The sequence below is a fragment of the Chiloscyllium punctatum genome, chromosome 27, assembly GCF_047496795.1.
Source record: "Chiloscyllium punctatum isolate Juve2018m chromosome 27, sChiPun1.3, whole genome shotgun sequence".
Classification (NCBI taxonomy): Eukaryota; Metazoa; Chordata; class Chondrichthyes; order Orectolobiformes; family Hemiscylliidae; genus Chiloscyllium; species Chiloscyllium punctatum.
In genome coordinates this window covers 24,735,310-24,789,958 of record NC_092765.1, presented here as the reverse complement: position 1 = coordinate 24,789,958, position 54,649 = coordinate 24,735,310, and the positions used below count along the sequence as shown (strand labels likewise).

The window sequence follows — 54,649 nt, the reverse complement described above, 5'->3', positions numbered from 1 at the left end:
GTCACATCCTCAAAGAATTCAGTAAGGTTTGAGAGACATGATTTGCCCCTCACAAAGACATACTATCGCAAATCAAACTTCCACTAGTGATCTGTTTGCCCTAACTATTCCTCACCTCCACATCCTAATTTTCTATACTGAGCCCATCTTTATTGTTCAAAATAAAAGACTACTGTTCCTCTACTATACAGCTTCCCATTTTTCCTTAAATATCTTATACCCCTCAATATCTTGTCATTTTGAAGCTATATTGTTTTAATGGCTATGAGATCATATTTATGGCAAATTATACTATCAACTTGTTTACTTTATGAATTCTATGCAGAATCAGATTTTTGTCATTGTTTTCATCGTATCTAGTCTTGAACATGGCATATTTCCAAGTTTTTTTTCCTCTGCCCCTTCCGGTCATTCCTCTCCTACCTTGTCTCTACTGATATACTACAGCTTTCCACATTTGATCTTTTCTCCCTAAATTTAGTGTATAATATTCTCTCTTCAGTTTACAATAACACTGGGCCAAACATCGCCACAGTCCACTTTCCCTTAGTACTGGTGCCGGTGGTTCACAAACCCGAATACACCAGTTAAAGTATTCACCTCTCTAAGTGTCCCATGCTAATGGCATTGCTCAAGTAATAATTCAGATTTTAACCTTTGAGATTCTGCTTTTAAATTTAGTTACATGCACATCTGTGCAAGTCATATCTGTGCAGCAATTCTTTCCTAGTTTTACCAATCTCAGTGGTATCTACATGGAGGATCCTCCCTCTCCCATTGCAAGTTACTTCCAGCAGATATCCTGACAACTGATCCAACCATCTGCGTTCTCACTCTTTGTTGTGAAGGACATTGTTTAGTAACGAGGGTTGACAATCACCGACTTTCTCCATCGCTCTGCCATTTGAATGATTTCTTGCAGCGTGCAGAGGGTTAGTTTGCCCATCCATCTAGCAGTCCCTCTCATCCAAACAAGACAGAACACCCAATCTATTGGACTGTTGCAAAGGTTTATATTCTTGTATTCTGGATCCTGTCATTTGCAATACTTTTACAGAATGTAATTGCACTTTCTACTCAGAGCCCAGGTATTCTTTATATTTAAAAAAAACCTGGAAATCTCTGGGAAACATCACTTATCTCTGACTCAATTTATGCAATACACAAATACCTTTAAAAAAGTCAAGGAGTATCAAAATGAATCAGGCTGGACATTGCAAATTGTGAATGTACATACAGAAAAAAATGGACTAATTCTTCAGGAAAAGTATTTCACCAATAGTCAGATTCTGATTCCAGCACCTTATTAGAAGCTGTGGACATGGATGGATAGTGTGATTTCCTGGGAATTTGAGTGTATCTCTTGCAGTTTGTATTTCTCAGAGGTAGAAAGCCACAATCATCTGCTATTATCTAGCTTTAACATCTTTAGTGGCAATGATTTTGAAAGTTTTGCTATGTTTTGACACAGTTATCTGAAGGAACAGCACTCCAAAAGCTAGTGCTTCTCAATAAACCTGTTGGACAATATCCTGGTATGCGATTTTGACACTTCCACCCCAGTCCAACACCTGCCCGTCCACATGAATTAACCCAGTTGGAGATCAATGACGACGAGGAGGACACATTCTTACCCAAGCAACCTATTGCTAGATTGGTGTGAGTAGATGAGTAGGACAAAATGCTGTTTATGCTGCTACGATTGTAAAACTACCTTGTATGCACCCTCTGCTATTCACCAGATCACATGACCAGCAGTTTTCCTGCATCTACTCATGAACCAATGAGCAAGTTTACTGCAACACCCTCATTCTAAAGAACATTCCCTATAACAGAATTATCAACAGTTTTGCTTCTATTTTGTGACCATCTGCCCACCATACCAAAGGACAATGTCTCCATGAGACCTCCAGCACTGAATACTGCTAGTGATATGGACACCAAATAAGGCAGTGCTTTAAAGTGCAAATTGATAATGTAAACTTACTCCATAGCATTTCATTTTCCTTTCAATTGCCAATATGCAAAACTAGATGACTACAAATCATCTTTGTTACCACCAAAAGTACAAAACTCAAATTTGAAATAAAATCTAGAAAAGAGGCAGACAGTGACAGTCATAGGTGCCAACCAGCTATCCTGACCTAATCTAGTCCCACCTGCCAGCACCTGGCCCATACCCCTCCAAACCCTTTCTATTCTCACACCCATCTAGATGCCTTTTAAAATGTTGCAATCATACCAGCCTCCACCACTTCCTCTGGCAGCTCATTCCATACACGTGCAACACTGAAAACATTGCCCTCAGGTCTTATATCTTTCCCCTCACCCTAAACCTGTGTCCTCTACTTCTAGACTCCCCCACCCCAGGGAAAAGACTTTTGTCTATTTATCCTATCTATGCCCCTCAAATTTTGTAAAAAGCTCACTGCTCTGCCTCTGATGCTCCAGGGAAAACAGCCCCAGCTTATTCAACCTCAAATCCTCCAAAACTTGGCAACATCCTTTGACAAGTTCAGAAAAGATTTACAAGTTTCACAACATCTTTACGATAGGAAAGAGACCAGAACTGCACGCAATATTCCAAAAGTGGCCTACCAAATTTCCTGTACAGACATTACCTCCCAACTCTTGCACTCAATACTGACGAATGAAAGAAAGCATACCAAACGCCTTCAACTATCCTTTCTACGTGCAACTCCACTTTCAAGGAGCTGTGCACTCCAAACTCGGTTTAGCAACACTCCCGCAGACCATACCATTAAGAGTATGAGTCCTGCTAAGATTTGCTTTCCAAAATGCAACACCTTGCATTTATCAAAATTAAATGCCATCTGCCACTCAGCACATTGGGATCTTGATCAGATGTGCCATTGTAATCTGAGGTAACCTTCTTCACTCTCCACTACAGCTCTAATTTTGGTGTCATCTGAAAACCAATTAACAATACCTCTTATGCTCACATCCAAATCATTTATATAAATGAAGAGAGGACCCAGCACCAACCCTTGTCGTATCCCACTGGTCACAGGCTGTCAGGCGGAAAAACAATCCACCACCATCACACCGTACCCAAATGGCTAGTTCTCTGGTTATCAAGGTTAGATCTCACCGTATACAGTCTCCCACAGGGAACCTTGTCGAATACCTTACTGACATCCATATAGATCACATCTACCACTCTGCCCTCATCAATCCTTTGTTACTTCTTAAAAAAACTCGATTGAGTTTGAGAGACATGATTTCCCACGCACAAAGCTATTTGACTATCCCGAATCAGTCCTTTCCTTTCCAAATACATGTACATCCTGTCCCTCAGGACTCCCTCCAACTTGTCCACCACAAACATCAGGCTCACTTGTCTATAGTTCCCTGGCTTGTCCTTAGCACCTTTCTAACAGAGGCATCACTTAGCCAACCTCCAGGCTTCTAGCACCTCAACTGTGACCATGATACAAATATCTCAGCAAGCGGCCCAGGAATCACTTGCCTAGCTTCCCAGAGTTCTAGGATACACCTGATCAGGTCCTGGGGATTTATCCACCTTTATGTATTTCAAGACATCCAATACTTCCTCCTCTAATATGGATTTTTTTCAAGATGTCCCTACATTCTATATCTTCCATGTCCTTTCCCACAGTAGATACGGATGCAAAATACTCATTTATCATCTCCCCCATCTCCTGCAGCTCCACACAAAAGGCCTTGCTGATCTTTGAGGGGCTGTATTCTCTCCCTAGTTAACCTTTTGGATTCTCCTTAACCTATTTGCCAAAACTATCTCATGTCCCCTTTTTGCCCTGATTTCCCCAGGTATACTCCTACTTCCTTTATACTCAGGATTCACTCGATCATCTATATCTGAGCTATGCTTCCTTTTTCTTAACCAAACCCTCAATTTCTTTAGTCATCCTGCATTCTCTATGCCTACCAGCCTTTCCTTTCACTAACGGGAAAGTACTTTCTTTGGACACTCATCTCATTACTGAAGGCTTCCCATTTTCCAACCATCCCTTTAGCTGCAAACATTTGCCCCCAATCAGCTTTTGAACATTCTTGCCTAGTACTGTCAAAATTGGCCTTCCTCCACACACACACTGACCAAGTCCTGAACTACAAAAGCAACCACCCCTACACAAAGTTGCATCAAGACACTATTCAAAAAGGGCCACAACACACTGCAGCACACCAGAACTGCAAAGAGGAACACCTATACAATGTATTCACCAAAAATGGATACCCACGCAATTTCATCAACAGATGCCTAAGGGAAAGACAACGGAACAAGGACATGCCGCAACCCAAAGGACTAGCCACACTACCAAACATCAGGAGCATTTCAGAACTGACAGCCAGACTACTGCTACCACGAGGACTCATAACAGCACACAAACCAACAGCCACTCTCAGACAACAACTCACTAGAACAAAGGACCAGATACCCAGCATGAGCAAAACTAGTGTACAAAATCCCATGCAAGGACTACACAAAACACTACATAGGACAAACAGGAAGACATCTAATGATCGGCATCCATGAACACCAACTAGCCACAAAACAACACGACCAGCTATCCTTAGTAGCCACACACACAGATGACAAGCAACATGAATTTGACTGGGACAACACTACAGTCCCTGCCTGTTTGACTCACTTCTGTTCTCAACTGAGAGAGTCTGAGATTGGTCTCTTTCCTCACTATCTGCCTGGGTTTCTCCCCCCCTACCTTATAGGGTAAATCCTCCTGAGCAGCTCTAGCACATATCCCTGCCAGTATTAGTCCCCTACCAAATCAGGTGCAATCCGTCCTTGTACAGGTCACTTTTATCCCAAAAGAGATTCTAATGATCCAAAAATGTGAATCCTTTTCCCATACACCAGCTTCTCAGCCATTCATCTGCTCTTTCCTCCTATTCCTACCCTCACTAGCGTGTAGCACCTGGAGTAATCCAGTTATTACTACTAGAGGACCTCCTTTTTAAATTCCTACATAACTCTAATCTCCCTTCAGTGTACAATGACCTCCTGCTATCCCTCTCCTTTGAGAGGATTCTGCACCCTCAGACATCCTTTATCCTGGCATCAGGGAAGCAACACCATTGATGATTTTTCGCTGCTGGCTACAGAAACATCTGTCTGTACTTCTGACCAGCAAGTCCCCTAGCAATTGATCTCTTGGAACCAGAGCTACCCCTCATTGCATTAGAGCTAGTCTCAATACCAGAAACTTGGCTGTTCGTGCTATGACCCCCTGAGAATCCACCATCCCCTACATTTTCCAAAACAGCATACTTGTTTGAAATAGGGATAGCCACAGGAAACTACTGTATTAACTGCCTGCCTCTTACCTTTCCTGGAATTAACTCCTCTATGTGACTGTACCCCCTTCCTATAACTGCCATCCATCCATCACATCCCCTTGCTCTTGTAAATTCCTCATTGCCTCTAACTCTAACCGATCCATTTGTCCTTTAGGATTCAATCAACAGCATTTATTGCAGATATAATTCTCATTAATCCGTAAACTCTGCCTGAACTCCCACACTAACATACTCTACTAAATACCATTTTTGATCATTCACAATCTACAGGCCCAGAAAACAGTCTTATTCCTCTTACAAAACACTGCACCAGCTTAATAAAGTATTGTTAAATGAAATTCAATACTGGGAGCTGTATATTTCGATGTTATCTAAGTCTGTTATATGCACTGCATTTAATCACAGTCTTTTGAAATTCAGCTGTCAAACCCCAATAATTCAGACAAAAAAATCACTTGCATAATTGATCTACCAATATTCTTTGCTTCTGTGGTGGGTATTTGCCCACGATCCTAAAGTTTCTTTAGATATCTATAAAATGCCTCCATGAACTATAACAGTATATACAAATGTTTTATTGAAAAGAAAACATCAAACAATTTAAATTCACAAATTACCTTTATTGAATTTTGGAAAACAGTGAATATCGACAAAACAAATGGAAGTATTTCTGTGGAAAAACAAAATAAAGTCCCACCTGAAATCTTGGATAAAATCGCCAGTATCTTACCTGCAAAACAGCAATTTATTTCAGAAATATGGTATTTGGCATATAACCATCAAAGTCTAAACATCTGTCCACTCAACACACTGATCCACACATGAATGTTATTCCAGTTAACTTTTACAAAAGCTAGAATACTTTGGATTAAGCCAAATGGTACATGATTCACAAGTTAAGTGGAGTGCTATCACAATAATCTGCTCAGCAAAACAGTTCTACCAGGGTCTTCAGGATAATTAGTCTTATGTACAAAAATATAGATTTAAAAACATTTCAAAAGGTGTTCAACAAGTCTTTGTTTTAACAGTGTTCTTGTGGCCATTATGAACCAGTACCCACTGTCCATACGGGCTTCCTTTCGGCTTCTGTTCAGGAGAGTCTCTAGAAGTGTTTGCTGTTTTTTGACTCAATGGTTTTGCCACAGTATTCTGCAAAAGGAATAAATAGATTTTTATTAGCTGCCAAAAGCAACCAGAACTACAAAGATTTAGTTTAGCATTATAGATATAGATTGAATAATTTAAGTATGCCATTATTTCAGGTAAATTGTAACCTGAATGGGATTATAGCTTGCTATTGCCTCAATATATTGTGTCACAGTAACAAGCACAGCACAAGTTTGAAGCCACCTCAACTAATGTTGATACAAAACTGCCATATCAGCACAATGTAATAATACATAAAAGAACTTCACAATGGAAACCAATTAAAAAATTGGTAAACAAAGCAGAAGATAGCACATTGTCACATCAAAGCAGGAAAAACAGCTACAGACTCAGCTTAGCAAGGTGCTGTAAACTTCACATCCATACATTTCTCCAAGCAAGAATTTATAAACAATTTAAAAGGATAGTCAAGAAGGAAATAATGCAATAAACATTTTATGCTCTCTTTCTTACTTTAACACTGAAAGCTATCCAGTGGTTTGTTTCAATCTTTGCCGGGGGACTGGTTAATTTCTGAAGTGGCTCATCACCTTCAGCTTTTTTGTAGTCCTACACAAAAATACAGAATATCCACAGGTTAATCTTAAAAGTGGCCAAAGTATTATATTGCGACCCACATCAGACAGTCCCTTCTGAATGAAGCATTTTTAGCACTGGTTGGACAGACCCAACACTGAGTAATAAATGGCACTTGTTCTAACTGATGTGGCAGAATTTTTAGTAAAGTTGCTACTGTTCCTTCTGGCTTGACACTAATTCTGTAAATTTTCACCAAAACAATTAACAGTTTAAAACACATCAAACCTGATTTTATCATGCTGACCCAAGGATACAAGAGTGAGATTTGGACTGATAAATTCCAAAATATCTGACCATTGATCAAGCTGAATGGGTATCAACTACTGCAATATAATCAATATCTCAGGTCAATGTGAATTCCCAATGTTGGTTATTTCAATGACAATGTCAACTTCAGAGCTCAAAATGCTTCTGAGCATTTTCAGTAACACATTAATCACTACAAATGTAGGACTGTATGCAGCTGTTGACAAAGTATATTTTCTAGGCTATAATAGCCAATAAACTTATCTTCAAAAACTGTTGGTCTCTTCTTCGGCAAAGATCTGATATTCAAAACTTCCTGGAACACAGTGAATAAGTTATGAGGACAAGAAAATCCTAGAGCAAAGTTGTAAAGCATGATCAATACAGATTCCAAAAGCAGCATCTAGTCAAGCCTCAGGAGGAAGTGAATTTGCAGTATGATTTCTCACATTACGAAGTGAGTCAAAAGTATAATATTAATCAACTTGAAACGCTGGCAGCACGTTGAAATTGATATAAGCACAACCATTATCCAGATTTGGAAAATTTAGTGTTTTTCACTGACCTAGACCATAGGGAATAGTTTGCAAAGTAGATTCTGTAGGGTACAGAATTACAGCATAAAGCGCTTTGCAGTTATACTGTTTTGGATTCCTCTACAGAGTGGGCACCAAATGCTTTTGGACCCAGTATCAGATCAAGCACTCCAAGGTCAAGTGAAACATGGATACATTGAAAATGAAGTTCCCTCCTCACTACATCTACATCTCAACCAGGAAAGTACACTGACAACTCAACTTGTCCACTTACAGCCTATTACAGGATGACAAAATTAAATGGCCAGTCCAGTGCATACTTTGGGCACAGACCTGCTCAGAATAAGGAGACAAGCAATCCTCGTCCATTTAAATGATAGACTGTCCAGGCTTCTTTTGAACACAGCTACAAAGCAGCCAACATTTTGAAACAAACTTAATCTACAGGGGACCTTTCTGGTATTTGAGGTCACTTGGGTGACTTGAACCACTGATATTAAGTCATAACTAAATTTGTGTATCTATTTGCAAATCTATTTAACATTAAACTGGGTTTATTGATTTGCTATATGCATGGAATACTCAACACTTGAGATTCTATTACAAGTACTTAGGAAAGCAATCAGACATTTTTACATTTCCCGGTAATCAAAATACCTTTTATAAGATACCACTCAGTTAGGCTTGTAACAAAGGCCAGGGAGCAGTTGGAATCATGAAATAAACTGGTGGATGAATACAAAATTGGCTAAAAATAGAAAACAGAGTAAGAGAAAACTATTATTCAGATTACAGCACAAAAAAGTGATCCTCCACAAAGGATGGGCCCATTTTTATTCATAACTGAATGTACTTGAGAAACTATTGAAATTTCGGCTAATTCCAAACTGGAGGGCATAAGAGGAAAAGCTAAATACCATATGGATATATCAGAAGAATTGTAAATTGCACAATTAAGTGGCAAACAAAATAAAAACACCTTGGAAGTTAAGAAATTGAATAGCAGGAGGTCTAAACAGAGCTAGAAATACAAATGACTAAATCAAAAGCAGCCCTCCAGATCAGTAAAGCAATTCAAATGCTAATAAACCATTGAGATCAATTTCTAGAGGTACGCAATTGAAAGTAATGAAGTTAAACTTATATAGGAGCCAATGATGCCACATGAGGGATAATATGGTGTACTGCTTAGATCCTATGCATTAAAGAGACAAATTGGAGAATAAAAGAGGTATTCAAAAATGACAAGATGGGAGATTTAAGAAAACTGACTTTACAAAAGATTTTGAAAACAATGATAGGATTGGACAGTTAAGAACATGGTTTTGCTTGCAAAAGAATGTATTCAATTAAATAGAAAGAATTCTAGAATGTGGAATTTATTACAAGTTGTCAGCTCAAACCGATTCCAAAAATAAACTAGATTAATACAGGAGAAAAATGAAAAGAACGCTGAATGGCAGACAAGGGGTAAATAGAACTGGAGATGACTTCATGAAATGTGAACACCCAGTCTATTGGGGGAGAATCACCATTTCTGTGCTTTATGTTCTATGTAGTTATATTTCCATTAAAAAATTCTTGGCCATATTGCTAAACAATGATTCTGAAAATACAGGACATGAAGAAATGATGCATCTGTTGATATCACCATCAAGATCTTAGACTAAGTATCAGATGTCAGAACACTAATACATCAGGATAAATCTCCTTTTACAAAGGGACAATACAATATATTAAAGAACCAACATACTGTGCTACCTTGACTTGAGCGGCACAACAGAGACCTAGCTTACCACATTTTTCTTAGTTGCCCCATTTGACCATACTTCTGGCTTGACAGATCACGGAGCTCCTTGACCCAACAAACAAAAAACAGGAGCAGCAGCAGTAAAAGTTCATGCACATTGGTTTATCCTTCCACATATTAATAGTGGGCAGTTAATTGTAGGATTCCCCAGGAAGAGAGCTAAATGGCTCACCCCTTGGTCCCAGGAAGTGTCAAAAAACTAATGTATTAACATTACACAAAACCCTAAACAGCCTTCCCACTTAACATTTTGTTGCAATGACAACGCCCCAGTTTCATTTATATAGAATATTTGAAAGGCAATTGTCCTTTATATTATATTGGCCTAGCTGCCCCCAAACACTGCACACACGCAGATACAAAGATACCACCTCATATCTTCAAGAAGTGCAGTCCATTTCAAGGCTTCTATAAAACAGAAATAAATCAAGTCACACAAACCAACTTTAGTTTTTATATATGGGAAGCGTTTGAATGACATGTTGACAAGCTGCTGAGTTTAATGATTACTGTTCATTACAACAAAAAGTATACAAAGTACTAATTAGCTATAAAAAACATTGGGGAAACCTGAGGTCACAAAAAAAACATGATACAAGTGTAAATTGTCTCTTCCCCTTAGAGTACAAGGCAGCATGGTACAATTTCCACTAGTTTTTTTAAGAATAGTTACATGCTGCAATTCATTGTGTGAATAAAACTGATCTCCTTATCAAGCATAATTTGGATATTAAACCATTGTAAAAATGGTTGAGTTGAAAAGGGTTAAACCCACCAAGTTTATTCCATCTTGCTGCAGAAGCAACAATCGGCAAGAATGTCAAAGCTTAGGTAAGTTGACAACAGCCATTTTTAATAAAGATCATACAATACATTGTACAAGTGAGCAAGTGCTCAAATATCAATATAGAAAGCACTGTTTTGACAATGGCATGCAGCTAAATCAATTTATTAAATTGAAATAGTTTATCACTCACCTTTCTGGTTACTGCTTTTACTGCATCGCTGTTACTTTTCATTTCAAAAAGTCTCTCAGTGAGAGGATTGGCAGGCCTCAAGTTAGAAGGCAAGCAGATGTTACCCCTTCCCAATAATTTATCAGCATTTGCCTTTGCAATTTCAAGTAATTTCTGCTTATCTGAAACAAAAAAAAACATTTTAGGCTGCAATTCGTCCTACATTTAATCAAGTTGTCAAAAGCTTGAAGTGCTGACAGGCAATAACAGTACTAAATCACAAAAGGTACAATTTAAAAGAACTGAAAATGAAGTTAAAATATTTGTGGTGGTATCCATGAATATCATTGCAGTCTGTTGGTCTTGTGATGTAGCACTGAATAGGTAAAACATTTTTCTGTGTTTGCATAACAGTGCATAGTGAACAGTCAGAACCGAGTAACTAAGTACAATACTGAATAATCACCTAGAACTTAAAAACAACTGGTTGCGGTCTTTAATTAAAGATGTCACATGACCAAGTGACATCTCTCCCAGATTCTGAAAGGCAGATTAAACCATTATGTAATGTTTAGAAAATAGCAGTAAATTGTTTTATAATGGCCACATTGCAACATTAAAAAATTAACCAAAGCTATACTGTCCCAACATCCATTGCCATTAGCTGATGGGGCAATCTAATGCTATTTAACTCCAATAGCAAGCTGCAAACTTAGTTTTGCACATCAAGAGATTTACAAATTGCTCTAGTTTCCCAGGATTTTGTTCGAACAGACTAGTTTGTAACTTGATGGACAAAACAGCAATTCGTCAATATTTTAAAAGACCCACTTTTTAACAGGGATACGGTGATCAGATTATAAAACAGGCAGTTCCTCAATAGCACTGTGGTTGTGTTCTTGCACAAATCTGAATTACAATAAAATTGTACTTTAGAGACGGCACAAACTGTTGGCAATATAATCACATTACCGTCAGCACAAGTTTAAGGTTTCACATTTTAAAAACAGCATTTCCAATTTGTCAATCATGTTACAGCAGATTTGCATTAACAAAATGCACATTGCAGCTGAACAACCTATATCCCCATTTTGAAAACATGCTGCAACGGTCTTATTCCTACTCAAAAAATCTACCTTTTTGCGTTAAGCGGAAAGATCGGTCCCTTGATCTGCTTCGACTCCTTTGGTGGGATCGTGGTTGTGTTCTGTAAGCAAAGCCATAGTAACCTCTCCGAAATCGACACGGGGACCGAGACCATGATCTGGACCTGGACCTTCTGTACCTCAAGCTGGACCTTGGCCTTTGGTATGATCTGGAACATCTGGATCTAGACCTGTATCTTTGTGGTGACCGGTAAGACATTTGACATCTGGATCTTCGGTAACAAGACCGTGACCGGCTTCTAGACCGGGACCTTGAACAACTTCGCCTTGATCTTTTATAGCTCCTTTGGCGGTATACGTATCTGCCTCTCGAAGAGAAAGAGACATTGTCCGAACTTGAACCATACCTCTCTGAAGATGACAATGAACTTGATCGGGAGCTTGCTGATGATGCTGAACTTGAACAGGAGCTTCTCGAAGATGATACTGATATTGACCGGGAATGACCTGACGATGACATTGAACTCGACCGGGAGCTGCCTGTAGAACATGCAGAACTTGACCGGGAGCTGCCCGAAGATGACATCGAACCAGATCGGGAACTGCCTGAAGAGGACGCTGAACTTGATCGGGAATCTTTAGATCGTTTGATAGCAAGTGTTCTGGAACGTGACATTCTCTGATTCTTGTCAGTTCCTTGACAAGGAGAATTAAGTCTCAATTCATGCACAGCAGCAAATATACTTTCAGTCTTCTGTTCTTGCACATGGCATCCACCTGTTTCACAATCCATTTCAATGTCTTTCTCCATCACCTGCACCACTTTTGCATTTGATTTCAGAACATTATCACACACTTGCTGTAAATTTGGTTTACCTATATGGATCAACAAACACATTAGAATGAAGTCAACAAATCTTCTGTTAATCATAATGAACACCATTACACAAGAACCAAATCTAGTAGATGGTGCAAATCAATTTCATGTTGCTACTTTCCATTATTTTATGAAGATTACATTTATGGGTCTAGTATTAATCACTAGCATCTGACAATTATGAAGCATAAGTACTTATTTAGTACACCACAACTACATCAGCGTGTTAAAGGCATTATTAATGCAACTCTATGCCCATTCTCCACAGCTATGCACTTTTTCTCTTCAATTTTAAGGGCTGCAAATATCCAATTATATGCTGAAATTTTTCATTAAATCTACTCCCACCTGTCAGGTAGGGTAATCCGATCATAATTCTGTCTCCAATTACTAACCTACCTGCGACAGGAAACATTTTCTTAAATGAGCAAAAACCTAAACTTTTGAAAGTGGCCAATAAATCTCCCTTTGATTTGTGTTGCTCCATTGAGACCTATCACATTTTCCCTTCACTCAACAGAACAAGTCATGCACCATTTGCCAAAAATAACCACTGCTGTGCCCTGCCCAACCCACCCCCAACAATCACTGCCGTGCCCTGCCCAACACATCATATACAGCTGCTGGAAGGATCAGAAGTTTATGTTGCAAGTCGACTAGAAACTACAGCATTTTTCTTCCGAGTTTGTAAGTTAACCTTCTGTACAATATTTTAGAAATTTCAAATTTTAAACTCAGTGTGGAAAACTATTTTCAGCTTCAGTTTCATCTTTCAAAATGATCTAATGGGTCAGTTTCAACATGTGATCATTTAAAAAGCAAAGTGCAATGCTTTTCCACCTGGTTTTCAATAACTCAAATCACCTGGAGACAATGACCAGAGTTATAGATTAGATTAGTGAGGAAACTGGCCCTTCGGCCTAACAAGTCCACACCAACCCTCCGAAGAGCAACCCACCCAGACCCATTCCCCTACATTTACCCCTTCACCTAACACTACGGACAATTTAACATGGTCAATTCACCTAACCTGCACACCTTTAGACTGTGGGAGGAAACCCATGCAGACACTGGGAGAATGTGTAAACTCCACACAGTAGCCCGAGGCAGGATTTGAATCCGGGTGTCTGGCAGTGAGAATCAGCAGTGCTAACCACTGTGCCACTGTCCCATTTTTGAAGTATTCTTTTGCCATTAATTTTAAAGCAGGGAAATGCTTTAAACAGGTACTGCATATTTTGATGCTACGGCAATGTTGCATTTCTCTATATATTGATGCCACCAGACATTTGTGCTCTATGCACTAGGACTGACCAGTTTTACAATCAGTCAGCACTAAATGTTAATGTGAGTTGCCATAGTCTTACCAGACCACAGACTGCTCCCTTTCATTAAGGAGGGATGACTGGTGAGGAATTTAACCCAAGGATCACCATACCTCAGGCAAGGGAGGGATTGAAGAGTGCAGTTCACGGTAAACAAGGGTGGGCAAATTGAACCCATGCTGTTGACAATACCAAATCGCAAACCAACCATCTATCCAGCTGAACTAAACAAGCCCTTCAGTCAGCATTAACCTCTGGTACACAATTGGAAAGACATTTTGGGACTGCAATTTTTTTTGGAATGCATACACAAGTCAACATTACAAAAACTTGAGTTATGAAACATGGTTTTATTTCTACTATCCAATAACAGTGCTAAATAATGGTAAGCTCTCAAATACCTCACTCCAATTCCAACATTAACCCAAGAGGAAAAATAAATTCACACTGAATGAACCCTTGACACTACATTAACAATGCTTCACTCAAATGAATACTGATTGTTTAGCACAAAAATTCCCTAACTCCAAACAGTTTCTCTTAGGCATTATGGAATGCTGGACTCACTGATTTTCAACTACAACTAGAACTTACCATATATGAAAATAATTGGACTTACCATAGCTGGATTTCTCTTCCCTAGGTTCCCAGGAAAGATTACAGGAATTTAGCCTGTTAACAAAAAAATACATTATATGCAAAGCCTGGTTCAGAATTGTAATACTACAAGAACATGATTTTTACCAGTAAATCCAAAATCCTTCCAGAAACTTCACCTCATTTTAAATTGCATTACCCCTGGAACTGCTCACATGACAAGTGCCTCCACTGCTCCCAGAACAACCAAAGTCTTAACTCGAGCTACCTAAATTAGAGTCACGATTGGCACCAGAAAAGCACAGGTCAGGCAGCATCTGAGCAGGAAAATAGACGTTTCGGGCAAAAGCCCTTCATCAAGCCAGTCTCATTCCATACATCGCTCGACTACTCCAACTGCCTGACAATAGGTACCCTGTCCTTCCTTTGACTGATACCTTGAACCATCTAAGCTTTGCATTAATGTTATTACCCACAATACCAGATTGATTTTTTTTAATTGTAAGATTACTTTGGTGAACCATATTGCAATGCTTTACCATCATACAATGCAAGAAGCTATTACAGTGGAGCCTTTTCATTCCATTCATTTGATAAAAGTTAGTGGTTATCTTTAAACCTAAAGCAAAAGACAAGTGCCTATGTCACTCAGCTACATCACCCAAGTGAGTCACTTTCTAGAATATTCCCCACTGCTTAAGGATTTCAATTGGCCAGAGGACAGAGCTACTTAACAATGAGTCAGCAGGGCTTGGCTTTCACCAGTGTAAACACCCTGTTGTGCAGAAATCCAGCTTCTAATTTCACAGAAAATTAAAACAATGAAAATGGTTCACGTTGACAACTTTAGTTTCAACAATAGAAACAACAGGCTAAACCTGATTATGACAAAAAACAGAAAACAAACAAGCACTTAAAGCTTCCACAATTGTTTTAAGAGTACACTTCGAAAAATGCACATTGACACTCAGCATCCCCCCAAAGCCCAAATCATTGGCTTTGACCCCACTCCATTCACCCCCTCCCCAGCCCATTGACTGATGAAGGGCTTTTGCCCGAAACATAGATTTTCCTGCATTTCGGATGCTGCCTGACCGGCTGTTTTGCCAGCACCACTAATGTGGACTGTTGACTTTGACCCCACTCCACCCCAACCTGTTGACTTTGACCCCACTCCACTCTCCTCCTACTACAGCCCAACCCATTGACTTTGACCCCACTCTACTCCACTCTCCCCCCCCCACTACAGCCCAACCCATTGACTTTGACCCCACTCTACTCCACTCTCCCCCCCCCCACTACAGCCCAACCCGTTGACTTTGACCCCACTCCACCCCAACCCGTTGACTTTGACCCCACTCTACTCCACTCCCCCCCCCCCCCCACTACAGCCCAACCCATTGACTTTGACCCCATTCCACTCCCCCCCACTACAGCCCAACCTGTTGATTTTGACCCCACTCCACTCTCTTCCCCCCGCTACAGCCCAACCCGTTGGGTTTGGTCCCACTCCCCCAAATAGCACCTTACTTGCTAAGGCAACCTAAACGATGCTTTACATCTGTCACAGACCTCGACAACCCGAGCCAACAGAATCTCGATCCCAACTCAAATCATCTCATTCCCCCCTCATTTCGCCAGTTGGTCAAAACTGCGTCAGAGCCAAAGCCGAAACTTTAAACCGTTTCACGGAATTACATCATCCATACCCCTCAAGAAATTTTCAATATAAGAACATTTTTTAATAGCGGGCCTCCTTCAATACTAAAAAAGACTCACCGAGTATAATGGGCGGTTTGAACCTTAGATGCGGTTGGACTACCACAAACATGACCATCAACAACCACCACCATCTTCTCACTGCGACAATCGCAATGAGTTCGCCCTTTTTATAACCTATTTGCTCGCCAGAACCCGCCTCAATCCCCCTTTCTCATTGGCTATCGCTCCGTGATCGCTGTCTCTATTCGTTTGTTTGGAAACTGCCTGCGATATTAGCCTATAGAACGGTGTGTGCTGGTATGACCTCTCTTTATATTGGTTTACTGAACCGTCAGTCAAAATGTGGCCTGGGCCGTTGTCGGCAACTCGACGCCTCATTGGTCATATGCGTTGTCAATCAACAATAAGACGCAGGCGTCTGTAAAATGCTGCAAGTCTGAAACAAACAAATACACAGAAAATTCTAGAAGGAATTTGAAGATAATGTTAATGCTTCAGCTATAATTACTGCTTGAAACCCGTCTCAAAGCCTCTTTCATTTGAAATACATGTCATTACACCATTCGCATTTTAAAAAACTTTATTTGAATTTTACACTCTGGGGCGTGATGTTTTAGGTTATTAACCCCCTATTTTAAATAAAAGTGCACACAAAATAGGAGCAGAAGAAGCCCATTCGGCCCCACGAGCCTGCTGTGAACAAAATAAAGACTGGTCTGATGGCATTTAGAATTCCAAATTCTCATCTACTCCTGCTAACTGTCGATTTCATTGTCATCAGTAGTCACTGACTTGCCCGCAGGGCAACCTCACAACAAAACCCTTCAGCAGAATCAGCATTTGTTTGGTTGACCCAATACACAGCAGTAAACAATACTGCTTCTTTACTGTGATGACAAATACAAACAATCACGAAAAGCTATGTTTGCAAAAGATAACATAAAAATAGATACATGATAGATAAGAAGCAAGTATTACCATTACATGATTGCACAACCACCTGTAAAGGTCTACAGAGACAAATAGTAACTACAATGCACAGACAATCATAAAGTCAAAGTCCCCTACATGGATTTTCACCCTCTACCAATAGTGCTTATGATTCTCTGACCTTTAATTAGGAACATGTTTTCGTGTGTCTTTAATTTTTATGTGTCTAAACAAAATGAAGTCCAGCTCTATCTCATGTGGCAATGAACCTGCATAAAAATAAGCCATTGTTATGTTGCTCATCAGTATGTTCCCTAGTATTTCAAATGCATGTAAGTAGTTTTGCATATATGAGATGTCCTTGGTTTGTTTGGATAGGGTCAAACTCAATTTTATTTGTTTCCTTGGCATGCCACTGTACAGAACCGAACTGTATTCGTGACTATGTATGTATTTTCTATGAATAAAGTTTTGAAATGTTTTTAATAACAATTATGTACCATATAATTAAGAACAGGGAATGCTGGGGCTAACCAGCTGGTCTGCGCAGGGAGATCAAGTGTAATATCTTCAGAACCAGTATCCTAGCTATTTCAGTGTGTCCCATGGATATTTTTCTGTGAAGCTGCTCAGGTTTGAGTGGACTGGCAGAGGTGTCCCTGTCCTTGCCAGGTGCCACTCTCCCTCAGCCCGGACACCTCGTAAAGCGCATGCGCATGATCAGTCCTCCAGGAGCTGCAGTGCCTCTGGTAGAGCGAGAGGGGTCGCTGACGGCTGCCCGACCCCGTTGGTTCGAGTCTCCAGGGAACCCCTCCGCCAGTCGCTGTGAACCCCACCGTCTCTAATGCAATACGTTCCCACGCAGAACATTCAGGCCCAGTCGAACCAACTCATACACCCGCACTTCGGCTATGTGATCCTGGTGTTTATCTACAGCTGGGTCATGTTGGCCTACCTGGGATTGAAAGTGGGCCTTGCCAGGAAGAAATACAATGTCAAGGTAAAGGGGAAAGACACTGCACCATCAGCACAGGCCTCACTCGCCAGCTTTACTATCACCACACCCTGATTGTTACAACCAGGCTCTGACCAATGTCAAGTGTCCACATTCCTGCCCATTGTCCCTTGGTCATGCGCTGTCTCTTTATTTTTAATTCATCCTTTGCTCAGGTCTTTGCAATTTTTTTCTTAAAAATGAATTTTTTCAGCTATGGTTATTTTGGAAGATTTGCAATTTAAAGAATCTAGGATTTTCTAATAGCCTCCAGTTTGAAAGGTGACTTTTTGGTTTCTGCTCCATGGCCTCTGACTGAACTTCCAATGATAGAACAAAATGTTGATTCAGTCATTGTGTGATTATATAACATAAGGAGGCAATGATCATATCCAGCTCTCTCCAAAGGACACTCCATTCAGTCTCATTTTTTTTGCTGTATTCCCTAAAACTGCTCATCTAAATTTGATTTGAAATCACTGATTGATCAACCCAACCTTCATGCAGCAGTTTCTAGGTCATTATCACACCGAATAAAATGGTTCTTCCATATGTTCCCCTTACATCTTTTGTCAAAACCACAAATCTGCCAGATTCATAGTTCCTTGAAAGTGGAGTCACAGGTAGATAGTGAAGAAGGCATTAGATTACTTACAGTGTGGAAATAGGCCCTTCAGCCCAACAAGTCCACACCAACCCTCTGAAGAGCAACACATTCCCCCCTTCACTTAACACCACAGGCAATTTAACCAATTCACCTAACCTGCACATTTTTGGACTGTGAGAGGAAACCCACGCAGATATAGGCAGAATGTGCAAACTCCACAAAGATGATTGCCTGAGGTGGGAATTGAATGCAGGTCTCTGGTACTATGAAGCAACAGTACTAACCACTGAGCCACCGTACCACCCCAGCAACAGTGCTTGCCTTTATTCGTCAGTGTGTTGATGATGGGAGTTGGGAAGTCATGCTGCAGCTGTACAGGAAATTGGTTATGCCACTTTTGGAGTATTGTTTGCAATTCTGGACACCATACTATAGGAAGAATGTTGTGAAACTTGAAAGGGTTCAGAAAAGATTTATGAGGATGTTGCCAGGCTTGGATGGTTTGAGCTATAGGGAGAGGCTGAATACGCTGAGGCTATTTACCCTGGAGGGTCAGAGGCTGAGGGGTGTCGTTATAGAGGTTTATAAAATCATGACGGGCATGGATAGGGTAAGTACCAGGGGTGGGGGAGTCCAAAACATAAGGTAAAGGTGAGAAGGGAAAGATATAACAGGAACCTAAGAGGCAACTTTTTCACGAAGAGGGTGGTGCGTATGTGGACTGAGTAGCTCAAGGAAGTGGTGGAAACTGGCATATTTAGAACATTTAAAAGGCATCTGGATGGGTATATGAATAGGAAGGGTTTAGAGGGATATAAGCCAGATGCTGGCAAATTTATATAGGCTATCTGGTCAGCATGGATGAGTTAGATCGAAGCATCAGTTTCCGTGCTGAATATCTCTATGACTTTATAGTCCTTGTGTAGTTCTTGTGTCACCTGCTCTTGGAAAAGGTTTTTCTTTGTTTGCTTCTTCTAGAATTGTTGTAATTGCTCATAAAGGGCTTATGCCTGAAACAGTCAAATCCTCAGATGCTGTCTAACCTGCTGTGCTTTTCCAGCACCACACTTTTTGACTCTGAACTCCAGCATTTGCAGTCCTCGTTTTCTCATAATCCTCTACACCACAGATATCCCTTCAGTTACTTACAGCCTTAAATCTTAATAGAAAAAAAATTATAAATCTATTTTCTACAAAATATGTGGCTGATAATTTCAGAATAATTCATGGAAAAAATACTGATGTTTCATTGGAACATAACCACTGTTCAGGTGAAAGGTATGTAGGAGTGGATTAAATTACAGCTGACTAGCTATTAACATCAAAAAATGGATGAAATTAGGTGAACAGAAAACTTTAAATGAAAAACAAAATATTCCCTGTTTGTCACAAATATTCTGATGAAGAAGCATCCCATTATCAGCCAGTTATGCCTTGTTGATGGTGGAAAAGCTTTGGCAAGTAAGCAAATATGTCACTTCTCACAGAAAATTCAGCTTTATATCTGTTCTTGTTGACACAAGATTTATATGTCTTGACGATGAGGGATTCTAATATGATGTCTCATTAATATCAAGGGAAATCCACACTGAGTGTTTTAAACTAAACAAGTCCTACCTGCCTGCGCTTGGCACATATCCCTCCAAACCTTTCCTAGTCATGAACTTATCCAAATGTCTTTTAAATGGTGTAACTGTACCTACATCCACCACTTTTTCTGGCAATTTATTCCACACACAAACCATTCTCTGCATTAAAAGGTCACCCATTATGTCCCTTTTAAATCTCACTCCTCTCACCTAATAACTATGCTCCCTAGTTTTGAACTTCTCAATCCCAGGGAAAAGACCCTTGTCATTCACCTTATCTATGTCACTCATGATTTTATAAACCTCAATAAGGTGACCCCTCAACCTCCCATGCTCCAGTGGAAAAAGTCCCAGTCTTTCCAGTGTACTTTTATATCTCAAACCCTCCATTCCTGGCAACATCCTCATAAATCTTTTCTGAACCCTCTCCAGTTTAATAATATCCATCCTATAGTAGGACGACCAGAACTGCACACAGTATTCCAGAAGAGGCCTCAGCAATGTCCCGTACAACCTCAACATGATGTCCCAACTCCTATACTCAAAGATCTGAGTAGTGAAGGCAAGCTTGCTAAACACCTTCTTAATCACCCTGTTTATCTGTGATGCAAATTTCAAAGAATTATGTACCTGAGTCCTTATATCGCTCCGTTCTCAACACTACCCAGGGCCCTACCATTAATTGTACAAGTCCTGTCCTTGTTTGTATTACCAAAATGCAATACCTCACATTTATCCAAATTAAAGTCCATCTGCCACTCCTCAGGGCATTGACCCAATTGATTAAGATCTCTGTAATGTTAGCTAGTTAAACTCTGTCTTGATGGAGATGGTCATTACCTGTCACTACAATTCCCCTCCAAGGCATACACCACCTTATCTTGGAACCATGTTGCTTTTTCTTAACTTTCACTGGACCAAAAAGCCTGGAACTCTTCCTAACAGCATTGAAGATGTACAGCACATGGACTGTAGTGGTTCAAGAAGGCAGTTCACTATCATTTTCCTAAGGGCAGTAATGGATGGAAAATTACATCCCAGGAAGCAATATAAAATAAAAGTGTCACTTGTTACTTAACAACCCAAAACCTCAATGTCTTCATTTTCTGAGGAGTTGAAAATAGAATGGAACACTGTAATAATTAGTGAACATCTTCATTATCAATCTTACAGTGGACAGAAAGATAATTTATGAAACAGCTGAAGATGGTTGAGTTTAGAATACTATCATGTGAAACTCTGCAGTACTATCCTGACGCTGTTGATTAGCCCCCAAAGTTGCGTTAGGTATGATTTCAGCCAATGAAAAATTCTCCACATGATTCTCATTGACATTGTTTTTGAGCAGACTCCTGATGTCACACTACATCATATCTTTGTGCCAAGTGAAATCACACACATCTCAGCATAATTCAGTTGTTTTATCAATGGTTGGAGCTAAGCTATGGAGAGATCTTGAAGCAAATGGTCCTGTCATTGGTGAGCAAATTAAATTGACGACAGTGTTGCTGTAAGCACTATCAATGACACCTCCCATCACTTTCCAATGTATGAGACTAGTCTGATGAATTATTAAATAAATTTTTTCTGCTTTTTGTGGGTAAGACATACTTGGATTTTTTTTTGTTTTGTCAGGTAGATGTTTATGTTGTAGTTGTATTGAAATGGCTTTGCTAGAACCACATCTAGTTTTGAAGCACACATGTTCAGCACTCAGCTGGTATATTGGTTGGACCATAGCCTTTGTTGTAACTAAAGCATTCAGCCATTTCTCTATGTGATGTGGAATTAATCAAACTGTTTTAAGATTGGATTCTTTGATTCTAGGAATCTTAGGAAGAGGCTGAAATGGATTATGCAGCATTTCTGGCTGAAGATGGTTCCAATTGCTTAAACCTTGTGTTTTGCATTCATGTTTTGGTCTCTGCTGGCATTGAGAATGGAAAAAGCTCACAAAGACCTCTTCTCCTGTCAGTTGTTTAAGTGCTTGTTATCATTCATGTCTGCAAGAGGCAGGCATGCAGAGATTTGTTCTGATCCATGACTGTGGGATGGCTTCTCTCTGTCAGTTGTATGCTGTTTCTAATTAGCTGCTTCTAATTCTGCACTGTAGCTCCAACAACTTGTCATCTCATCTGTGGATATACCTATGCCACATAGACTGCAACAATTCAAGAAGGAGGCTAACCACCACCTTCTCAAGGGCAAAAAAGGATAGGTAATAATTGGAGGTCTAACTAGTGACCTCCACATCCTGCGAAAGAATAAAATAAATTTATATGACTAGATTCCCTTCATACCCCAAGGTATTCATTGTTTATAAAAGACCACATGTTCAGGAATTTTCCATGTTAAGCTGTCTAAAAATCAGTCATAGAAATGTTCTACTTTCGTAGAATTTGGTATTGAAACTCAAGTTATGCAACTAAGAGGGTATTATTTGTATTTCTACCAACTTAGAAGTAGTAGTTCTACAGTAGTCGGTGTACAGTGGGTTAGAACAGAGCTACTGCAATTTTCACAGTGACCTAAACTTTCATCCAGAAACAGTACTGGAAGGAAAATTTGTAATCTTATAAAAACGTGCCTCAGAAATCTGTAATTGTTTTTAAGGATATTTGAAATGGACTTTTAAGGGTTTGCGTCAACTGTAAGGCGATCAGTAGTACATTTTATGGATAACAAGGAATACTGACCCAAACAACCCAATCACCCTTAACTTGGAAGCAGTCCCAACAGGAAGAAAGTTACAAAAGAAGGCATGTAGCTGGCAGAGAGCTGCAGCTACAATGCGGAGCTAAAAGCAGAGCAGCTGTTGGTGGGTGAAGGTGAAGGGTCAGATGTAGACACAAACAGCAAGCAGATGGAGACAGAAAGGGGAACTGAGAACTCTGGTGTGAGGAAGAGCATCAGTTTCTCTGTTGGCACAAAAGAAAGTGGAGCTTGTGGATGTACTGTGTGAATAACTAAAATCTGGGAAGCAATATGATTGGTTAGACACCCTGAAGAGTTGGCTGTTTTCCACAAGTAGCCAAAACATGAACTGGGATGTTTTTGTTAAGTATCTTTGTTTGATTATTTAAAATTGACCATTTTAGTTGAAGCATCACATGCCCATTAATTCAATTTTAATTTACATTGATCAGGATTCATGTTCAAAGAAAATTCTATGAAGAGTGAATTGTTGTAAATTTCTTCATTTTGGAGTCATTCAATAAATTTGGTTACTTTGATTTATACTTCCTCCAGGTGGACTTCAACAAAAATTGCTAATTTTAGGTTTGAAGGAGAAGATTTTAATTGGAAGACATTTTTGAATTCTTAATCTCACCGTTACAGTGCATTAAAATGCATTAGTTTATGAACTGCCCAAGTAATTTGAAGCATTTCTGGAAAGCTTTATTCTGTTTACTCAGAGTATAGAGTCATAGAGATGTACAGCATGGAAACAGACCTCTCGGTCCAACCCGTCCATGCCGACCAGACATCCCAACCCAATCTCGTCCACTTGCCAGCACCTGGCCCATATCCCTCCAAACCCTTCCTATTCATATACTCATCCAAATGCCTCTTAAATGTTGCAATTGTACCAGCCTCCACCACTTCCTCTGGCAGCTCATTCCATACACGTACCACCCTCTGTGTGAAACAGTTGCCCCTTACGTCTGATTTATTTAGATTAATTTCTTACTCACTGTCTTTAACAATGGACATTTTAAAAGCTGAAACTTGCATAAGAGTTCTGGAATTTAGTCATGCAATCATACATTAGCTTGGTAATAATGCATAATAGTTCCTTCCAGTATCCAAACATGTACAGTGATAAGGATCCACTATTCAACTGCATCCAACGAGCACATCAAAGTACGGTGGAGATATATCCTCAGTGGCTGATCTTCCAACTGATAGCTGGAGTTGTCTATCCGGTAAGGATGAGGAAATAGTAATCCAAAGATATATTCTGTGTGAGGAACAAATTACTGCAGATGCTGGAATATAATTTGAAAACAACAAATGCTGGAGATCACAGCAGGTCAGACAGTATCCATGGAGGGAGAGCAAGTAAATGCTGTACCCTCCATACTTCACTTCAGCCCTGATGAAGAGTCATCTAGGCTCGAAATATTAGTTTGCTGTCTCTCCATGGATGCCTTCTGAACCACTGTGATCTCCAACATTTGTTGTTTTCAGTCAATATTCTGTGCTTTTTTTTTATGCCACCTTTTAGCCAGTAAGGCCACTAGTCTTGTGTTACTGACAGTGTGAGAACTCTTTAACTTCTATCCAAAGGACTAAAATTCATGAGTTCCTAAGTATTATCCTGGTGTTTCCACAAATATTTTTCTTGAAATATATAATTTATCTTTATTTCTAAATGCAGTAATGCAAAAAAAATCCTTGAACTAACTATTACCTGAGTCATCTAACTTCAGCTAACTAAAAATGTTTCCTTATGTTAACTGCCACTCAAACTAGCATGCCTCAGTTTCACTGTGGGAAATGTTGGTACACTAGTGATTCTTTCCCCCTTGGAAACAACAAATATTAATGCTTTCTGTCCTCTAGACCATGGGCAAGTCAGCATGTGCATTGCCTAATAAAAAAACTATGTTACTGTATTTAAACATTATTATAAATCTTGAGGTAAAGAGGTTTCTCCTGCATTCTACCATTTGTATAACATTGGGATACACCTTAAAAATCATCTCAAAGTACTTTACATGCTTTGAAGTGCAGTGACATTTAGAACAACCAGAGAGATGATATTAATTTTTGACAAGCCTCATTTGCGAAGTATTTTCATATGATATTTGTATTTCATAAAGATATACTTCATTGCAGTTTCTTTATATTAATTCATATGACATGCAATGAATAGTGATAATCTAGTTATTCAATATTTCAGATCACTGCTTCTTTGCTTGGCATTATCTGGGTAACCAGTCGATTCACATATGCATGGGGATATTACTCAGGAGGTGTGTATTCAAATTCCCTTTTTATTCTTTGTTTATACTGAAGAAAACAAATGCATCTCATTGTATTTAACAATGTTATTTTAAAGTATCATGTGTACCATAGGATTAGTGGGAGAGAAGGATTCACTTTGAGGATGATGTATCTCCTCACAGAATGATACAGCACAGAAGGAGCCTATTTGGTCCATTGTGCTAACTTTTTGTTGAGCTATTCAATTTACTGCACTCACTTTCTCTTTCCACAGAACCCTGTCATAGCTTCTTTTCATGTACTTAAATCAATTATCTTTTGAATTCTATTATCGAATCTGTTGCTTCTACCCTTTCTGCGGTACTTTGAATTATATTGAATTGAACTGAATTTATTGTCACGTGTACCAAGGCACAGTGAAAAGCATTGTCTTGCAAGCAATACAGGCAGATCACATAGTTAAGTAACATAGATAAGTAAATAATAGGTAAATAGTGGCAAATACAAAAACACAGGTACAGGCGAATGTGAGTCCATTCAATATTCCAACAATAATAGGGTAGAAACTGTTTCGAAACTGGCTGGCGCGTGTGTTTAGGCTTCTGTACCTTCTCCCTGATGGTAGAGGTTGTGGAAAAACATTACCAGGGTGGAATGGCTCTTTGAGAATGCTGGCGGCCTTTCCTTGACAGCAGGCCTGGTAGATGGATTCTATAGATAATAATAACTCGAGTGTCCTTCAGAAAAGTATCAATTTCCTCCATTGGTGATAAATAATTGTATGGTTCAGTGTAAGTGCATCTAGTATTTTCACGACAGAAATTAGATGAGCAGCTAGTTGATCTTATTTCACCAAAACATGTAAACTGTACCTGAGTTTAATCTCTCTTCTGAAGGGTAACCTTTCCAATGTAGTTACAAAATATTAAATTTCTGACCCTATTTTTTTGTAGTGGAGGCAGGCAATACCAAATTAGACAAACCAGAATGCAAAATAACAAGTTCAATAACAGAAAAGCAGGAGTTGTTTCTCTCAATCAAAACACATAGCATCCTTTTAGCTTATGTAGAATTCTCTTGGTTAAGTGCCTCATTACATAATGATACAAATATTCTAACCAGGTGACCTGCAGTTTTATGCTTTTGCCCAAGTCCTAGGCGTTTGCTTTCCAGGATTTCATTTGTCTCATATTTCTCGGTAGCAACTGGGAAAACTTGTAGGCAATTTCTTTTTGCTGCTGTCCAAATATTTTTTGTGGCTGTACATGTGGGTGGTGGATATGCTGCAATTTATGTTGCTCACTCAGCCACAAGGAGGATTGACTGGCTTGTACCATGCCTTTGAATCTGAAAGGGAGTTAAAATGTTGCTAAATGTGCAGGGATCTATGAGTGGGCAGCAGTAGGACCTAGCAGGCCTGCAACTCAAGAAGGGCTAGCAGCAGTGCTGGGGATGTGTGGGGGATATAGTGCAGAGGGGCTACTGAATTGGTGATGGGGCACCAGATTGGTGAGAATACTTTTGATCAGAGGCATAACGGATGGGAAATGGGGTTGCTGAATTGGTAAAGGAGAGAGGTTGACTTGAGGATATGTTGAATGTGTTTAGGAAGGGGTATGGAAAGAGGATCTGAGTGGAAATGGGAGGGAAGGGGTGTGTATGTTTGTGTGATGGGAGCAATGTGGAGTGGGCAACATGCAGAGCATCAGTGGGGTTGAAAGGTAAATCGTAAGGGAAGTATTGACAAGTGGAATTTTGCAAGGAGCATAGTTGGAGGTTGGGCAATTCTTTCACTGCATTGATAATTATCAAGCCCTTCCACCTCCAGTTCTTTGGCCTCACAAGCAAATCTCCTGATCCAGGTCTCTGATCTCATCAACATCTTGACACCCCAGAATCTATGGTTTTGCAAGCAATGCTGAAAATACCCAAAACTCAGTGTGCGACCTTTCAGAGAAAAATCACCCTTCTTATGTGAAATTGAGAAATTTTGGAAAGAACTGCCCATCCAGTTACAGACTACTCACTTGCTACAGATGTGATCACTTGCATTGGAGCAACAGTGAAAGGGTAAGTTGTGGTGATCCAAGTTTTGGTGAGACCACAGGAAAAATGCAAGGCTGGGGAGAAGCAAATGGCTGCAAAGAGGAATTGGGAAGAAATGTGAATGCCTTCAAAGGGGAGGTTTGAGAAGTAAGTAGCTACAAATGGCACTGTGACTATCAAGGGGAACAGAGTTTTAAACCTGTCAACAAAGCAATATTTGGCTAACTGGCAACTGTGGAAACATGAAGACATTGAGATAATGATTTCTTTACAAATTAAAAGTGCTTTTTTATGGGGTATGTTAAGTGTTTTGATTTTTTAAAAAGCTTTTGTTGCTAACTTTTGCCTGTTATCTTATGCCAATGTTGTCATATATAGGAAGTAAAACATTTTCTTGTGTTCTGTAGTTTTAAGTTTAATGTTTGAGTGATGATAATTGAAGTTATTGAAGTTTTCTAATTTCACAATTGTTACTACATGATTACATCTCATTTAATGAACAAATTAGAGAACAAAAACTGTAGTCATTGAACAACGTCTGGAAGAGCCCACAGGGTGGGGGATAGTTTGACCCTTGCTCTCAAGCACCCCTTTTCTAGGTCTCCCATCAAACTACCCATTTGAAATGTGTCTATTTTATTTCCTCAGCACTCTTGATGCTAGCTTTAGAAAACTGACAAATGCTGATAAACAGCCACAGATGAGCTAACAGCCAATAAAAGCCTTTAATGACAGAGAACAACAACTACTTCAATTTCTGAAACTGCACTTACCTTCACTCAATCCATCTGAAGCTTCAACTCTCATTTCTGACTTTGTCACCGCCATTGTTAACTATTAGAATGCTTTTCTTAGTGAGCTTTTCTCTGTAAAATTTCCAAAACTCTGATTATGGACAGAGTACTGGCATCATGAACTGCTTCCCAAAGATCACTGTTCTCTCTCACCTGCACTGGCTCTCAACTATGTACTTTCGTAAGGTATGTTTTGCCTGGACAGTACACAGAACAATACTTTGCACTGTTTCTTAGTACATAACAATAATAAATCGAATCAAACCAGTGGGTAGAATCTACCAGGTGTTTTGGGTAGGTTTTGAGTCAGGACACAGAGGTATTTCCGAGATGCATAGTGAGTAGTCAATATTCCATAATTAACTGCCCATTTCTGAGCTGTTTGGGACTGCCACCATGATCTTCCCAGTAGTAGATGGGTTGCCTAATGTGGGCCAAGCATGGCAACTTGCTAGCAGTTAATCCACAGGGCCTCATGTATTAATCTCCTGCCATAGTCAATACTATCAGTGAGGCACAGCTGCTATCACTCCCATCTAGTCTGTCGTGGGGAAACCCTTGCTCTGCAATCAGATTTCCATTAATTGAAATCAAACCTTTTCAAACGGTGCGTCATGATGGAGGTAGCCTAATCTTCTCTCTCTTACTGGCTGTGCCCACCTCTGGCAGTAGGAGTGCCATCTTTCAGGGCTGTAAGCACTCCAATTAGGCCTGTCATCCCTGGAACCAGTTCACCAACCTTAACTGAACAGCATTCCAGAAGACAGCCTCTCAACTGGCTGCTCTGGAATTTTGCTGGAGGTGGGGAGGAGTTTGATAGGCTCGAGAAATGATGTTGATTCAAGCTCTCAGTCTCAGAAAATTCCTCCCAGTGGATCACCACTTCAAATTTAAAGTTGTCTGTTTCCATACTGTAGGGAATAAAGTCTAATCTAATCTAATCAAAAGGGGGTAGGTGTTTCTGCCGTAAGTCTATTCCGTAGCTGAATTCAGTCTTATCTTATTCAATATTATACCTTAACTCTATCTACTTGCCTTGGTTCCATAACCTTTAAAACTTTGTTAGACAAAGGTATTAATTATACTAGTTCTGAAATTTAATTGACCTCACCTCAACAATGAGATTCACAGCATATTTTATGTAAAGAAGTCATTTCTGACATCATTCCTCGAGGACATAGTTCTAATCTTAATCCTATACCATTGTGTTTTGGAGTCCAGACCCGAGGAACAAATATCTCTATTATCCCATCAATTAGTCATAGAGATGTACAGCATGGAAACAGACTGTTTGGTCCAACCCGTCCAGATATCCCAGCCCAATCTAGTCCCACCTGCCAGCACCGGCCCATATCCCTCTAAACCCTTCCTATTCATATACCCATCCAAATGCCTCTTAAATGTTGCAATTGTACCAGCCTCCACCACTTCCTCTGGCAGCTCATTCCATACACATACCACCTTCTGTGTGAAAAAGTTGCCCCGTAGTTCTCTTTTCTATCTTTCCCCTCTCACCCTAAACCTATGCCCTCTAGTTCTGGACTCCCCCACCCCAGGGAAAAGACTGTCTATTTACCCTATCCATGCCCCTCATAATTTTGTAAGCCTCTATAAGGTCACCCCTAAGCCTCCAACGCTCCAGGTCGCGACGTTCCGCCTTCAGACCTTGCGGCGATACCTTTACGTCGAGCCTCCTCCTAGGTGGTGCGCCCTGGCAACGTATTTTTTCCGCCAGGTGCGTAACCTCAACTACGACACGCAGCTCTTGTTCGTCGACCGTGACGGTTTGGAGGTCTCCCTCAAGGTGCTGCCTGTCTTTTACCAGGACCTGATCACTGTCTGGAACATGGTCGAATCGCGTCGCGCCTACCCTCCGGCTGGAGTAGCGGCTGTCGTCAGGGAGCCGTTGCTCAGGAATCCGCACCTCCGTACTCGCGGGTTCGAGTGGCTGTCGGAGGGGAGGGCCGTGGCGGCGAGGGCGACCAGGGTCGGGGACGTGCCGGGGGCCTGGGCTGGACGCTGCCACAGGACATAGCTAGCAGGGCAGCGGTAGACGTCCGGTACGTGGCCACCGCCATCCGACGCCTTAAAACGGCGGTGCTCGGACCCGACGAAGTGCACCGGTTGGAGGACGCTCAGGTGTGCGGTAGGATCCCGTCTACGCTCACCCCGGCCCGGACGGAATTTCACATTGGCCCCAAGGTCCCGTACTTCCCGCGGGAGCCTGTGCCCCACAACCTGAGCCGCCTCCGGAATTTTAATTTTGTCCCCTTAAGGGACATAAAAAGGAAGGCCCTATATCGACTGCTGCTGCACACCGTCCACCTCTTCTCCCTCATCCACCGCCCGGACACGCCTTGGCGTGCCCATTTGCCATCAGGCGGTGGAGATCCCCAGTGGAGGGCTCTCTACGCGGGAGTCCTCCCCCTTTCTCTCGGGGATCTGGGGTGGAGGGTGCTGCACGCAGCAGTCCCCTGCAACCGCAGATTGCGGTGGTTCACGGACTCCCAGCCCAACTGCTTGTTCTGTGGCGCTGTGGAGTCCGTGGACCATGTATATATTGGGTGTGGGCGTTTGCACTCCCTTTTTGATTTTCTTAAAAACCTTCTCCTCTGTTTCTGGCTGCACTTCAGTCCCACGCTCCTGATCTTCGGGCACCCGGTACGGAGGAGGGAGGGCAGGTCCGAGGACCTCCTCGTGGGTCTGCTCCTGGGCCTGGCCAAACTGGCCATCAACAGGTCCAGGCAGCGGGCCGTGGAGGGGGTCGTTAGGGCCGACTGCCTGCCCCTCTTCCGGGGTTACGTTAGAGCCCGGGTGTCCTTGGAGAAGGAGCACGCGGTGTCCACCAACACCCTGGAGTCGTTCAGGGAGAGGTGGGCGCCGTAGGGAGTGGAGTGCATCATTTCTCCCTCCAACTCTATTTTGATTTAGTCCCTACCCTCCCCTTCACTGTTTTGATCACACAGCATTGCCCCTTGATGTGAAGGGCAGTGCTTGTCAATGGCCACTCGGGTGTTTTTCCTATCTTCCTGGTGGTGGAAATTGAATAAAGATTCGTGCACTTTGTGTTTTTCACTGTGTTTTACACCTGCACACACACACACACACCATGGGTGCTGGGGAATAAAAATAAGCACTACCGCACTTCGGCGGTAGTGTGGGGGTGTAAAGATAAAAAAATAAATAAACAGGAGTGTCTCCCTCCAACTCTATTTTGATTTAGTCCCTCCCCTCCCCTCCACTGTTTTGCTAAAAAAAAGAAAGAAAAAAAAATAAATAGATACAGATGATGGTGTAGGTCGGAGGAGAGGTTGGAGCGGATAGGTGGGAAGGAAGATAGACAGGTAGGACAGTTCAAGACGGCGATGCCGAATTGGAGGGTTGGATCTGAGATGAAGTGGGGGGGAGGGGAGATGAGGAAATGGGTGAAATTGACATTGATGTTGTATGTGGGAGGGTCCCAAGGTGGAAGATGAGGCATTCTTCCTCCAGGCATTAGGTGGGTTGGATTTGGCAATGGAGGAGGCGCAGGACTTGCATGTCCTTGGAGGAGTGGGGGTTGCAGTTGAAGTGATTGGCCACAGGGCGGTGGAGTTGTGAAGTGTGTGTGTCCCAGAGATGTTCTCTGAAACATTTCATGAGTTGGCGTCTTGTGTACAGGAGATCCCATTGAAAGCAATGGACACAGTAGGTGAGGTGTTTGGATGTGCAGGAAAATCTCTGCTGGATGTGGAAGGATTCTTAGGGGTCTTGGACACAGGTGATGGGGGAGATGGGGGAACAGGTTTTACACCTCCTGCAGCAGCAAGAGAAGGTACCTGGAGTGGATTTCACCAGTTTCCTCATTTCCCCTCACCTCAGAACCAACCCTCCAACTTGGCACCGTCCACTTTAATTGTCCTACCTGTCCATCTTTCTTCTACCACCCCCCCAATCCGCTCCACCCTCCCCTCCAACCTATCACTAACGCCCCCCCACCTGTATCCATCCTATTGCCTTCCCAGCTACCTTCCCCTCAGCCCCACTCCCACCCTATTTATCTCTCAGTTCCCTTCCCCTCCACCCCACATTCCTGATGAAGGGCTTATGCCTGAAACATTGATTCTCCTGCTTTTCGGATGCTGCTTGACCTGCTGTGCATTCCTAGTGCCACACTTTTCGACTCTGATCTCCAACTTCTGCAGTCCTCACTTTCCCTCATTGCTTTCAGACAGGCATTTATTTTCATTTGTTACCTTCTCAAAAAACATTAATTATACAGAAGTTCCTCATTAAAAATCTCTGAACAACTCACGTTTAAATGTATCCCTTCATGCTTTTGCTCCTCACCTGTTTCAATGATACACTGGGTCACACACAACTTGGCACTACCATTCCTGCAGCAGATTTGTCGTTTGGTGATTCTGGTCTCTTTTGTACCCTTCCCTTCCCCAGCATTACAAGTCAGCAAGGTTCCACACTTGAACACCTTTCAGAGATCACTTATGGTCCTTCAATTCACCTCGAAGACCCTCCTTAACACCTTGCTGTTTTGACATCTTTTCCACTCTATCTTCTTTGATTCAAGCTGTTCAAAGTCCCTACATTTTTCGTAATTACATAAAACTATTTACTATTTCTACTATGATTTGCATTTTGTATTAATTTCCTGTTTTACTTGTGGCCTTATTTTTTGTTCTAACACTGTTTCGTCTCAGATTTTCATTCACGTGGCATTTACTGTCTTTTGACACATTATTTGCACATTTTTATCTCTGCATTTCTGTCTTTTAAGTCTTTTATTATTTATGCCTTAAGCCAGTTACATCTCATTTAATCCCACTTCAGTTGATATATTTGTTAATTCAATCCCTTTCCCAATCTAGCGAAAGTGACCATTCAATACCTTATCAGATAAGTTACCATTTTATTTCTTCACAAGCATTGGCTGACTGGTTATTTCCAGGACTCTGCATTTCTGATCATTTTTGTACGTATACAAATATCACTTTTCTCTTTCTCTCTCTCTCTCCTACTGTACTTGCTTTTCTCATCTCTCCCTCAGCCTGTTATTCTCTCTAGGCCCTAAACAGTCACCAAACTTCACTGAACTCTTTGGTTCCTTCCAGCCATTGCCCCTTGATCAGTAGGTGGCCTGCAAATTAGGAGGCGGCGGTGGGGTGCTATAAAATTCACAGGACTACATGACACCCTTCATTCCTGATGATGGGATTTTGGCCAAAATGTCGATTTTCCTGCTCCTTGGATGCTACCTGACCTGCCGTGCTTTTCCAGCACCACTCTAATCTTGACACTAAAATGAAACTCTTATGTCCATCTGGTCCAGTATGCATACTTTATAGTCTGCATAAGCCTTTTTTTTTCTGTATAGTGTTAGCAATCTCAATGAAACCATATCAGATTGTGTACTTTTGTTCAGCTGTTATCTCTGCTTCTTCGCAGTGCCAGAAAAAAGAATGAATGGTTCCTATGGATACATTGGTCTACTGGGAGTTATTTTTCTGTCTATAGTTGTCGCAGTTAAAACCCTTATTTCGTCAGGATGAAAAGAGTAATTTTAACGCTACTACTGTGATGAACGCAAGAAAATCAGTGACTGACAGCACGGCTGTGGTTCTTTAGTACTTTACGTACTCGGCCAGTTGGAAATGAGGATTATCTTCACCACCTCTTTGTTTAATGACTAATCCCTTTTACCATTGTCAACCATCGATGGGTGTTCTGTTTAATGTCAGTGTTACTGTCATAAGCATTCCATTGTGATTAGACTTTGTGGGACAACATGTTTTCATACTTTCTGATCATTTAACAAAAATGATGCATTGCAAATTGTAAAACAATTGTATTTTATACAAACTAGGCATTTGTAGTTGAAATCCCAAATAATTGAACTGGCTGTTACATTCTCTGCTGTAACAGAATTATTCTTCACACCCGCTAAGGGTATGTAATTCCCAATTTAAATTTATTGTGTAATCTTGAATTAAATTTAACCTTGACTCTGACCTCAAGTTTCTCTGCTCCCAAAGGTACTCAATATTTGAACAGTTTTCAATATGACCTTACAACAGCAGAATGTATTATGATGTCTTGAAATTAAATCAAATCAAAAGACAAACAAAATGGCAAAGTGCACATCAGGCTGATGAACAGGGGTAATTTAAATATTCATAACCTGAAAAGTTACTTCTGAACAATGGAGTTTTTTTTAATAAAAAGAAATGTTCATTGTTCTTTACTTTTCCAGTTTCTGTTGTTATTAAGTTTATCAGCATCATTAAAAGCCATTAGTTTAACTTTTTGCAGATTAAATAATGAAATGCCTCAAGGTATAATTTTGTCTTGCTTAGCTTTCTATAAAACTCTTCATGTAACCATTTATCAGGATCCTATATGATTAAGAAATGTTTAAACTAATGTTTGTTTGGGAATAAAATCTTACTGTAGCTGTATGTTTCACTTTATTTCTAATTAAAAATGAATTTAAAGACATTTAAGAATATTTTTGAAATAAATTTCAGAAAGACCAGTAAATGCCTTTAGGAACAGTAATGGTCACAAATGAGTGTTCTTGTATAGTGCAGTGCACTCATGGCCAGTAAGCCATTGTTGTTTCCAACTCAAATTCCAGACTGAAGAAAAACCAAATGGTAAAACCTTTCATATACTGCAAGCAGACATTAAGCAGGCAAAGTTGAAAGTAACTGATTCACTATATTGATCTACATACAGTACAGTGTAACCAAATTATGACAATTTTTATAGCAATCAGCTTTAAGTATTGCAAATACTCCAAGTTAATTGTAGATGTGCATACACTGGAGCTGTAATTGTCCATAGTTTGAATGGAAATGAAGCTTAACCCCTTATAAATTATATTTGACATCCTAATATACCTCTACTGAGTCTATAATTGCAAATAGAACATGGCACTTTCATTCCACTGAGAAGGTATTTAGAAAGAGCAGAAATGCATAACTCCTACTGGAACAAATGAATTACAAGTTATTTCTGGACAAGATGAAAATTATTTCGGTTGCCTTAAACTGCAGTTCCCAAAGACATGCAGACGATAAACCAACCAACATATGGCATTTATTACAATTTTTAAAATGTAATATTTCAGACACTAAATTAAGGATTACAAAATAAATGCAACATGTTCAACATAAGTATTTTCAAATTAAGATCTGCAGTTGGCTGTTCAATTACCGAGATCAAGGAACAACAAACAATACATTCCAAATACAATTTAACCTAATGTTAATGGATCACTGCTTCCTGTACAGTCAACCAGTGTGCTTGGAGATCTTTTAGAAAGTTAGGAAAATTTACACTGGTAAAAGAAAAAAGGAATTACAGTATAAATGGCAGAGGAGGAACTCGAACTGAAATTACTTAGAAAGACAAAATGCCATTGAACTGTGAAATAGATTGGGGGCAGTCAAAAACATTGTGCAGGAAACATGGCCCAAGTTGCAATCTAGAGGACGCCAGAATCAACAAAACGCTTTCGAAAACGGGTATCATCCCATTTCCGAATGGGAATGGCGATTTCTAGAGAGTATTTCAGTTTGAATCACGATTCGTCATTTAGAAACGCGCTCACATTAACCATGGTTGGTGGTTGGTAAGGAAGATGGCGGCTGACATGCGACTTGCTGCAGTTTCTTAAACAAAAGAAGTTCACAAATCTGATCTTCAACCGCCGATGCTGTCCTTCAGCGGCCTTTGCTTCGCGGGGGAAAAATATGAAAAGTTGCACTGAGTAAACCTCACAGTGTTAATCCCTGCTTATCTTCCCGAGCGGACTACCCCAGGTCTGGAAGGCACCATCATCGGCCGGTGAGGCCCCATCATAGGCCCCGGCATCATGGGCATCGGGCCCCCGATAGGCGGCCTCATCCCGGGACCGACGAGCATCATACCGGGAGGCGCGGGGCCCATCATCGGCATCATGGGCGGCCCTCCCATCGGGGGGCCCGGTAGGATGGCAGGCCGCGGCGGTGGGACACCGACATTGCCGGGAGGCGGCGGGATAGCGGCCCCGCCGGGAGGAGGACCGGCCGGCGCCGGAAACGGTGCGGTGGGCGGGATCTTCCCTTGGCGGAAAGCGGCGGTGGTCTTATCGATGAGACTCTGGGCCTGTTCTTCCATCCATTTCTGGTAATAGTCCTTGACGTTCTCCTTGTGCTTGCGGCCCTCGCAGTGGGTTTTGCGGACAGACGGCGAGTCGTGTGTTAAGTAAGTATCGCAGTAATCGCAATAATACTTCGGCATGTTGTCGGCCAGACGCCGAGGTGGTGCGCATGCGCCGGAACCGCCACAGTCCCTTATATACCTATTTTTGCGTCACTCCATCTTACGTCATCACGCCGAAACCATCATTGATTACGTAATGGTCCGACCCGAACGGGCATGCGCATCTCCAGCTGTCGTTGGAGGGTGGATGCAGTATTGTTTGTGATCGTCTCTATCGGTGGCTGAGCAAGTATGGATTTTTCGTGTAGACCGGTTTTTTTAAGTTTAATCGTTTAACTCACAGCTTCGCAGTAGACGTCGTCGTTGCTACTATTATAAATAGAGATATATTGAGGCGTTACTGGAGCATTAAAGGGCCGGCACCTCTTTGGGTGGAGCATGCGCACTGGGAAATGTAGTTTTCTGGAAGCTGTGTCTTCAGCTCCAGGGAAGAAGTGAAATTTCTGCAGGACTACAAATCCCGAGAGCACTGTAAGGCCGAGCCTTTCGCTTCTCAGGCTTGTCTCAGTCTAAAAATTTGTGATGGCTTTACATCCTCCTCCAAAAATAACCATGTTTTAAAGACATGGTTATTTCCTATCGTGTCCGGAAGGTCGTGGTAAAATAAAGCAAAGAACCGCGAATGATGATAATCTGAAACAAAATAGAAATTGCTGGAAAAACTCGGCCGTTTGCTTTCTCTGCGCAGATACTGTCAGAACGGCTGAGTTTGTCCAGCGATTTCTGTTTTTGTTTAAGAAGCTGTACGTAGTTGCTTAAGGAAATGTTATGCCTCTCGCTGACATTCATGACTTAGGCAAATTTCAGCCTCTAATGATACTATACTTAAGAATATTTATTCTATATTGGAAGGAGCTAGAATGGATTTATTTTCGGTGTAGTAGGTAGATTTTAAAGTATGCTGACATACCAGAACTGATTTTTTTTTTAATGAAGAAGTCAGAAGAAATAAGAACTGACAGAATCATAGAGTCACAGAAATATACAGCACAGAAACAGACCCTTCAGTCCAACTTGCCTATGCTGATCAGATATCCCAATCTAATCTAGACCCATATCCCTTCAAACCCTTCCTATTCATATACCTATCCAGGCGCCTTTTAAAAGTTGCAGCTTTCGTACCAGCTTTCACCACTTCCTCTGTCATCCTCATTCCATTCACACACCACTCTCTGCGTGAAAATGTTGCCCCTTGGGTCTCTTTTATATCATTTCCCCTTTCATCCTAAACTTATGCCCTCTAGTTCTGGACTCCCCCACCCCAGTAAAAAGACCTTGTCTATTTACCCTATCCATGCCCCTCATGATTTTATAAACCTCTATAAGGTCACCCCTCAGCCACCAAAGCTCCAGGGAAAACAGCGCCAGCTTATTCAGCCTCTACTTATAGCTCAAATCCTGGCAAATCCTTGTGAATCTTTTTTGAATCTTTCAAGTTTCACAGCATTCTCCTGATAGAAAGGAGACTAGAATTGCATTTTGCAAAAGTGGCTGAACCAGCATCCTGTACAGCTTCAATATGACCTCCCAACTCCTATACTCAGTACTCTGACCAATAAAGGAAAGCACACCAAATGCCGCCTTCACTGCCCTATCTATCTGTGACTCTACTTTCAAGGAGCTATGAACTTGCACTCCAAGATATAAGCCATTTGACCCCTTGAGCCTGATATTCAATACATGGCTTCTCATGTTCATTTTCCTGTCCTTTCCTTAACTCTTGATTTCCTACTCATCAAGAATATTTATCCTAGCCTTTGAACTTTGTAGACTTAGGGGATAGTTTGAGAATTAGGGCCAGACTGTTCGGGAGAGATGTTAGGAAGTACTTCTATACACAGGGGTAGATGTTCAGAGCTCTTCCACAAACAGCAGTAGATGCTGGATCAGTTGTTGATTTTAAATCTGAGCTAGATACATTTCAGGTAAACAAGTGTATAATGTCCCGTAATACAAAGGCAAGTATTTGGAGATAGGCCACAGATCAGTCATGCTATCATTAAATGGTAGCATGACAGGCTCAAGGAGCTGAAGGGCTATTGCTATGTTCTCAAATGTACACGATGACTCTGGTCCACAGCTGTCTGCAGCAAAGTGTTCCAAAAGCCCTTCACTCCTGATGAAGGGCTTTTGCCCGAAACATCAATTTTTTCTGCTTCTCAGGTGCTGCCTGACCTGCTGTGATTTTCCAGCACCACTCTAATCTTGTTACAAAGTTTGTCAACCTTCTGTTGTGAAGAAGTTCCTCCTCAACTCAGTCTTAAATTGGTGCCCCTTAATTCTGAGACTATGTACACTGATCCGAGACTCTCTCATGAGGGGAAACATCCTGTCAGTATTTATCCTGTCAAGCTTTTTAAGAATCTTGTGTGTCTCAAAGATCACCTGTCATTCTTTGAAATTCCAAACAGTAATATCGAACTATTGAACAATGCCTATATTAAATCATTGAAACTACTTATTTTTATTATCAGCTCAACTAGTTCATCTCATGTTGAATTGAGCATATTGCATGATCATTCTATCTTATGTTTTCACAAACCCTGCATTCTGGCACTTTGTCCCTGTCCTCAGTCTGTGAGCTGAGCTTATGGTCTCATATTTACTGTGTTATGACCTGCCTACTCCTCCAATAACCCATCTGTTACAGAAATTGTCATTCTGGTACTTCATTCTATACTTTAATAAATTATTATCATCTAGAGCTCTGCTCATATCACCCATGTCCTTGCTTAAAAGTTTGATTTACATATTTAATGCCTTCATTGTATAGCTTCCTTAATTCCTGCAACTTCCTTTGCAATCCCTGGAGTCCTTCCTTTTATTCCTTCCATTTGTGCATATTGTCTGAACCCTACCATTGATACATGTATCTTCACTATTTGGGCTCCAGGCCTTGGAATTATAGAGTTGCACAGCATGGAAACAGAAGCTTCGGTCCAACTCCTCCAGATATCCAAATTAATCTAGTTGCATTTGCTAGCATTTGGCCCATCTCCCTCTAAACCCTTCCTATTCTTATATCCATCCAGATGCCTCTTAAATGTTGTTGTTGTCTCAGCCTCCACCATTTCCTCTGGCAACTCGTTCCATACATACACCATGCTATGTATGAAAATGTTGCTCCTTAGGTCCCTTTTAAGTCTTCTCCTCTTACCTTAAACCCATACCCTCTAGTTTTGGACTCCCCCACTCCAGGGGAAAACACCTTGGCTATTCACCTTATGCATGCCCCTCATGATTTTATAGACCTTTAAAAGGTCACCCCTCAGCCTGCGATGCTCCAGGGAAAATAGCCCCAGCTTATTCAGCTGTAGCTCAAGCCCTCCAACTCTGTCAACATTCTTGTTAATCTTTTTTGAACCCTTTTAAATGTCACAATATCCTTCCTATAGCATGTGCACTAAAATTGCATGTAGTATTCCAAAAGTGGCCTAACCAATGTCCTGTACAGCTGCAACATGACCTCCCAAATCCTGTAATCAATACACTGACTAATAGGCAAGCATACCAAACACTTTCTTCACTATCCTATTTACGTGAAACTCCTCTTTCAAGGAATTATGAACTTGCACTCTAAGGTCTCTTTGTTCAGCAACACTCCCCATGACCTTAGCATTAAGTGTATAAGTCCTGTCCTGATTCACTTTTCCAAAATGCATCACCTTGCATTTATCTATATTAAACTCCATCTGCAATTAAACTCTATCTACTGCTCCTTGGCCCATTGCCCATCTGGGGATGTGTAGGTTAGGGGCATTAGTCAGGGAAAATGTAAAATAATGGGGTAAGGGTGCGGGTCTGGGTGGGATACTCTTCAGAGGGTTGGTGTTTCATTGAGAGCACTTCCCTACACCAGCCTCTCAGGTAGCACATTCCATATGTCTTACCACCTTCTGGGGGACAAAGCCTTTCCTCAGATCTTCTCTTAAACCATTTGCTCCTCATCTTAAACTTCTGCCCTCTGGTCATGTACATGTCTGCTGTGGGTAAGAGGTTCTTTTGATCTACTCTGTCTATGCCTCCTATCATTTTGTATAATTCAATCAGATCTCCCCTCGCCCTCCTCTTCTCCGAGGAAAAGAAACCTAGTCTATCAAATCTCTCCTCATAACTGAGACTTCTCACCCCAGGCAATATCCTGATGAATCTCATTTGCACCTTCTCCAGTGGAATCAAATCCTTTCAACAGTGTGGGTTTTACTAGTTTTTGTACAGGAATATCTAAAATCCTTACTTCTCCGCAGCCCCTATAATGTCACTGTTATGAGAATATACTGTTAAATATTCTGGGGTTCAAAGAGGATGGCCTCAATTTCTGCACAATCAGTTCTAGCTGTCTTCTGTAAATGAACAAAACTATGTCTCTTTTTACTTCATCTTCAGCCACTTCTAGCCACTTCTAGCCACTTGCAGAATTTGATGTACATTTCAGTTTCTTCACTGAACTAATTAATGTATGGCAAAGATATAGATTGTGGTACAGATCCACCGTATGACATGTTAGCATATCTTGTAATCCATTTTGTGACCCATACCACAAAGTTATCCTAAATTCCATATGAGCTAATTTTGGTGCTAACCTGTCCTAGTGGTACTACAATAAATTCTTTCTGGAAGCCCTCTAGTTGTATCTCTAACCATTCTGGTGACCTCTTAAAAATGTCTAATTTGGTACAATATGGTTTACTATCAGATTAACGGAAATTTGTTCTTTTTTCTTAAGTCCAATTATTCTCCCCACCAGCTTTTCTTCAAACTTGCAATCAACTCCATTAGTTTCCTTTTCTGTCTGTGAAAATGGGCACAAAGTATTCCTTTGAGTCTGAATTTTATTTTTGTCCGCATTCCCCCTTTCCACTTTCCAGTACCTTTTTTTTAATGCTGTTCGCTTGAATGAGGCTTTGTTTCTTTTCACATTGCTTTTTATGCCTCCTACATTTCTTTTTGTATGTATTGTTGCTTATTTTGTAGCTCTCCTAGTCTGCTGTATTTTTGCTTTACATTCCAATTTTGTGGGACTTGTGTTTAGCTTCATGTTCTCTCTCTCTCTCCTTATTTGTTGACCATGGTTGAGTAACTATCCAAGTCAGGTGTTTGCACCAAGGATGTAAACTGGTTTTGTATCATAGTGAATATTATTCAGCATTTATCTTTAGGTTTACCTATGAGCAATTTGGCCCAATTTGCTATGATCTTCCCTCAATTCAAAACCTTGCTTTGTGATTCTGTTCTCAAAAACACAAAAGTCAGGAAGTTATGCTAAATCTATTTAAAATAGTTCATTCCCAGCTGATAAAATGTCTTTAATTTTGGACACCACACCATAGAATCATAACGATTTAGGCAGTATACTAAACAGCTTGACCTGGAATGCTCCATGATTTGATAATTATAGTTGATCTATGCGACTGTAAATTGTTCCACATTGGACAACAAAGGATAAGAGATTTTAAAGATTCAAAATTAGTAAGGATTTTGATAGTGGAAATAGAGAATGTGTGTCCAGTGGTGGAAAGGTTAATGAACAGATTGCACAAATTTGGAAGTAGTCAAGAGAACCAGAGGCGACGTAAGGAAAATTGTTTTTACATAATAAGGGGTTGGAATTTGAATGGAACAGCTATTAATGAAGAGAAAGAAATCAGCGATATAGGGAAAGAGTGGAGGAATGAGGCTAACTGAATTATTCTTCAAAAGATCAAATGTTGACTGAAGCAACTGAATGCGTTGAACAATTCTGGTTTTGTAATATTTATCAGTTTGAATATAGATATGTGTTTAGTTGGAAAAGAAAAACTAGATGTAACAAAACTTTTTTCTGCGCTTGCAGGATGTCTGGATTTCTAGATAACATCAGATGTCCAGAATGTGAATGTATTGACTGGAGTGAAAAACGAAATGCCATTGCATCAATGGCTGCTGGTGTGTTGGTATGTATCCCTGCATTATTGCTCTGTAAGAAATAATTATAGATTTGATGTTTCGGAATAGATTAGGTGCAAGATTTGTCCCTGATGAAGGAGCACTAATAAGTTGATGTTGTAACTAAGCTCTAGAGCATCTTGTTCTCACCATAATCCTTATAATACTACCTGTTGCACTATTTTGCTCTCTTTCACAATTAAATAGTATCCTCATCACTTGAATATGCGTTGATATGTTGATTCAGGAATTGATTATTATAGTTGATCTATGCAACTGATTCAGCATTAAAGTAGTAAGTATAGTAATAGGAAAGTGCACACTGTTTATGGGTTGGTTCAGTCAAGTGGATCAGCTGCTAGTTGAAGTCTACTCACTTCTGTGCAACACCAATCATTTTTTTCTTCCCCTCTCCCTCCACTCTTCAAAATTTCATAATTTTTTTTATCCTGAAGATATTAATACCTTGCATTTGGCAATTGCATAGATAGCGGTTACTACTTTACTCGAACTAATATTCAGAAGTAAGTCTTGGCATATGTTTGACTAGAGGATAATTGTAGTTAAGCCCAGATCCCATTCTTACCCAACGTTGTATGTATGTTTTTTTTAATTCATTCACTGGATGTGAATGAAGTCAATGTTTATTGCCTACCCTTAATTGGAGCAGGAGGTGTTGACTGCCACCTTGCAATGTAAGAGTACCTGCAGTACTGTTAGGAAGAATGGTCCAAGATTTTGACCCAGTGGCAATAAAGGAATACAATATTGTTCCAAATCAGAATGGTGTATGACTTGGAGGGGAACCTGCAGGTGGATCTGATGCCTTCAAATTGGGAGAGTTTATGGCTTTGGAAAGTGCTGTCAAAGGTTGCTTATAATATGATCAAGAACGAGTATCTAGTAACTTTATCACAACTGTAAGCTGAGGTAAATAAAAACATTGGTACTGCTGTCTTGCTTTTAGAACAACTAAATTTGAAGGAGAGGAGAGATTGAATCTTCTTTGTATGAATCTTCTTTGCCCTGTCTTAGTCCGTTAATTTCGTTTATAAGATATTTTATTTGTACACTGGAATATGGCTGTTGATTTGATGAAATCGAGTCATAAATTTTATTTATATGATTCAGTTATAGAATCTTGAAGTACTTTGTTTCTTTAGTTTTTCACAGGCTGGTGGGTTATCATTGATGCTGCTGTGAAGTACCCTGAAATGGACAAATTCAACCACTCCTACCACACCTGTGGTGTTATAGCAACACTTGCATTTCTCATGTAAGTAGAAGTGGGCTTTAGCTGTCTTGAAGATGATGCCAGTTCCCCATTACCACCATAGAGCCACCCCAATCTTTCTCGTAATTCTCATTTCTGCTATTTTCATTGAGTTTGATATGGTGAACCCTTAGGTCCTTGTTGTTCTCCAGTTTTGTGCAGTCAATTCCTGATAAGTATAATTGAATATTTACTTGCATTAAAAGTGCTATATATTGAAAGTTATTATTTATATTTGCATTTAATATTTCTAATAAGATGTGCCGCATCATAAGACCACAAGAGTCACGAACAGAAGTCAACCATTCAGCCCTACTTCAACTCTACTTTCATTTCTTATCCCCTTAACCCTTGACTCCCCTCTGATTAAAAAATTGAGTATCTCAGCCATGAATATGCTTATGGATCCATTCTCTACAGCCTTCTGCAGTAAAGAATTCCACAGATTGACTATCTTCTGAGAGGAAAAAAAATTGACAATATGCTTTAAGTATAAACTGTATATGGATCCAGAATTACTTAAGAATAGGTGATGCTCATTGGACTTAATATTTAAGAGCTTGGATTCTCTGATTAAGTTTGTGCCTGGGTGTCCTGGGAGAGGGAGCACACAGTGCCCATCAGTATTCTCTATGCCTTTTAGAGAGAGAGATAGGTAGGATAGGATGGGCAATACAGTGCTTTATTTCCCCCTCCAACTCAATTTTTATTTAGTGCCTTCCTGCTTCTTACTTTCCGCACCCCCAAAAAATATGATGATTTGCATTGCCCATGGTGGGCTGTGCTTGAAAGTGCTCAGTTGGCTACATGGGTGCTTTCACTGGTGGTGATTATTACTTTATTTAAAAATGCAAAAAGAAGTCACAGTAATTTTGATGATGGGAAGGTCACTCAGTTGTATGTGATAACCCTTCTGAGTAAGGGGGGACAAAAAGAACTTGGATAAGTGTTCTTGTGATGCAATGATTGTGTACCTACCTTGGAGCAAGCAGGAGTCCACTACTCCTGAAGTATTTAATAACAGCTCCGAACAGGTTGATTAGAAAATATCAAGAGCTTGTAGTCCAGTGGCAGTGTCTCTACCTCTATATCTAAGCCAGAAGATCTGTGTTCAAGTCCTATCCATCCCAGAGATGTGCTTTAACATCTGTGAACAGCTGGATTAAAAATGTTAGGGGCTTTTGTGGTGCAGTGGTAGTGTTCCTACCTCTGATCTAGGAAGCCTGGGTTCAAATCCAGCTTGCTTCAAAGGTGTGCCTTAACATCTCTGAGTAGGTTGATTAGGAAATATATCAAGCAGGTTTAAATTAGTTGCATAAACATGTGGAGGTAGTAAAAAAAAATGGGTGAGTTTGATGAAGTGTGGCCAACTGAAATAAACGTGAATTCGGTTTTTGAAGAGAAGTTTATGGCCGCTAATGTTTGGAGATATAAGTTCAAATCCCATCATGGCAATAGTGAAGTTTCAAATCAATTATTGTAAATAAAATCTTGGGTTAGGCTTTTTCTTGTGGCACTTTAGTAATGTGTTCCTACCTTTGAGCCAGGAGGACTGCCTGGGTTTGTGTGCCGCCTGCTTTACAGGTGTGTCGTAGCATCTTTGAACTCGTTGATTTAAAAGAAAATTTAAAACTTGATTTATGGGTGTTGTGGCACAGTGGTAGCATCCCTACCTCTGAGTCAGGAGACTCAAGATCAAGCCCCACCTGCTCCAACAGTGTGTAATAACAACTCTGAACAAGTTGATTAGAAAATATTTTTGAAAGAAGAGTTTGGTTTTTCACCACGAGTGGGTTGGCTTCCAGATAGGGTATGGATTCAGAAAGAAAATATAGAAACTGGTGTTTGATGCTCAATTATAGATTTACAATAAAACCTTTCTATATAAATGCGAGGTGCTGCATTTTGGGAAAGCAAAATCTCAGCAGGACTTTTACACTTAATGGTAAGGTCCTAGGGAGTGTTGCTGAACAAAGAGACCTTGGAGTGCAGGTTCATAGCTCCTTGAAAGTAGTCGCAGGTAGATAAGAGAGTGAAGAAGGCGTTTGGTATGCTTTCCTTTATTGGTCAGAGTATTGAGTACAGGAGTTGGGAGGTCATGTTGCGGCTGTACAGGACATTGGTTAGGCCACTGTTGGGATATTGCATGCAATTCCGGTCTCCTTCCTATCGGAAAGATGTTGTGAAACTTGAAAGGGTTCAGAAAAGATGTACAAGGATGTTGCCAGGGTTGGAGGATCTGAGGGAGAGGCTGAACAGGCTGGGGCTGTTTTCTCTGGAGGGTCAGAGGCTGAGGGGTGACCTTTATAGAGGCTTACAAAATTATGAGGGGCATTGGATAGGATAAATAGATAAAGTCTTTTCCCTGGGGTGGGGGAGTCCAGAACTAGAGGGCACAGGTTTAGGGTGAGAGGGGAAAGATATTAAAGAGACGTACGGGGCAACCTTTCCACGCAGAGGGTGGTACGTGTATGGAATGAGCTGCCAGAGGATGTGATGGAGGCTGGTACAATTGCAACATTTAAGGGGCATTTGGATGGGTATATGAATAGGAAGGGTTTGGAGGGATATGGGCAGATGGGACTAGATTTGGGTTGGGATATCTGGTCAGTATAGACAGGTTGGACCAAAGGGTCTGTTTCCATGCTGTACATCTCTATGACTCTAAATATCTAAAAGCCTTTTGTTATCTAATTCAATGTATGGATATTGGTCTGTTAGGTATTAGTAATTCTTGTGTTTATCAGTGTTTGTCAGTGTTTGTAGAGGCCTGCTTTCTCCTGATCCAACTGAATACAGTAGAATGTTAGTTGTAAATTTTGTATTTCAAATGCTTGTGCTAAGATGAGGTCTTTTTTTTAATTCAACTTTTCATGATTGTATAATTCCTTTTAACATATAAATTAAGTAAACTATATGTGTGCACAAGGGAACTTTGCTTTTTTCTAACCAAGTCTTGTGGATTTGACAAAATATTAAGATTAATATGTATAGAGAATAGAATAGATTCCCTACAATGTGGAAACAGACCCTTTGGCTCAGCAAGACCACACCAACCCTCCAGAGAATAACCCATCCGGATCCGTTCCCCTACCCTATTATCCTATATTTAGCCCTGACTGATGCATGTAACCGACACATCCCTGAACACTATGGGCATACCAAACTGAAAAAGGAAGAGGCAAAATCTAAAATCAAGTTGAACTTATTCTATTTGGATATTTAAGCATAGAGTTTGTTCCAACAACCAAAGATATTTAATTTAATGTGGTCAATTATGATATTCTGTGAAGAGCTCAGGAAAATGTAACCCCTTTAATAGGGTGTGACAGATTTCAAAAAGGATACTAGAACTTTTTAAATTTTTGAGTTCTCTATTACATAAATAATGGTTGGGATACAATAGAGCAGGATGTTTAGGAATTAATTTTTGTTTGAGCACAATTATTGTCATTTGCTAAGCTTTAGATTGCTTAATATTTGAAAAGATACAAACCCTGAGGAAAATTGAACATGGTAATAAATACAGAGGAACCGCGATTATCCGAATACCAATTATCTGAAAATCGGATTATCCAAAAGAGATCTCGGTCCTGATAGAAACATTACATCAAGGACATGTTTCCAACAGTGATTAAACAGGCACCGTCTCCAAATGACTGACCACCCGCCCTCGCCCTCGCCCTCTCCCCATTTTGCCTGGAGTTCTACACAGGGGTGTACCCTAACCCACCCCATCCCTGCTTCCCAAGAATAATCTCTCCACCATCGTCCTGTACAGGGAAAACGTGGAACCTGTCAAAAAGTTGTGTGTGTACTATTTCAGACTTACCCCACACAGGCAGCAGCAGTCTTGGTGTACAGTCTGGCTACCCTGGAGTGGGGGGAGGGAGGGCTCGTGTGCTTTGTGTTGGGGGACGGGGGTGGGGTTGGACTGGATTGGGGGGCAGTGCTGGATGGGAGTGGGGGGGGCGGGGTGTTGCACAATGTCTGCTGCTGCAGTCTCCTGAATGGGGAGCAGACTTTAAAACTCCGAGCATTTAATCGATTTTCTGAATAATCGATTATCCGAATGAAATAGTATCTGCCCATCTTGTTCGGATACTCAAGTTTTCACTGTATTGTCTACTTCAAAAATACTCTCATCCATTTCTGATAGCCCTTCCGGGCTAGTTGCATGTCCAAGTTTGTTCTTTTTGATAAGCATCTACATTTTGTAATGAATCTAACTCTTGATATTTCTATTGAAAGGAGTTGCTTTGTCCTGGAAATTGAATACATCATTCTAATTAATATACTGTAACCTCCACAATCACCTGATGAAGGAGCGGCACTCCGAAAGCTAGTGTGCTTCCAATTAAACCTGTTGGACTATAACCTGGTGTTGTGTGATTTTTAACTTTGTGCACCCCAGTCCAACACCAGCACCTCCAAATCATGACTACATTAGTCAAGCATGTGTTGTGCTTGCAATGTAATGTTGCAGAATTATACATGGTCTCTGAATTGCCTAATGGAATCAGCAGAATCAGCAGAAAATCGGACATAAGTTTTCAACCATATTCTGCGATAAAGCTTTTTTGAAATTGTTTGTTTCTTTCAGGATAAATGCTGTTTCAAATGGACAAGTTCGTGGTGATGGCTATAGCGAAGGTTGTATGGGCCAGACAGGTATTTCTTTATCATTCGAATCGATAATATGGTGTGATTTGTGCTATCTCTAAGGTGGTTCCCAGAAAGATTCTGTTCCTGATTTTTTTGTTACTTTGTTTTGATTTTCGTATTGTGGATTCTCTGTAATCAAGTTGAGCCTGAATCCTCTTAGTTTGATGGCTGCTTTAACAGAATCGATTTAGAAACAGAAAAATGAAGAAAATAAATATATTAAGTTAGTACATTGGTGAATTGTTACACCAATTTTTCTTTGCCCACAAATGTAACCCATGAGGATCGGGATATTCTTGTCCATCTTTCGTCAGATTTTCTGCTGTTGATTTGTATTGCCCATTGAAGGATATGATTTGTGCTCCTGCTCACCTCATGGCCAGCCAGATGTCTTTTATGTATTTATTTATGCAGTAGATTAGCAATAGGAAAACAATTCTGCTAATCAGCTTAGGAAATTTATTGCATCTATGATTTATTATTAAAAATAATCTGGCTGTCATTTTAATCATAGCAAAAATGTACTGCTATTGTAATATAACATTGTTGCAATAGATTATGTTATCAATATTTTTCTAATTCACATTGGTTCCAACTTGTTACTTAATAGAGAATCTTCTTTTTAATGCACATGAATTTGTAGCACACTTTTGGAAAGACTCCCGAGCATGTGTCCTGCAGTTGCAAATGTATATTTTGATCAAACATGAACAGTTTTCTATCCGTGCTTGTGTATTGTACTCCCTTAAGAGAATTGATATTTTTTTCAGGTGCTCGAATTTGGCTGTTCATTGGTTTTATGTTGGCATTTGGATCTCTCATTGCATCCATGTGGATCCTCTTTGGTGGTTATGTAGTGCCACGTAAGTGAATGCAAGTAATTCTTCTAATCTGCTTTTGTGAAACTCCAATGTAATCCCAAATGCTGAAACTCAAGTGATTAAGTATAATTTATTTCTGTTGTTAGGTCACTTCTTTGTTAGTGTCTCTGAAAGTCTAAAGAGAAAGTAACAGCGCAAAAAGGTTGATAGTAATATAATCATTGTGAATAGTGCTTAGTGAATTTCAGGCTTTCATGTAGGTTGCTATTTAACAATGGTTGAGATTTTGAAATGGAATTTCCATTGTTTTCGATATTCCCTGAATATTCAATATCAAATTTACTGAAGTAGGTTAGATAAAGGGGAAGCAATGGATGTAATCTATTTGAATTTTCAGAAGGCATTTAATAAGGTTCCACAAAGGCTACTTAATAAGATAAAAACTCTTGGTTTTGGAGGCAATATGTTAGCATGTATGGAGGACTTGATAAACTAATCAAAGACAGCACATTGGGATAAAGGTGATATTTTCGGGTAATCTGTGATTAATGGTGCCCCTCAGAGACCAGTATTGGTGCTACAATTATTCACAATATATAATAATGAGGAATTGAATGTACTATAACTAAGTTTGCAGATGACATAAAAATAGTAGGTAGCCAAATGATATGGATAACAGTCTGCCAAGGGATATAGACAAGGCGAAAGTGAGGACTGCAGATGCTGGTGATCAGAACCGAGAGTGTGGTGCTGGAAAAGCACAGCAGGTCAAGCAGTATCCGAGGAGTAGGAGAATTGACGTTTCGGGCATAAGCCCTTTATCAGGAATGAGGCTTGTGGTTTGGGGCTCAGAGATAAATGGGAGGGGGTGGAGTTTGGGGGAAGGTAGTTTAGAGAGCGATAGGTGGCTGAAGGTGAGGGAGAAGGTCATAGGTCAGAGGGGATGGACAGGTCCGGAAAGTTATGCCAAATTGGAGGTTTGGGATTGAGATAATGTTGGGTGGGAAATGAGGAAGCTGTTGAAATCCACGTTGATCCTGTGTGGTTGCAGGGTCCCAAGGTGGAATATGAGGCGTACCTCCTCCAGGTGTTGGGTGGTAACGGTTTGGCGGTGGAGGAGGCCCAGGACCTGCATGTCTTTAATGGATTAGGAGGGGAAGTTGAAGTGTTCAGCCATGGAGCGGTGAGGTTGATGGGTGCGGGTGTCCCAGAGATGTTCTCTAAAATGATTCGCAAGAAACGCAGCACAGGGGAGGGTATTAAAATCCCCCCTTCAGTTTTCAAGTGTTTTGCTGTAAAGTTATTCCGTACTTTTTAATCATATGAGAATTGCTATGTAAATGCAAGTTCTTTACTTTTATTGGACTATTAAACCTGAACTCTGGAATAAAACTGAATGTGTAGGCAATGAATATATGAATATGTGAGACTATGAGTAGACAACATGTCTTGTGGGCAAAACTGAGAGAGTATTGAAGATTATTAGTGTGATATAAATGTGCACTACTTTGTTTTTTTTTAAAAACATGTTTTCTTTCTAGAAAAGTCAGATGTTTACCCTGGTATAGCTGTCTTCTTTCAAAATGCATTTATCTTCTTTGGGTAAGCATATATGTTACAGTAATGTAAATTCTATGTGAGAGCTATTTCCAAAACCTTTTAGAAAATAAAGTGCACAGCAATTGAGAGCAACTGAAATTTAGAACCTTTTTTTAAATTGAAATTTCTCTTTCACGCAGAGGTCTGGTGTTCAAGTTTGGACGTACTGAGGATCTGTGGCAATAAGTATGTGGCACTGAGGTTCACTGACTACGTATTTTGTATTTTCTCACAACTTGCATCTTGCTGTATTTAGTGTAACTTTTACTGTTGAGTTTACATGTTGACGCTGTACCATTTTTCCATTTGGAGCTCATATTTGACTTTGATATGTTTTTGGTTATTTATGGGCATTGTTAGGATGAGTGGTATATAATTATGTAGAACAGATTAAAATGTTACCTAGCAATAGTTGAACTCAAAATGGAGGATAATAGTCTCCGTATAACATTGTGTTTTTTTTTAGAATGATTGGGATTTTCTGGACAAGGTGGGTTAGGAGTCACTGGTTTTATTGTTAATCTTCCAGTGAGGTCCTTATTCCATAATTTCCAGGAAACTAATTCGTACAGGGTATAGCAAACATGCTGTTCCATCAACCCTGGAAGAAGTGTAATACAAAGGTGGGCATTGTTTCACAAGGTGCTCAACTATTTCTGTCCGTGTGTTCTATGCTTCTCTGGCAAGTCCTACTATGATCATTGGTCACATATTCCTCATTCTTTGTAGTATTACTTGCTTTTTCATAGTCCCAGAAAGTATTCCATACTCTAATTCCCATACATGCCTAATTGTAAGGTTCATGATTCAGATATTTCTTGTCATGTAGGGAGTCAATCTCTCATGATAGAACAAGGAATAAAAGCTCTTGAAGATGTCATGTGACTGCTTGACTTGAACCGTAAGCAGCAATTAACACCTTTTGGAGATATTTTCTGACCTGATAATTGCTGGCTTGATTACACTGGCAAATGCAACAAAGACAACATGCTGCATTAACCTTTCCATGCTACATGGAAGGTAATCCAAGTGCATACTGTCAAATTCAAATCAAATGCAAGTATTGTACAGACAAAGCTTTCTTGAAAGCGGGAGCATCAACAATAATGCTCATGTCCAGCCGCCTCACTATTTGGCACAAATCCACCTTGTATTTCTGCTTTGTTTCAATGTGAATTATCAATCACTGATCATAGATATTAAATTTTTCCTCCCACTACATAATCTATCTTTTTAGTCTAGAAATTTAAAGTCCATTCTTTCCACATTTTTGGAGTGAGGAAGTAATAGCTGTTGTCTTCTATCATGGGTATTCGTCCACCTTGCCTTTTGTCTCCGACTCCATCCTCTAGAATAACCAGAAAATATCCAATCTGGCAGGCAGTGCAGCTACTATATCATTTTGAACATGATGAGTAGTTTGGGATTCTTATAACTATTAACATTTAGAACTTGCTGATCTCTGCATTTGGAAATTTGATCCAAGCAAAATGCCAAAAAAAAGGAAACTAGAAAAAAAATCAATTCTGCAGTACAGAAATCAAACTTCAAATAGTTGTACTTAACAGAAAGTCCTGAGTCAGTCTACATTAGTTGATATCAAACCCACTCTGCCTAGATTTACTTGGTCTTACGACTAGCATGAGTCTAAAAAATTTGTTTTTGCAGGGTTCTAAATTGGGACAGACCTGTTATGTTTTGGAGAGTTTGACGAGCACTTTAACCTAATTCAGAAATGCTCTGCCAAAATAGAATAGCATTAACCAGGTTATCCCACACAACATCTTCCTCAACTCCTGTGCTGGAAAGCAACTTTATATTATGAATATTGTTGCAGCAGAAGTTTCCAGGAAATTCCTAATAATTTTTTTAAATATAGAAGCTCCTGGATTTAAAACTAATGTTAGTTTGTATGGTGCTTCTACACAGCTTAAGATGTTCTGGGGGTTTTGAGCCAGGTAAATACCTTGCGTAGTTACTATCTCGGTACTTTACCTACTAAATAAGATCTGCATTGTTCAATCTCTTAAAACCCCTGTTTGCTAAAACAATGATGTATTGGTGAACACTGCAAGATTGCATTAAAGATTTTGGTGTTTGTAAGTTGGAGATTCCTGGCGAATGTCCCTCTAACTTTCCTGGTTTTCTTATGCTCTCCCTTTTCCAATATGAGAAGTCCAACTTGGTGGAATACATGACTTGTTATATTCTGAACAGAAAAAGTAAGTAGCAATAACTAACTTGGGTAGTTCAAAGAAAGATGACTCTTACCAGATTTGGAGAAAGCTGTGCTAATACAGTGGGGGAATATTGTCATGACCGTTTTAAGATTAAAATGAAGGTAATTATCAACATATTTCTAACATATTTAATACTGATGATAGAGAAGCTCCAGTGATCAGTGGTGGCATTCTTAGAATGTTAGTTTATGTGAAATCTTGAGATTCAGGAATTATGTTGGCAACCATGTCCACTACAAATCCTGTTGACCCCTCATATACAGACATACACAGGGTCTTTTAAGTTGTAGCTTATTAGTAATTGTTGTTTATATATTCTGCTATAGTTGTTGCATTCCTAAAAATAAAAAAGTAAAAAGGATTCCTATAAAGTGCCATAATAATAATTCTTTGGTATCTAACTTCATTTTGCACAGGCAAATAATGAAAAGTTGACTTTAGTGCAGATTTATCATTTATGAGCTTTCTTTTGCTTTGTTAAAGTTACCATGGGGCTCAATCATGTATTTTAATTACTTGCTATTTTGTGTAATCAATACTTTTTCATTTGTTTTAATTATGAAGTGTATGTGTAATCCATCAATTGCAAAATTACCAAGTATTAAAATCATAAATTTCAAAAATGGTGGAGCAATTACTGGATCTATTTATTATGGTACTTAGAACTCTCCATATTCCTTCTGATACAAGAAGCCATTGTTTGACATGCTGTGCCATGGAAGATAAACAATGAAATAATCAGCAAGAAGATTAACTATAAATCTCTGCATTGTTGACACTTTGACTCAGGCATCTGACCAAGACAATAATAAAGGTTGTCTCCTCATAAGGGTAAAAATGTTATTGTGGAAGTTACTCAGTGCTTACTTATATTTTTTTTTATTCAGGGCTTACTTATATTTGGTTAATTGGCAGTTCGGCCAATTTGCAGAGATTTGGCAACTGCTTTTCACAGATCTTGATTTGGAATACCGTATGGCCCAAAAGAGGGAAGAATTTTTATTTTGAGGAAAATTTATTGGACAGTTTGTAACAAAGATAGAAAAAGCAAGAAATACTCATCTGATTGCAGCTGTCAAACAAGAAAAACAGTTAACCTTTTAGGTGTGTGACTTTGTCAGAAGTGTTATGATGAAAGGCCACAGACTCCACAAAATACCTACAGTGTGGAAGCAGGCTATTCAATTTATTGAATCCACACAGACTCTCTAAAGAGTAGCCCTCCCAGACTCTGAACCATGTAACCCCGTGTTTCACTTGGTGAATCCATCTAATCTGCACATCTCTGGACACTATAGGTGATTTACCATGGCCAATCAACCTAATCTGTACATGTAACGACTGTGGGAGAAAACCGGAACACACACAGTAAACCTGCATAGACACTGAGAACATGCAAACTCCACGCAGACAGTCACCCCAAGGATGAAACTAACCCAAGTCACTGGCGCCACCATTGAGCCACCATGCTGCCTCCAGTATTAACTCTTTTTTTTTCCTCTCTTACCATGAAACTGGTCTGGATGTCAGAGATTTATAATGATAGAATGGTCTGTTTCTGTGCTTTTGATCCAACTCATCCATGCTGCCCAGATATCCAAGCCTAATCTACTCCCATTTGCCTGCACTTGGCCCGTATCCCTCTAAACCCTTCCTTTTCATATACCCATTCAGATGTCTTTTAAATGTTGTAATTGTACCAGCCTCC

At 40.2% G+C, this 54,649-nt stretch overlaps 4 protein-coding genes across 8 annotated transcripts; 2 read left to right on the top strand and 2 right to left on the bottom strand.

Annotated features, from left to right (window-relative positions):
• Positions 1-5,921: 5,921 nt before the first annotated feature.
• rsrp1 (arginine/serine-rich protein 1) lies at positions 5,922-16,383 on the bottom strand. Of its 5 annotated transcripts, none has more exons than XR_011952430.1 (7): positions 16,304-16,383; positions 14,547-14,599; positions 11,756-12,601; positions 10,641-10,801; positions 8,511-8,601; positions 6,946-7,041; positions 6,317-6,474 (listed from the first exon to the last, which is right to left on the bottom strand). XR_011952430.1 is itself a non-coding variant. In XM_072548351.1 (6 exons), the coding sequence occupies exons 1-6, from the start codon at positions 16,375-16,377 to the stop codon at positions 6,331-6,333; spliced, it is 1,374 nt and encodes a 457-aa protein (XP_072404452.1). In that variant the 5' UTR covers positions 16,378-16,383; the 3' UTR covers positions 5,922-6,330. The 5 variants fall into 5 exon arrangements, 1 of the variants encoding a protein (XP_072404452.1); XR_011952429.1 differs by having other exon boundaries at positions 6,401-6,474; positions 6,946-7,633; XM_072548351.1 differs by lacking the exon at positions 8,511-8,601 and having other exon boundaries at positions 5,922-6,474.
• Positions 16,384-17,952: 1,569 nt separating this feature from the next.
• On the top strand, positions 17,953-34,631 carry mgst3b (microsomal glutathione S-transferase 3b). Its single transcript, XM_072548350.1, has 4 exons — positions 17,953-18,176; positions 24,170-24,292; positions 25,273-25,345; positions 33,599-34,631. The coding sequence occupies exons 1-4, from the start codon at positions 18,021-18,023 to the stop codon at positions 33,700-33,702; spliced, it is 456 nt and encodes a 151-aa protein (XP_072404451.1). The 5' UTR covers positions 17,953-18,020; the 3' UTR covers positions 33,703-34,631.
• Positions 34,632-35,224: 593 nt separating this feature from the next.
• Positions 35,225-36,475, bottom strand: snrpc (small nuclear ribonucleoprotein polypeptide C). Its single transcript, XM_072548349.1, has one exon. The coding sequence runs from the start codon at positions 36,434-36,436 to the stop codon at positions 35,951-35,953; it is 486 nt and encodes a 161-aa protein (XP_072404450.1). The 5' UTR covers positions 36,437-36,475; the 3' UTR covers positions 35,225-35,950.
• An 83-nt stretch (positions 36,476-36,558) lies between these two features.
• Positions 36,559-53,564, top strand: tmem50a (transmembrane protein 50A). The gene is made up of 7 exons (XM_072548347.1): positions 36,559-36,647; positions 42,252-42,351; positions 43,507-43,619; positions 48,220-48,287; positions 49,052-49,144; positions 50,644-50,704; positions 50,842-53,564. Exons 2-7 carry the CDS (start codon positions 42,253-42,255, stop codon positions 50,885-50,887), a joined length of 480 nt encoding a protein of 159 aa, XP_072404448.1. The 5' UTR covers positions 36,559-36,647; position 42,252; the 3' UTR covers positions 50,888-53,564.
• Positions 53,565-54,649: the final 1,085 nt, after the last annotated feature.

Bases quoted from the DNA above. Each gene is read 5' to 3' on its own strand.
- tmem50a (XM_072548347.1), top strand. From the start codon at position 42,253: ATGTCTGGATTTCTAGATAACATCAGATGTCCAGAATGTGAATGTATT. The intron at 48,288-49,051 runs GTATTTCTTTAT...TATTTTTTTCAG, and splicing joins AGGTTGTATGGGCCAGACAG to GTGCTCGAATTTGGCTGTTC. The intron at 50,705-50,841 runs GTAAGCATATAT...TCTTTCACGCAG, and splicing joins AATGCATTTATCTTCTTTGG to AGGTCTGGTGTTCAAGTTTG.
- snrpc (XM_072548349.1), bottom strand. From the start codon at position 36,436: ATGCCGAAGTATTATTGCGATTACTGCGATACTTACTTAACACACGAC.
- mgst3b (XM_072548350.1), top strand. From the start codon at position 18,021: ATGCAATACGTTCCCACGCAGAACATTCAGGCCCAGTCGAACCAACTC. The intron at 18,177-24,169 runs GTAAAGGGGAAA...AGTTCCTTCCAG, and splicing joins GGAAGAAATACAATGTCAAG to TATCCAAACATGTACAGTGA. The intron at 24,293-25,272 runs GTAAGGATGAGG...TCAATATTTCAG, and splicing joins TAGCTGGAGTTGTCTATCCG to ATCACTGCTTCTTTGCTTGG.
- rsrp1 (XM_072548351.1), bottom strand. From the start codon at position 16,377: ATGGTGGTGGTTGTTGATGGTCATGTTTGTGGTAGTCCAACCGCATCT. The intron at 10,802-11,755 runs GTAGATTTTTTG...TTTTTGTTTCAG, and splicing joins TTTCCGCTTAACGCAAAAAG to ATAAGCAGAAATTACTTGAA. The intron at 6,475-6,945 runs GTAAGAAAGAGA...TTCCTTTTGCAG, and splicing joins GGATAGCTTTCAGTGTTAAA to AATACTGTGGCAAAACCATT.